The sequence below is a fragment of the Colossoma macropomum genome, unplaced genomic scaffold (assembly GCF_904425465.1).
Source record: "Colossoma macropomum unplaced genomic scaffold, Colossoma_macropomum, whole genome shotgun sequence".
In the NCBI taxonomy this organism is placed as follows: domain Eukaryota; kingdom Metazoa; phylum Chordata; class Actinopteri; order Characiformes; family Serrasalmidae; genus Colossoma; species Colossoma macropomum.
The window spans coordinates 10,314,708-10,386,796 of record NW_023494807.1 but is presented as its reverse complement, the minus strand read 5'-3'; the positions used below and the strand labels follow the sequence as shown (position 1 = coordinate 10,386,796).

The 72,089-nt window shown below is 39.6% G+C and overlaps 2 protein-coding genes across 2 annotated transcripts; both read left to right on the top strand.

The window, feature by feature from the left end:
• The first annotated feature begins 2,631 nt into the window (after nucleotides 1–2,631).
• ppp5c (protein phosphatase 5, catalytic subunit) lies at nucleotides 2,632–25,874 on the top strand. The gene is made up of 13 exons (XM_036556243.1): nucleotides 2,632–2,757; nucleotides 10,556–10,797; nucleotides 11,911–12,058; nucleotides 13,076–13,197; nucleotides 16,283–16,348; nucleotides 16,512–16,610; nucleotides 17,316–17,421; nucleotides 18,125–18,267; nucleotides 19,412–19,499; nucleotides 19,694–19,734; nucleotides 22,256–22,434; nucleotides 23,851–23,932; nucleotides 25,544–25,874. The coding sequence occupies exons 1-13, from the start codon at nucleotides 2,658–2,660 to the stop codon at nucleotides 25,604–25,606; spliced, it is 1,479 nt and encodes a 492-aa protein (XP_036412136.1). The 5' UTR covers nucleotides 2,632–2,657; the 3' UTR covers nucleotides 25,607–25,874.
• Nucleotides 25,875–36,138: 10,264 nt separating this feature from the next.
• Nucleotides 36,139–71,792, top strand: si:ch211-235m3.5 (BICD family-like cargo adapter 1). Its single transcript, XM_036556128.1, has 10 exons — nucleotides 36,139–36,561; nucleotides 43,094–43,309; nucleotides 55,163–55,279; nucleotides 57,098–57,244; nucleotides 60,191–60,370; nucleotides 63,806–63,955; nucleotides 64,613–64,690; nucleotides 65,290–65,399; nucleotides 67,900–68,020; nucleotides 69,524–71,792. Exons 1-10 carry the CDS (start codon nucleotides 36,292–36,294, stop codon nucleotides 69,725–69,727), a joined length of 1,593 nt encoding a protein of 530 aa, XP_036412021.1. The 5' UTR covers nucleotides 36,139–36,291; the 3' UTR covers nucleotides 69,728–71,792.
• The last annotated feature ends 297 nt before the right edge of the window (nucleotides 71,793–72,089 follow it).

Genomic DNA, 72,089 nt, shown 5'->3' with positions numbered 1-72,089 from the left:
GCTGAGAGGAGCTCCACAGGCCACGCAAACGAGATCCAGACCACATAAGACCACATGAAGAGCCGCATAGCACATGTAAACAAATAACACGGCCTCATTTTGAAGGCTTTCAGCCCATGTCATGTGATGAGAAAGCATCTGAAGTGGCCTGCAGTATGTGTTTGTGGTCTGACCAAAGAGACTGCAAGAAATGATCATGCTACAGGCTTCACTAAACATGGCCAAAAGTTTGTAGATGGCAGTGCTTCTTCTGAAATGAAGGGCATTAATAGTGAGTTTGTTCCCCTTTGCTGCAGTAACAGCCTCTACTCTTCTGGGAAGGCTTTACACTAGATGTTGAACATTGCTGTGAAGATTTGATTAAGCATTAGTGTGGTCAGGTACTGATGTTGGATGGTCAGTTCTGGATCACTCCAACTCATCCCAAAGGTATTGGATGGAGCTCCATCACTCCAGAGAACACAGTTCCACTGCTCCACAGCCCAATGCTGGGGGGCTTTATACCCCTCTAGCCCAACCTTGGCATTGAGCATGGTGACCTTAGGCTCATATGCAGCGTCCCATTCTATTGGTCAGTGCTTTTCCAGGTTCCACAACATGTGCTAAGGATGGTCGAGCTGAATTATCCAGGAGCTGAAAGAAGCTCTCTACAGGCCTGTGAAAACTTCCCTTGCATTGAGCAGATACAGCCCTCTACAGGCCAAACTGAAGCATTACAAGCACAGAACACATACATTTGTTTGATAATTTGCACAAAAAAGTTAAAACATTTGTCATAAAACTTTTTGCTCAGTATATCAATAATTGTGTAATTAAACCATATTGTAGAAGCACTGGTTACAAATCTCGGAGGCCTATATTCCTATTGAACAATCCTCAACTGTTTTATCCCTTTTACTGACATATTATGCATTATATATCCACCTCTAAAAGCTCCCTCACAGAAAGTTATTACATGAAATGGTTATGAATTCACTGTGTGATGTCTGAGACAATGCTAGATTTTGGCCTTAACCATATATTTAAAATCCATTCATGGTAGAGGGATACATGCATGGTGTTGTGGGGCAAAATAGCCCCAGAAAAAATGTATTATTTATTTCACACTTTGCACTATTTTACCATTATCAGTGTAGGTTCATTGGTGGTTTTGGATTGTAAAATAGAATGTATTTCAATCCATTCATAGTCAGGGATACATGCAGGGTGTTATGGGGCAAACTATTTTACCATGATAAGCATTCCAGCAGACACGTGTAGAAGGTTTTTGATAATAAATAAAATGCCTATATCTGTGTTGTAGACATGGCGACCCCTGGTTCCTATCACCACTGTAAAGAAATCTGAGACTCTACAATTAACCATTTCACACCAAACCACTCTGAATGATTCTGTTTACCAGTGGTGGACAGTAACTAAGTAAATGTAATTCGTTACTGTACTTAAGTAGTTTCTTTGTGTATCTGTACTTTACTGTAGTATTTCCATTTTGGGCGACTTTTTCCTTTCACTCCACTACATTTCAAAGTCAAATGTCTTACTTTTTACTCCACTACATTTTGCGAAATCTGTCATTCCTTTTGGTTTATGTGTGTATAAAAACATAACATGTCAAAACAAAAGAAATGTGAAGCAAGAACACAAATCAGGGCACAGCGCACACTTTGTTTTGAGCTTGTTTTGGCCTGTTGGTCATACCGACCCAGTGCAGCATACGGTTCAACATCAGTGCAGCAGTGTAAAATCTTGGGGGTGTATATTCCAACATAAATGATGGAGCTAACCTAACTTTGTGTAAATAGACCACAATATAGAAACATGTACACATATGCAGTTGTGACTGACATGTTTCTTTTTTCTGAATTTATACAAACACTATTTCATTTTATAGTAAATTTGTTTTGGCTAGTTTATGTTTATGAACAGAGACCTACAGATGCAGTTTAGTAAAGGAAAACTCATTTGTGAATCTGTGATTAAAACAAGTTTTTATTAAACTTAAACTTGTAACTAAGTTGCAAATAAATCTTAAACTGAAACTTTGCTTGGTCGCAAAAAGTTATTTCAGAGCCACTCGGTTCTACCTAATACTAATTAATGAATCTATTAAAAGATTGGTTTACCAAGAGTGACACTGGAGTATTTTCACCTAAAATTAGTTAATGAAGAGTCTTGTTACAAAAATGATAATAGGAAATTAGAGTCATAATTAATCTTTTAGTACTTTTACTTTCGATACTTAAGCACATTTGAAGGCAAATACTTTTGTACTTTTACTCAGTGGAGGTTTAAATGGAGGAACTTTACCTAGGGTGTCTCTACTTTAACTCAAGTACATGGTTTGTGTACCTCAAACACTGAATTATGGAGGAATTTTGGAAAATCGGTGGAACTCCCCTTTAAGCTCTTACACGCTGTATACTAGGACCGAGAAATGGTATGATCGATAATGCTGGCCAATATAATTTTATATTATAGAGTTTACTTATGTACAAATGGCAGAAACTCACAAGCCGCGTTTATCAGGTTTTATCGTCTCTCCTCAGATTTTTTCCAGCACTTTCTCTCCAGGAAGTGAGCGGCGCGCCCGAAAACGAGACGAGCAGTCGTGAAACCTCTCTGTCTGGAAGAGGCGTTTGCGACGGCAGGCTGGGGTGATGACCGGCGGCGCGGATTGCGGCAGCGTGAAGATGGCTGAGGAGGAGCGGAGTGTTCAGGCGGAGAAACTGAAGGAAAAGGCCAATAATTACTTTAAAGGTAAACCCGAAACGGGCTTCGCCTAAAGCGGGACAGCAGTCTAACCTCTTCGCCGTGCTCGGCGGGTCTGAGAGCGACGGCAGAGTTTATGTTAGCGTTAGTTTTAGCTCAGCCTGCCGGCAGCGCAGTCGGCTTCCCATTCGCCAGTCTTGTTCGAATCTCCCCGTTCCACCTTAAATGGTGCAGCAGATGCATTCTGGCGCCTGAGGCGCTAGGATGTTGCTAACTGTTTCATGTAAGGTGGCACGGAAAAATCGGAACGAGAAGCTGGCGAAGAATCTGACGGCAGCGGAGCTTATAAAGCAAAATAACCCGATTTACTGACTTCACCCGGGTTAAAAACGTCCCGCTCGGGGTCTTTTACACCGGAACGGGGCGCTTAGTGTGCTGCTGAGTCCGTGGTGTTGGTGCTAAATGAAGATGTTTTGTATGGCGGTTCTGTTAGCCAACAGGCTATCTACGTCATGCTGGTCAGCGTGTTAGCTTAGCTTAGCTTAGCTTAGCCGACTAGAAGCTGGGGAGTGTGAACCGATTCTTTGGAGCAAATCCGTTTTAATGAATCGAACGTTCGAGACAACGATTCATTAAAGGAGAATTCCCCCGATTATCCAATTTTATTTGCATGAGTCAGTGGTGGAGATGTAAACAGAGTACTTTAGAGTGGTTTGGTGTGAAATGGTTGTTTGTGGGGACAGTGGTGGTGATAGGAACCAGGGGTCACCATGACTACAACGCCACACTAGCCATTATACAGTGAACCTCCACTTGAGTTATACGTGGAATGTTCATGATAGTAAAATAAAAATATATTTGTTTTCTTTGGGGAGTATTTTGCCACACAACACCCTGCTTAGCCCTCCACCATAAATACTTGTTTTAGGCCAAAACTTTATCATAAAGTAATATCTTTCTCCGAGGGAGCTTTTAGAGGTGGACATCTGGTTCCTGTCATCACCACTGTGAGCAATTCTGACTCTGTAAGTTTGTCTAGAAGTGAGCATTTCAGTTATGATGGGCAATATGGCAAAAATTTCATATCACATTACTTAGACATTTTCATGATACATGATTCGTGTCAGGATACTTTGACACAGACACAATACACTAATAGTGATGCATTAAAAAAATGCCATAAAGCTCTAAACAGACTAATAATACTCTTTTTAATGTAACATGCTTTTGGTCAGTGTTCTTTAAGTACAGACGATATCCACAGTTTGCTCAGAAGAGCGTATTATTTATCACGGTATAATTTGTTGATGATAAAATATTGTCGTATTGCCCTCCTTGTAAGTTGAGGTTATGTTTTAAAATTAAAAATGTTTTAATTTCATTAAAAGCTTCAACCTGTACCATGGATGTAAACATCTAGGTCCAGATCAAGGGTTGTCAAAGTTGGTCCCGGCAACCCCACATTATGCACAGTTTGTATCTCATTAATTAATTAACAAGGTCAAGTCTTTGAGTAGGGAAACCGCTTACATGTGCAGGGCATGCAGCATTGACTGTGGGAACCACTCCAGAGCAGTTTTGTCCCATGAATCGTTTGGTGAGTCGGTTCAACGGGTTCAGAAGATCCGATTCAGAAGAACGACTCGTCCACGAGTTGGAGCCTGCTAACATAGTTGCAGTGTGAGACTGAGATACTAAAAGAGAGAATAACGTTAGCAGAAATGCCCGAGTTGTTGTGGCGTCCAAGGGACGGTTTTGGAAACCTGTAAAACGAGCTTATTTACTGTTTATTAGCATGGTGTAACATAATACATGCACAGTTGAAAACACATTTTCAGCAGTTAAAGTATCATAAACTGCAGCTTCAGCCATTTCTATACGGCGAGGCGTTCTTATTAGCCTTATTGTATTCTAAGAGTCGTTGCGTGAAGAGAGAGCTGTCCTAGTCCACAACATATGATACCATGTATGAGACAAAAATCTGCTAATAAGTGTTTTTCAAGCTTAAATATGTCAATTAAAGATTCATCATTAACACAGTGCATGAACATTGTTAGTTGCAAATGAAAACGGTTTGTTTTTAATGTTTTTTTAAAAAAAAAACAAAAAAACAAGCATATTCTGAAATATTACAAAATAAAAGTTGCAGTAACATCAAACTAGGGCTGAGCAATATGACAGTTATTGTAATCATGATAAATTAAGTCACAGTATGCCTCTGAACATATCGTGGATGTTGTCAGTACTTCTCATCTGAATGTTTGATTACAAAGAGAGCATAATTAGTCCTGTTTAATTTTATTTTAGTGCAGCTCAGTATGTGAAATTTTGAATATAAATGATTCTGTTCATAGTTTTTGATAGTAATGTGTTAAAATATGGAACCATTTTAACTGTTTCAACTTATGAGATGTCAGAAAAATTCATACTGTGATGTCTTGGAGTGATATTACATTTTTGCCATTTTGCCCACTTTTACATCAAACCCAGTGTCTCTTAAAACTACACATGTATTTAATTTTAAAACATACAATTTAACTACAATATTCACATTTTTGTGTGCTTGAGGTTTGCTTCCCTTGTCACTTAACTTGTTCAGCAATAAAAATAATGGTCTGTCACATTGAGTGACATGAAGATCGACACCTTTTAAGCCAAGTCCAAAGCTGATAAGTTTTGTTTTTATGTTGATAGTTATTTGTCCATCTTTCACAGGGTCCAACAGCATATCGTACAAAAATTTCAAATTTCAGATTTCAAAAAGATTCATTCCATTTCAAAATGATTAATTTCACTTGTAAATCATTACAGATCAATGCAGTAAACTGTAAATGGTTTATTTGAGCATAAAGTTTATTATGTAAATGCAAGTGCTCAGTATGAACCACCTCCGGTTGTACGGACAACATCAACGCCGTAGTCAAATTCATCCTATACTCGATTGATCATGTTGAGTGTCGTTGCACTCACGGCTCTTTCAGTGCGATTTCGGAGATCATCCAGTGTTGTGGAACCAACGCTGAATGGTCTGAGATGTTGGAGGTTCACTGCCCACGAAAATCAGGCTGCACAGTTATGAGGATTCACTCTTATTGAAGTGGAGAACTCAACGCTTTCTGCTCAGGGGTCTCATCTCCTCTCAGACTGAAGGGAGCCATCTTCCACTGACAGTCAGAAACTCTATGACCCCCTCTTTCAATTAGATTGTGATTGGTTCCTCGACGCCTCACGGTTGTAAAAATATGGCACTTTGAAATCGGATATAATCTTTTTGAATCACCCTATATCGAACAGGTGGTGCAGTTCTGCACAGGGCTGTACTTCTCAGTCTTAGTTGGTGCAAAAACAAATAGTTTTTGTGTTTGGTAAATCTATTATTTTGGTCAGAGCAGTATGTAATTAAAACTATAGGACAAAAAATGGTTACTTGACATGAAAACATTTTCAAATTAGCATGTCCATTTGGCACTGAGCTTGTGGAGTGACTCATAAGTGCCTTTGGCTCAGTCGTTGCTCAAGCTTTCTCATGTAGTCCAGGACACAGACCTTTTTAGCTTTTTTATATGGTGGAAAAACACTGGAAAATGAAAGGGGCTTTAATTTTGGACCAACCTGAAAAACATTATAGCCTAAAGCTGTTCAATATAAATAGCAAATGCAAACTACCAGTATGTGGTGTGGTGTAACAGTTTTATATGTAAACAAAAAATGGTGTTTGAAAGTTTGAAAGTGTTGCGAGTGAGGGAAAAACTGCCAAAAAGGAGAACTTCAGCAAGTTGAAGTAGACTGTCAGGGTTAGACAGACACTTTAACAGACTCTGAACATACTAAAAATGGCCTCACTGTCACCAGAGAATTTAATTTACACCCTCTTGAAACAGTCCCAAGAGAAACATGAGCACCAAATGTGCATTTTAGAGGAGTAGGAAAAAGTAGCATGGTCAGATAAGTAGTCGTTTTGTTTCTTTTCTTAATCTGGAGATTATATTTGAAAAGATCCAAATGAGGCCTTAAAACCACAAAACATGTTCCCAAACTTTTTTTCTTTTTTTCTGTTTTCTGTCTGGTTTGAAAGAACCACTAGAACATTTTCTGATTGCAGGGGAGCCTGACTGGAGGCCAGAACTGATTGCTGATTTCTCTGCTCTGCCACTGTAACTCAGGCTGCTGCTAATGAGTCCTTAATAATCTACCCACCTGGAGATTATTTTATAAATGCATTGATTAATCTGAACAAATAATTTCGACATTAACTTTTTCCCCAAACCTCCTAATTGGGCAAGCAACCTTAAAGTCCACTGCCCCAAACCAAATTTCTACTTTCCCAAACAAATCTTTGTATTTTAAAGTGTTATTCAAGTATAATCAAGCACACCATTCTTAAATAAATAAGACTACAATGGTAAACATAATGATTGAAACTTTAAAATTTTTAACAAAACCCCCAAATTCACAAATACATTAACATTAAAGTTATCAATAATCTTAAAGTTAGCATTTGCATGCATAAGTTAGCAAATATTACCCTACCTTCTAAGCCATGTCAGTACCGTTCTGGCTACCAAGTTCTAGTCCATTTCTAATTTGAAGGTTGGTGGATAGTAAAAGGTCTTTCAACCATGTGATAGGCTGTTGTGACTAATGTGGTCAAAAAGATCAAAAGCATAATAGGTCCCCTTTAAGAATAATATAATAATTTGTATCCTTGAGTTTTGTTTCTGTCCTGTTATGCCAAGTGTGTAGCCTTAAAGTTTTTTCACACTTACGTGATGAAGTGACATCAAGTAAATGACAGTTTTTGGTAGTCCATATGGACAGAAGTATTGGGGGGACACCTCTTAATCAATGAATTCAAGTGTTTCATTCAGTCTCATTGCCACAGGTGTATAAAATCAAGCCCATAGCCCTGCAGTCTGTCTTTACACACATTAGTGAAACAAGGGGTCGTTCTAAAGAGCTCACTGAATTCGAGCGTGGTGCTTTAATAGGACGCCACTGTTGCAACAGGTCAGTTTTGCGAAATTTCTTCCCTCCTAGATTTTCCACGATCAACTGTGAGTGATATTACTGAAAAGTGGAAGTGTTTAGGAACCACAACAGCTCAGCCACAAACTGTCAGATGATGTAAAGTTACGGAGCAGGTCGCTGAGTGCTGACGAGCATAGAGCATCAAAAATAAAGTCACCAACACACTGCTGATCAATGATTGCAGAGTTCAAACCTCCTCTGGCATCAACATCAGCACAGAAATTGGAGCTTCATGGCGGAGCAGCTGCATACAAACTTTACATCACCAAGCTTCAGATGGAGTGGAGTAAAGTGCCACCACTGGACTTTGGAGCAGTGCTAACGTATTCTGAGGAGTGACGAATCACGGTTTATCTGTCAGTCTGATGGATGAGTCTGGGTTTGGCGAGTGCCAGGTGACTGCCTGACTGCACTGTGTCAGCTGTAAAGTTTGGTGGAGGAGGGATGATGCTATGAGGGTGTTTTTCAGGGGTTTGTCTAGAACACTTCAGCGGACCAACACACTTTAGACAACTGTACACTTCCAACTTTGTGGGAACAGTTTGGGGAAGAACCTTTTCTGTTCCAGCATGACTGAGCCCCAGTGCACAAAGCAGCTCCATAAAGTCATGGCTGGGTGAGTTTAGTGTGGAAGAACTGGCCCTCACAGAGCCCTGACCTCAACCCCGTCCAACACCTTTGGGATGAACTAGAATGGAGATTGTGAGCCAGACCCTCTCGTCCAACATCGGTGTCTGACCTCACAGATGCTCTTCTGGATGAATGGGCAGAAATTCCCACAGACACTCCAAAATCTTGTAGGAAGCTTCCCAGAAGAGTGGAAGCTGTTAGAGCTGCAAAGGGGGACCAACTCCATATTAATGCCTATAGATTTAGAATGGGATTCATAAAAGCACCTGTAGGTGTCCCAATACTTTTGTCCATATATTGTATGTCGTTTACCGTGAATACTTCAAGAAATTTTGCGATACTATGCTTTTGCCATGTTGCCCACCTCCAAATGGACCATGAATATGCATATTTAGTATGTCTGTCATTGATGTAATCAAATTAACTGATGAGTTGAGTCAAGTTTGAGCTGTTTGAGCTGTTCTCTGATCCTTCAGGACCACAGCTGGTCTCCGCCTGCATTAAAGAAAATGTAGGATCTGTTCTGAAGGCAAATTATGGCCTTACAATAGAATTTGCTGATTCAGCACTTACCCTCTGGCTTCTGCTATAAGTGTGGTTTGAATCTGTTTTTCTGCAGGGAAACACATTGAAATTATTGTGCGTGGCAGTGGATTGTATGCTACAGAACCTCAGCAGCAGCATTTCTTTAATGCCTATGTGCAACAAGTGACTAGTCATAAGAGGAATTTGATAAAGCAGCAGTTTGTTTTCGCCTCACCTGTGTGGTCCTGCTGCAGCTGCTGTTTACAACAGATTTGCTGACGAGGAGCATCGAATGTGTGGAGAGAATCAGAAATGTCCCGCTGCTCGTAGTTGTGTGGTCCTTTGTCCGTGCTGAATGTTCATTGCATTAACAGCAGAATCATTTCGCGAGTTGGGCGATGGGTCTATTCAGTCAGACTTTCAAAGTGTCAGGTAAAAATAACAAAGTAGAAAATAAAGAATAGATCGCTCTCAGAATAATAATTTTCGATGCATTATGTACATAGTAATGCATTTGTCAACATCAAGGACATCTGTCACATTCTCCAGGGTATATTTAGTTTTTTCCATCTGAATTTACGTGCCCAAATCGTAAGGCAAATTATTCAGTAACTGCATGAAATAAATGTACATTTTTATTTTATTTTATTTTTTGTAAAGGTTCCCCTTAAATTAACAGAACATGTTTTATGATCATACACATATTGCTATATGTTTACAATTTACTGCTGAAAGCCAAAAATCTTACACTGTTTATATCATTTTATAAGAATCATTTTTACAGAGCAGATCACTGAAGAGACGCCATCTGTTTATAGTTTATAGCTCAGATTTGTGGAAAAATGGGTCGACTTTCAGTAGAAAAAAAAATTGTTCAGCTTCTTTTATTATAAGGGTTTAAAATTACATCACTCAACTATTTGACTGGAAAGACGGTTACAGCTCTCATATGACATCCACCTTTTGAATGTAGCTTATGAAATATTAAAGTTATGAAGAATATGACGAAGTGCGTTTTGGAACCACTGGTGGTCCCAAAGAGTTGAAAAGGTTAACACATTTTCTCCTATTAATAACCAGTGTTAGCATTTTTTCAGTGTTTATTTAAGCCCACTGTTACTATAATTAGTGAGGAGTGCAGTAGCTAGTTATAACTTGGATCAGTAAAGATTCCAGTGGCTTTTACCTGCTGTAAAAACAAACCGTTGAAATAATCACGTTATATGTACCATTTTATGTAATAATTCTCTGTGAGGGAGCTTTTAGAGGTTATTATTATTATTTTTTTTTAAATGTGGCACTACAGGCTCTGTTTTGATTGTTCCAACTTACTAAATCTCAGAAAAACTAAATATTGTGATGAATATCATGTGTCGTGAAAACATCGTGAAGTATCGTGAAATATTTTTGCCAAATCGCCCACCCCTACATCCAAAGCAGATTTGGTCACTTGTCACTTGAAATCTGGACAGTCAGTCCAGAACAGTCAGATATAAGAAACAAATTGATTTGCCCTGCAGTGTGAAAAGAGCCTGAATGACTTTGTTTGACTTACCATTTAGCAGTGCAAAAAAATTGAAAATGGGATGGAATTCCCTTTTAAAGACATGGGTCTGTTGGGATTTTGCGCAGTCTTGTTTACTGTGTTGATGTTTCGTTTCAGAAAAAGACTATGAAAACGCAATCAAGTATTACACGGAGGCGCTGGACCTAAATTCATCCAATGCCATCTACTACAGTAACCGGAGCCTGGCGTACCTGCGCACAGAGTGCTATGGCTACGCCTTGGCAGACGCCACCCGTGCCCTGGAGATCGACAAGAACTACATCAAGGGCTACTACCGGCGGGCCACCTCAAACATGGCCCTGGGCAAGTTCAAAGCTGCCCTCAAAGATTACGAGACGGTAAAGAAGTTGACTGAAGTTAATTTCTTTTCTACCATAAACGTTAAGGTTGCACTTTGCCTAAGTTCACACAGAAGGTAAAAGTGGCCCAAACCTGATTTTCTCACCAAATCCGATTTTTTTGTTTGGCTGTTCACGTTATCTTTTAAATGTGACCTGTATGCAACATCAGTCTGAACAGATCAGCTCCTAAACTGACCCGCATGGGCAAAAGAACAGAGCGTCACGTTGCTTCACGCGGCTCATCCAGAGGTAAACAATCATGACAGCCAGCGAACGCCAGTCTTCGCCAGCATCACATTAGCGATTATAAAGTTCCAATAGTTAACAGCTGGCCTCATCACCCACGTTGTGTTCGAGTTCACTGTAAAAAGAGCATGTTAATCTGCCTCGGCGACTTCTTTGGTTCGTGTCATCGGATTCTTTAAACTGTTCTCTGACGCTGCAGCCTCGGTCTCCTCCGGCCGCGTTCAGTTGTTTTGTTTGAAATCTCTTCGAACACAGAGCGGTTGCGATAAGTCTCTTCTAATTTTTTGGTACAGAAGCATCAGCCTAAATGTTTGAGTCTCAGCAACACGAAATTATGATGAATGTCGAGTTGGACTGACGCAAAAGTCCCCTGAATTCCGATCTGGCTGTTCAGACCGAGTCACATTGCCGCAGATCGGATACGTATTGGATTTCAGTACCACATATGAAAGCGTCTCAGTCGGAATTGAAAATGTCAGATTCAGTGTGTTTATCTGTTCACACTGACACACAGCACATCTGTGTCACATATGGAGAAAAAGATCGGTTTTGGGCCACTTTTACCTGCTGTGTAAATGTAGCCTAAGTTTGTAAAGAATGTTCAGAGGTAGCAGACACAAGCAAAATTACATATAGTTGTCTTTGATTATCTTAAGCTATTTCTGTATTAGTGTTTTGCAGTCATGTATGGTGCATAAAGAGCAAAGCTGATGTGCCATGCATGCATTATTTTTGAAGGTGACCTACACTTATAAGTCAATCAAATTGTAAGACTTGTAATTATAAACTATTGTATTATGCTTTAACATTTAAACTGCTGTTTAGTTTAGCTGATAGAATTGGCTTGATTTTTGCCCTCAACAGGTAGTGAGGGTTCGTCCCAATGACAAGGATGCGAAGATGAAGTATCAGGAGTGCAACAAGATTGTGAAGCAGAAAGCCTTCGAGAGAGCCATCGCCAGTGACGAGCTCAAAAGATCAGTGGTGGACTCCTTAGACATCGAGAACATGAGTGAGTGGACGATCTAATGTTTTTGTCACACAGCTGCAACATGGGGTTTGCAGCTGTGTGACAGAAATGGACGCCTTTTGTAAGGAGAGGTCATCTTCTGTTCCCATTAAATTTTTCCGTAGTGAGGAGTGTTTTTTGGTTAGAAAAGCTGGTTTAAACTAGAGTCCGACTGATACATCAGTTGGCTGATAATATCGGCTGATATTGTCATCCTGTGAATTTTGGCAAAAATATCTCCAATCCAGCCCTACACTTTTAGCATGGCAATAAGCACAAAAACCCTTATATATATGGAGAGAACTGATAAAAGTAAGAAAAACAAGTGATAATTAACAGGAAACAAAACTGCAAAAATAATTGAGTAGCTCCACCCCAGTGCTGCAGTTTTTATGATTTAAAACTGAGTTTGTGCTCTCTTTTATTTTAAAGAGTAACTACACCCCCTACTTTCAGCAAACTCCACCCCTGGCTCAACTTTGAAATATGCTCAAAAATGGAAAGGATATGTAGGGAGGGGCACTGCAGTAATGTTCAGGTTTGGAGGTGGGGCTGTGAGGTGAGGCTGTGAGGGAAACCGGGTGGGCTGGGCTGCTGTGTTTTTATAGTTTGTTAGCTACCAGAAGATATGGAGAGTGACAGAATCAAACGGCATATTTTCAACTTCAAGGTCTTACGAGGTTGATCTTTCTCTACTGCCATCCCTGTCTTCGACAGGGGAAGGTGTTTCTGATCTGAGCTGTCAATGAAAAATAAAGGTCTTACGGTGTAGTTACTCTTTAAGAAGTGTGGCAATTGAGAATCGACAAGCATGTCAGCCACTAAAGCTTTGTTTAACTAAAACTATTGGATTGTAAAATACAGAATAGAAATCTCCGAGCCCTTTAAAATCAGTGTTGACCACAAAATTTTTCATATCGGGTCAGGCCCTGATTTAAACTTTCTTCATGAGAAGAATAAATGAATTAATTAATAATGAGTGAATGATGAATGAATGACACATCTCCCTCCTCCTGGTAGCCATTGAGGATGAGTATGCAGGCCCTAAACTTGAAGATGGTAAAGTAACTTTGAAGTTCGTGAAGGAGCTGATGGACTGGTTCAAGGACCAGAAGAAGCTGCATCGGAAGTGTGCTTACCAGGTGAGATTCAGCTGTTTACCAGTCTCCTTTCAGACTGCTGAAGCTTTCGTTTGACCAAAAATCAATTTTACACAACTTATTTCCTCACATGTCTGGGGAATCTTCCCCTGTGATGATTTGGGGAGGATTCATGCAGCGCGTGCTGCATCCCTGTCACTACGAAACAATATCAACAATGTAAGAAACCATTTCTTACAACTGTCAGTCAGCTTTGCTCACTGGCTATTGTACAGGCAGAAAGCTCTGGCACTTCCACATTTAGTACCTGGAGCCATTTGACAGACACTTCTTATCTTTAGTCCTTTTATTTATTGCAATTTCGTATTACAGAAGCATATCTTAATTTATGAAGTAAATGGGTCATTCTACAGAAACGTCCATTTTTGTGTTCGTAGCGTTTACAGATATATTACACTTAAACATGTTAGGGTTACGATTTATTTATATTTTAAAATAAAACATTGTTATTTTAACAATTATAACCTCTTGAGCCATATTGGTTTTTAAATCAATTATCTAGAACTCCAAGCACCACAGAGGAGCTCGTCCCCACAGTCATGTGTGAAGGGTGAGGCCATATTTTGAGGGGAAAAAACACATTTTTCTGCAGTTTTAACTACAATAATCTATACATGACTTTGAATATATAAATTAAATGACATAAAGAAAACAAAGGCCAAATAAATATTATATATAATAAAAGATCCCCAGGAGTCGTGTCACTGGTGTTACTGCCTAACAAAAATCTCTTATTTTGAAATAAAAGTCACACTAATGACATCACTTGACTTCCTTTTACCTGTTTTCTGAGGATCTACGAAGAAAAGCACATGGTGAGTCCACTGTGTCTTTCAGAGATTTTCTCATTTAGCTCATGATTTCATATGAAGCTTTTAGCTGAAGTCATTGGTGTGACCTACTTTATTCTTAGGTAATTGTGAAAAAATAAAATACAAATGGATTAAATTACATATTTTAGTGGATATTCCACGATTGACATCATGTGGTTTGATGCTCTGTAGCAGCTGTTTTGTAAAATGCACTGTTCATTAAAAATGTCTCTGGTGTTACCTTTATCATGTGTAACACCAATGAGGATCGGTAACACCAGTGGCTCCTATGGACAGAGAGAAAAGTGGACGTTCTGTAGAATGACCCACATCTAAACTTGCTGCATCTTATATCAAGTTAAAAAATCTAACCTACTCAGGGTTAATAATTATGTTGGTTACCAAGCAACCCACAATATGTACATAGCGGAAACATAAACGCACATTCTAAGCAGTGTTAGTTAGTTAGCTAGACAGCGACCATTATTTTAAAAATGTTAAATAAAACTAAATCGAATTGAAACCCAGTTTCAGCTTCCATTTCTCAACACTTTAGCTGGCGTGTGAGCAGCATTAAGTTATTCCTCCTGCCACACGTTTAACTCTCCTTCACCATCATTGTGATACTTTACAAATCTTATCTTGTCGTGTCATAATTTGGAGCACTTGCAGGTAAGGAAAGGGCATAAGGGGAAAGTCCAGTGTCTGGGATTTTTTTTTATCACTCTCACAAGTGAAACCAACAGCATTAATGCCAGCCATAGTACACTTGCGTTTCCTGTCCCAATTGCCTAAATTCAGTTTTCTCCATAGAATAACTAATAGTAGAAATGGAAGGTTAAAACAGACTGTTGGAGTTTTCGCAGTTAGCTGTGCTAAATATTGACACCTAGCCTCTAAGTTTGGTCTTTGGATGACTTACGGTGTCTTCTCCACAAACCGTTTTAAGGCAGAAAAAGAATAATAATAAGAAAAAGAAAAAGAAAAATCCTAGCAAAAGCAATAGGGTTCCATGCACCTAAAGGTGCTTGGACCCCTAAAAACGGTCATGATGTTGACTACTTGACATCTTCAAGTTAAACTCAGCTCAGGGTGCTGGGGTGCAGGGCTCGGTTCATACAACTGTGCAAATACAGTGAGCAAAATGCACCTCTGCCATTGAAAACAGTTGGCGGCACGACAGTCTTCAAACAGTATGTGCAGTGTGAACTAGGGCTGGGCAGTTAATCGAAAAAAAATCGAAACAGACGTTCAGAACTTCGAACTGACGTAATCTTGCCCATTTTGGTTATTTAGTTTTTTTTTTTTTTTACTTCTGTTAATCCTTTTCCCACTCTGTGTGTTCATGTACTGTCCCCTTAAAAACTTACTACCACGCATGTACTCCGCCACGTCCACTCTACGACATGGAAGCTAATGCTAGGCAGGTAAAAGTGGCCCAAATCTGATTTTCTCACCAAATCCGATTTTTTTTGTTTGGCTGTTCACATTATCAAGATCAGCTCCTAAACTGACCCGCATGGGCAAAAGAACAGAGCGTCACACTGCTTCTCGGCTCATCCAGAGATAAACAATCAGGACTGCCACTGAACGCCAGTTGCTCCCGGAGGATCAGCTTCATCTTCACCAGCATCACAGGAGCCATCATGAAGCTTCACTGACTGACAGCTGGGCTCATCACCCAGAATGTGTTAGAGTTTGCCGTAAAAAGGGGGCGGTCACTTCTTTCGTTCGCGTCCTCGGATTCTTTAAACTTTGCTTTCAGACTTGAATTGTTCTTTCATGCTGCAGCCTCGTTCTCCTACGGCCGCGTTCGGAAATTTCTTTCAAAATCTCTTCAAACACGGAGGGTTTTGGATGAGTCTCTTCTAATTATTGTACAGAAATGTCATCCTAAATGTTTGAGTCTCAGGAGTGCAAAATTATGATGAATGTCGAGTTGGATTGACGTAAAAGCAGCGTGAATTCCGATCTGGCTGTTGAGAGGATTTACATTAAGATATGCAGAGAATATTTACAATACAAACCTTGTCAGTGAACTATGAGGGCAAAAAAAAAAAAAAACAAAACGTTCATTAATCGTAATCGGCGTAAAATATTCAGTTAATCGTGATATTGATTTGAGATCATATCACCCAGCACTAGTGTGAACCCTCCTATTGCAGCTTGCAAAGTGCTGATCGTTGGGGTTTAAGCTTCTGATATGTTGGCTACATCAGTATTTATCTAATTTCTTTTTTAAATCTTCTTTTCAGATGCTGGTTCAAGTAAAAGAAGTTTTATCCAAACTGCCAAGTCTTGTTGAAATTACGTTAAAAGAGGTAAAAAAAAAAGAACTAGACTGATGTTTAATAAACAGAGACTTTTTGTGCACGATGATGAAATTTGAATTGTTTTCCTGTTTCTTTTTCCCAGACTTACAATTTCCTCTTGATGTAGAAACCCTCTTCTTTTCTCTCTCCTTCTTTTACACTCTCTTTCTAGACAGAGAAAATAACCATTTGTGGGGACACGCATGGCCAGTACTACGACCTTCTAAACATCTTTGAGTTGAATGGTTTACCATCTCCGACGAATCCTTATGTATCCTTTTCACATGTGGTTTGAGAACTTTAGAGATACTTGCGGCCAATCATGGTAAGGTATTAATTTTACAACAGAGCTGTGGACGAACCCAGGGCAGCAGGGTGTGTTTATTGCAGAATTGTAATGGACACACATTTAAAGCATCACTGTTTGTGGCTGAGAGTCATCTGCTAGTTGAAAAAGCTTCTTACTGGGATTTCAAAGCAGATCTATACCAATCATCCATCCATCCATCATCTAAACCGCCTATCCTTCTGGGTCGCGGTGGGGCGCTGGAGCCCACCCCAGCTGCCACTGGGCGGAAGGCAGGACACACCCTGGACAGGTCGCCAGTCCATCGCAGGGTCAGACATGACATATTGACCACCTCCTTGCTTCTACGCTCATTGTCCATTTTATCAGCTCCACTTACTATATAGGTGCACTTTGTAGTTCTACAGTTACAGACTGTAGTCCATCTGTTTCTCTGCATACTTTGTTGGCCCCCTTTTACCCTGTTCTTCAGTGGTAGGGCATATATATATACACACACACACACACACACACACACACTGATTCAAACAATTGAGATGAAGTTAATGATTTACACTCCCACTGTCAGATCTACCTGATCTATCAGAGCTTTTGTCCCTTCATTCTCGCTCTCTCTGACTGAGCTGTTATCTCCTCGAGTTGTATATCAGCCTTGACCTCAGTTTGCAGCTGTTCAACGGTGACTTTGTGGACCGTGGCTCCTTCTCAGTGGAAGTTATTCTCACACTCTTTGGTTTCAAGCTGCTTTACCCAGATCACTTCCACCTACTGCGGGGTGAGTCCTGCCTTCAGTACCTACCAAACACATGCTCACTAAGAGTGTAGCGATTTCAGTACAGTACTGACAAATCATAAAAATAAATACTGGAAACAGTGGATGGAAATGTAAAACTGTGCTTTGATGAAACCCAGGCACCTGGGCGCAGCCTGTCAGAGTAAAGGAGGCATGGCTTGTGCTATAGTCCCACTCACAATCAAAGGACTGGGCTTTTTTTCCTGAAGTTGCTTATAAATTCTATAATTTGTGTTTGTAGACTTACAAATTTTCTCATACAAACCAATTTCTATAGTATACAGTCAGAGCACTTTAGAATCAAGACTTTTTAAACAGAAAATTTATACTGTCACTATTGATTGTACCAGTAATCTAGCGATTATTTTTGACTATTAATCTTTTTTTTTTTCCTTTATCATCTCTTGTAAATTCCTGAAACTTTTTAGATTTTTTTTTTTAATCATGGTTTTAAACAAACTGCTTTTATCATAAAATAGCATTGATTTTATTTTTATGGTGAGTGCTAGCTTTTTAATATGAAAACAAATCTAAGGGCTAGAAATCAACATAAAGCTGTGAGCCCACAACTGAAGGGAAAGTGTAATAAATATATATAAATGTGTTTATCCGAGTCAAAAATGTGTCATTACAACCCAAGCTAGCAAGTTTAAAGAGCAGATAATGACCTCCCGTTACTCCCTAGGTAACCACGAGACAGACAACATGAATCAAATGTACGGCTTTGAGGGTGAGGTCAAGGCCAAGTACACGGCGCAGATGTTCCAGCTGTTCAGTGAGGTCTTCCAGTGGCTTCCACTCGCTCAGTGCATCAACAGCAAAGTGCTGGTGAGCTGTAGTTTCCTGTCAAGCATTCAGACTGATTGTAGGCATGTTTTGCAATCTGGAGGTGTGATCTTTTCATGACTCCCAAAGTAATCATCTTTCTTGCAATGTGTCTAAAAGGTATAAGTGTTTGGACACCTTTTATATAGATACATGGTACTGTGCAAAGAATTTATCATGGAAACTGTTTAAAACTCTTTATCTCAGCCATAAGTATTTTTGCCTGTATTAACAAAATACAGTGTGATTCAGAAATTTCACCTGTAAATCATCACAGAACAATGCAGTAAATTGTTTAATTGAGCATAAAGTTTATTATGTAATTGTGCAAGTGCTCAATATGAACCTCCTCCAGCTGTACATGTATGTACAACATCAACGCCATAGTCAAATTCTTCCCATACTCCATTGAGCATGTCGGGTGTCACTGCACTCACGGCTCTTTCACTGCGATTTCGGAGATCATCCAGTGTTGTGGGACCAACGACGAACACTCTGAGCTGTTGGAGGTTCTCAATATAACATTAGTTTCATCTGTAAATCACAAGTAATATAAAAGTGAGCATTATGTTCAGTACCTTTCTTATCTCACTTAGCCTGAAAGGGCTAGTTATCTTTTCCCTCAGATAAAAAAAAAAAAAGAATTGTTATATACATACTTTATGTCCCCTAAGTATCCTTCAGGCCCTAATGATTCAGCTCTTTTAAGGTCTCCCATTTTTGTTACAGCTTGTATAATCTCCATAGAAAAGCCCTGATCTCCATGCCACAATGCCAAGCTTGAGCTAGAGGGGTATAAAGCCCCCCCCCCATTGGGCTGTGGATCCGTGGAACTGTGTTCTCTGGAGTGATGGAGCTCCATCCAGTACCTTTGGGATGAGTTGGAGTGATCCAGAACTGACCATCCAACATCAGTACCTGACCTCACTAATGCTCAATCAAATCCTCACAGCAATGTTCCAACATCTAGTGTAAAGCCTTCCCAGAGGAGTAGAGGCTGATACTGCAGCAAATCCCTGATTAGTGGCCTTCATTTCAGAAGAAACACAGATTTTAGTGTAGATTTGCTCTTAATGTCTCTTAGTTAAGTTTGTCTGATAAGGTTGAATTGTGTGTAGTAAGAACCTGTGCTATGTGGACGTTTCAGGTGATGCACGGAGGACTGTTCAGTGAGGACGGCGTGACCTTAGATGACCTTAGAAAGATCGACAGAAACAGACAGCCTCCAGACTCGGGTAGGAAATCATCCTGCTTTAATTAAAGAAAAAAAAGGTCATGAACTCACTGTGGAATAAGAAATCTGTTTTATTCAGGGTTTTCTCCGGTGAGTAAGATACCTGTAACCTGCTGACTTAAGAAATACTGGTGACTAAATGTGAGCTCATTCCACCACATTGTCTTCTCTTCTTATCTTTTCTTAATCATCCAGGTCCTATGTGCGATCTCTTGTGGTCAGATCCTCAACCTCAGGTCAGTCTCACTGCTTACCAGTCATACTATAAACATAATATGAACATATTGTGTGAATTTATGTATGTTGTGCAGGTGCGCTGATCAGTTTTTAGTCACAATAGAAATAACATTATTTGCTGTTTTATGGGCCACATGGGCTTTCTAAATCCCGAAATGAATCATCAGTTGCAAATTTAGAGAATATAAATCATGAAAAGTAAGACATGACTTTTAGCACAATGACTCATGCATAAATTATGCTATTAAATTTGCATAATATCCAATAGTATAGAGAGTATTTGACTGATGTCTCATTTCTCACCACTGTCATGTTGTTGACAGTCCACCGGTCATTGTAGTTCTGACGGCAGCTGCCGCTTGTACATCGTTGGTTCAGCCATAAAGTTAATAAAGACAGATAAAACATAGCCCCAGTCTGCTGTGTGGTTCATGGCTGTAGTTACAAAACAAAATGCTGCAAGTTTTTATAGCATCCCGAACCAGCCAAGGAGAAGTCATCAGAATAAGGAGAATAAACAGGAAAAACTTACAGCATTTCCCTGTAATGCTACCAAATTCCTCTCTCGTCAGTCTGTCACACAGCTAGACATTCAGGAGGAGTTTTGTAGTTTTGATCAATTTTAAGTGTTGAGAAATGTTCACATGTAGCAACTGACATTGGCTGATTGACTTATGCAGTCTATTTGTGTCTAGATCTCTTCTGCTTTAGCTAGACCAAGAATGACATTGACACTAGAAATTATACACATAAACTAATATAAAACTAACTTAAAAACTGATTAACCCCATCAAACACAGGCACACAGCTGTTACTCATTTTTATGATAACAATGGTGTTTGAGGGTATAGCTCAGGGGTTGGCAACATGCGGCTCTTTTACTGCCCTGTTGTGGCTCCGCAGTAGAATTAGATTTGTAGGTAAAAGTAAAATAATCCTCCTTTACAGTAAAATAAAGCTCTGCTGATCGTTCAACACAGTTTAACAATAAATGGCCTTAAGCACTAGAGTTAATGTAGAACTGCTAATTCACCCTTTGACCCTAAAGGTAGCAATGCAGACAACTATCTCACCTAGCTAGTAACTAACGAAAGGCAAAGAGAGAGATATAAGATGGACTTATTTGTGTTTATAATCACTCCAGCTGGTTTCCTGATATGTTTAATCTGCCACGAGAAACTGTCAAACACTAAAAAGTCGTGAAGCTGAAGTCAGTTTCTCATTCACCAGCTTCTTGTTCAAATTGTCCCGTTCCATCTTAAAGGGTGCAGCAGTTACATTCTGATGCCTCAGGCACCATTTAAGGTGGAACAGGACAATTCAAACAAGAAGCTGGCGAATGAAAAGCGACTTCAGCCTCAGGAAGAGTCGAACGTTGAGAGATATTTTACACGAAACTGTTCTACTTTCACTGAAAACTTTCCTGCCGGAGATATGAGAAAAGCAGCTATAGCTGAGCTAAAGCTTAAAGCAGAGCAAAGTAAGTCTGCGTTGCGCTTATATTTTTTAGTCTACACTAGGACATCAGCACATACAGATGGTAAAATGTTTCTTCAGTAAAATTGACTCAAAATGTTGTGGCTCCCAAAGTGGTTTAATTTTTGTTGAAAGGACAAAATGGCTTTTCTCAACATTTGGGTTGCGACCCCTGGTGAAGACAGAATATCGCTGAATATTGACCCTTACATTGACCAAAAAATTATTATTGTAGTAATTGGTCTGCTTTTATCTCCTGTGATGTGGATGCTGATGCAGTATTTAGAGATTATAGATGTCTGGATATGTTGCCACAGGAAATAATGCATAAGCGGGTAACTTATTGAATTGGTATGGACCAACAACTCCGATCAAACGGTCTTTTTATTAATATCTTCATTTGGAAGGTGTAGCCAGTGTATTTTGTATTTTGTGAATACTATCTGTAAGTGTAACAGAAACATTCAGCTACAGTGAGAGCACTTAACTGCCTCACCTTATTCACCACGTTAAACTGCAACCATACTGGCCATAATCACAATAACCAATTGGCCAATTGCTGAATGTGTTTGGAGCAAAAATTTGCTGATTCTGATCCTGGATATCCCTGATAAACTGCTTAAACTAGAGTACTGTGCAAAAGACAGTCTTTAAAATAATAAAAATAAAAACAAAAAAGCTTGTTTTACTTTATTTACATTTATTTTTAATTGTGTTGTCATATTTTTACTGGCAAAAACACACTTGCTCCCTAGATAAACAATTTTATTGTCTGCCAGAGACATTTGCACGGTATTGTATGTTTCTTGGTCCTCACTTTAATTTGGACTTTAAATGAGAGGTCTCTTTTGCTATGCACAAACCGCTGTGAGACTTCTCATTGTAAATTATGTTCATGCAAATGGGACTTTAGCCTCCTTTTCCCACACTTCGTTGTCGTTCTTGTCATCTGATTCACAGACTGAACAGTAATTCTGTCCCAGTTTAGATTTGTGAAATGCAGGTCTTAGAATAGCCTCTAATTTGACTGTTGTTTTCTCTCAGAACGGGCGATCCATCAGTAAGCGTGGCGTGAGCTGTCAGTTTGGGCCCGATGTCACCCAGCGCTTCCTGGAACAGAACAAGCTGCAGTACATTGTGCGCAGTCATGAGGTGAAGGCCGAGGGCTACGAGGTCACTCACTCAGGGAAGTGCATCACGGTGTTCTCAGCGCCAAATTACTGGTATGTTAGCCCCACCCCATCGACTGCTGACCTCAAGAATCATGCTGCGTCCTCATTAGAGCTCCATAATTGGATTAGTGTGCAAAGCTTTGCAGTGTACCTTGTGATTCACTTTGTGCTAAAAGCAGTTTGTCTCTGTCGTTAAACCTCATAGGTTTGAAAAGTTCTTACAGATCTTACCTTTTAGTGTATGTTAATGTAATAGGGTTTTATTCCAAGCCATTTTGGACCATTTCTGTTGGTTTGTTTGTCATGCATCATGAAATATTTACATAATGTAAAAACGGGTGCTGCTATTTACAAATAGAAAAAAACAGAGCAGTTTTATTTAAAGGGTCCGTATCATGTCAAAGCAAAAATTTCCTCACTCTTAGTTTTTTAGAGTTTCAAAACCAGTCCATACAGTCCATATGTGGAAACTAAGCCACAAAAAGAGCCCCTTTTGTTTTTGCGATGTCATGAAAACCATCACATTTACAATTTAAATATACAGTGTGATTCAAAAAGATTCATCCGATTTCAAAATGATTAATTTCACTTGTAAATCATTACAGAACAATGAAATAAACTGTAAATGGTTTAATTGAGCATAAAGTTTATTATGTAATTTTACAAGTGCTCAGTATGAACCTCCTCCAGCTGTACGGACAACATCAACGCCATAGTCAAATTCATCCTATACTCCATTGAGCATGTCGGGTGTCGCTGCACTCACGGCTCTTGTTGTGGAACCAACGACGAACGCTCTGAGCTGTTGGAGCTTCACTGCCCATGAAAATCACGCTGCACAGTTATGACTGATTCACTCTTATTGAAGTGGAGAACGCAGAACGCTTTCTGCTCAGGGGTCTCATCTCCTTGCAGACTGAAGGGAACCATCTTCCAGTGACTGTCAGAAACTCTATGATCCCCTCTTTCAGTTGGATTATGATTTGAAATCAGATGAATCTTTTTGAATCACCTTGTATATCTAGCTGATCAGCTTAAGCGGTTTAGCTCTGCCCATTCATGCTAAAGTTATAAGGAGTGTTTCAGACCAGATTGCTTTTTGAATGAAGGCAGCCAATCAGAACAGATCTCATTTACATATTCTGAGGGATAATGAGAAGTTGGAAAATGGTCTGTGTAAAAAATTAATTATGAATGGGACATAAAATCACACAAATGTTATAAGTGAACTTCAGGAAAGAATAAAAACTAAAATACGATTTGAAAGGTTTCGATTTGATGGCAACAAAATGCACATTGTTTACAATTTCTGGATGTGTTTTTATGAAATAATGAAAAATCAGGTCTTACTTTTTCCTCTGAAACTGTGAAGTAGCTGATCTCCGATTGTGTACAAGTCACTTGTCATTTATTGTGTTCATTGTACTTTGATTTAATCTGACTGTCCACTCTGTCTCCTGCCTATAGTGACCAGATGGGTAACAAAGGAGCCTACATTCACCTCAGGGGATCTGACCTCAAGCCTGAATTCCACCAGTTCACTGCTGTGGTCAGTATGGTCACACTTAAATAGCTTTTTTGACAGTGGCTGTAACAAATAGCAATTAATGACCATTTCTTTGGGGTAATGCAAACCCGAAAGTAAAAAAAAAAAAGTCTCTATTATTTTACTGATTGTCTCAAATGCTAGTTTATTCAGTACAACCACAAAATGATTACTTTGGTCATTTCATCAGGTACACCTACCATGCAGGTGCACTTTTTAGGTAATGTGGTAATGTGTCAGTAGGAAGCAGTGTTGGGTTTTAATTTATCTCATGTACTTAATTACTTACTTTAGTTACTCTCTAAAACCCAAACACCTCTGTGCCAACTGGAAACCTAACAGTACTGTCAGTACTTTAATTAGTATTAGCAAACATTCAGTCACCGTAAATATCATTTAAATGGCCTGCCACTATCCCTGAAGACAGTCAGTTATGCTTGATTTAAATGACAAATTTGGCTAATTCTGTTTGATGTTTAGGTCAGATGCCTCCAAATAAAACATTTATGAATAAAATTGAGTAAATTGTGAATGAATACTTATAATTAATTGTGCAGTAACAGAAGGGCTACAGATAAAGTGACAAGTGATTATAGGCATAAAGGGGTGCATAATAAATACAGAAATATATATTTAAAATGTATCTGATAACTGACAGTGTGTTAGTTCCTGATGGCAATGAATATCATTAATGAGCATTAAATTATATGAAATCATGAAAACATTATTTCTGAATAAAATCTATAGAAATCTCATATTTACTTGACTCCAGTTCAGTTCAATGAAATTACTCACTAAAGAGATTTCAAAGTTATTTTATTTTAGTTATTAAAGCTCTAAATGCTCTGGCACCTGTGTCTGTGTTTTTATCTTCCAACACGTGATTTTAGATACCGGCCTTCTGTAAATCCTCTTCATAAATTACAGGGAAAAGTGGAGAGACTGTTCGTGCTGTTGCGCTTGTAAAATGTGGAGCTTATTTGAGGCACTCGACAGCAGTAAAAGGCAGTTTTGAGCAGCTTTAAAAAAACGTTCACTGACTAATTCGCCAAAAAAGATGGTTTAAAAAGATGCTGTTCCTGCTCTCCACCACCAATCACTGCTGTTCAGAGCCAGATCAGGGTTGTCAGATTGGCTAGATCAGCGTTTTGGTGCAAATTGCTATGAAATAATTTGTCGCTGTCCAAAGAAAAACAAGTATCTCCAAAATAGTAACTTTACAGGAGAGGGCAAAAACATTCTTTACTTTCAATGTAAGTTAATGTAAAGAGATTTTATTCAAAGCAATTTTGGAGCATTTCTGTTGGTCCAATCATCTTGAAATCTTCACACAATGTAATGGACAGCTGCTGAGCTCAAATGATTCAGAAAAGTAAAACTCGCAAAAAATGGAGATACATGTTTTTCATTGGACAGCAACAAATTATTTAAAAGTGATGTTAACACAGCCTTATATTTGAATATTCAAGATAATATTCAGTAGAATAGAATATTTAAAAATGAATATATTCGATAGCCTGCTTGTGTTCTTCATTGTAAAGCACTTTGAGCTGATAGGCATTTTTATTATTGTGATTAAATGTATAATCGAATGTTCTTTCTGTCTCCCTGCAGCCTCATCCGAATGTTAAGCCCATGGCGTACGCCAACTCTCTGTTGCAGTTGGGAATGATGTAGAGGCACTCGAGCTGTCCATCCATCTCTCAGCAGCTGTTCCTCTCTCAAGTCAAAACCAATCCCTCCAGAAACGTCACACGCTCTCCTCATTCCTGTTTTGCACGAGCGGTTTGTCTCTCACACACACAAGCGCTCGTGGTACTGAGAGTAGCAGGGGGAGACCTGGAATCAAAAGCCGTGTTTGTGCTCCGACGGTAAAACAAAAAAAAAGAAAAGCAAAGTGGGAATTTCCTGTTCGTTATCCACTTTGAAATGGGTTTAAAAAAAAGATAAAAAGTCTCTTCCTCTCTGTTTTTTCACCTCTGTAGAGCTGCTAGGTTTTTAATTAAATTCGAGTGGTTGATCGTTCAGCTGTAGGACTCGAGGAGCTGGATTGTACCAAAGACCTGGGGCCCTGCGTGTCAAGTGACTCAGAGAAAGGAGTCGGATGGGCGATCACAATGGCTCTGAGTTGGTTGACACATTTTATGGGTCCTGAAGAACCGATTTAGAAATGTCATCCCCCTGAATTTGCATTTGTCATATCGCTCCCACACCCCACACCCCCACCCCCCCCCCGACCCCACGACCCCACCCCCCCCCACCCCCCAAACGAGCCCCTTCCCCGCATTTGAAGCTTCGCTGGGAGAGACGACAGTGTTTTTCTGTGATACTGTAGCAGTGAAAATCGTTCTGTGCTGCTTGGTTTCATAACCAGACACCTCCATGCGTGCGTCACCTCTCTGTATAGTAGAGCCAGGTTTGGAGGGGTTCCAGAAGCTGTCTCAGGAGACTTCACTATAAATGTCTTGTAATCAGACTGTTGTCCGTCATATAAGTGTGATAAAAACACGAGACAGATTACATGCCTCTTCTATTCCCAGCACTTACTACTACTTCAGCTCTCTTTTAGTATTTTTTTGTATGGGGACAGTACAGTATTGTTAAGCTCACTGTCAGTTGTTCTCCGTTCCGTTGGTTTACAGCTCCCACATGTGTTTCTCTCCCAGCTCGCTCGACTGAAATGCACTGGAGATTGCTGTGTTCCCCCACTGTACGTCTGTTTGTTCGTTTAGCCGAACCCAACCCCCCCCCCCAACCCCGTGTGGATTTGTGACAGATCATGTCAGATGTTCAGAAACCCATCTTCCTCTCTTAAATACGCACAGCAGCCATACTCCCCATGCCCTTGACTTTTTAGATAATATTATATACACAAATGTGTATGTATATACAGTATATAATGTAACATTAAAACTCCCTGTGTACATGTTTGGAAAAGAAAGTTATTGAATAAAAAAACCTGCAGTCCATTTATGCGTCATGTCGTGTTTTGAAGTTTAAAAATCATTACTTGTCAGAAATTCATGTTTTATTGCACAATAAAGACAATAATAAGGTTAACAATAAAGGGAGGAGTTTGAGTAAGTCAATAAAAGGCATCTCTTAGTGGGCACTTTTAAACCTCTTTTTCAGCATTCAGTATCACTTTTTTTTTTTTTTTGTTATGAGAATTTACAGAAATATGCTTGTTACCTAGAAGCAACACTGCGACAGTGGAATGGATTTCACCAGCCACAAGCCAGGTCTCACCACCTCCGGGAACAGGGCTCTATATCATTTCCTCTCGAGCAACATACACAACACACAATCAGGTCCATTTTATGCAAGAAAAGTGAATCGAATATTTATTTATTTACTTTTAATTGCTCTCATATTGCAGTAGAGGGTTAGTTTGATTGAACCCAAAACTTTATGATTAATGAAGAAAGATTAGCTGAGTGTACTACAATGACCATTTTGCCTTTAGCATGGGACTTTTGTTTTGAAAAATAGTTTGACGGTCCTCTATCCAGCGAGTAGCAGCAGATGAAGTGCAGAACTACGCCATCTGCTGGTTGTTCCAAAACACTGAATCGCCAAACCTTTCGCCTTAGGGATTAAAAATCACCTTAAGCTGTGAATTTAGGAAAACAGTCATGGTGCGACGGTAGAAGCACATTAGATACAAATACAGTGTCATCCTAAAATAGTTGAGCCGCCTGTGAAGATAATTTTACAGTAGAACTACAAGACCCATGCGTCAGCGCCCGCGCCGCATGGTAGGCTCTGTGAAGGTGACGTCACCCGAGCTACAGAGTTTGTAGTCTCTTAGGGAAACGCTCCTAAAAATAAGCCTGTTATTTCTGTTTTTGACACAGTTAATCGTTTAGAATATTGAAATGGTGTCTAATACGAATGCGGGGCGACACGGCACAGTCTGTAATGCGCACCACCTGCAGTTCAGCGTTCACCTAAGTCTGAATGCAAACAGCAGGGGGCGCGCTGATCATTTTCAGTAGAGGCCCTACCGACAAGGGACTTTGTTTATAAGTCGTTTTAATTATTATAAACATGCTGGCCAAAAACAGCAAAGTCAGGGAAACACATGCAAATGGGGAACAAAAGAGTTTTCATAGATTCATAAAGTCCTTTGTGTGTGTGTGTGTGTGTGTGTGTGTGTGTGTGTGTGTATAGAGTAATAGATAGACCTGTGAATGAATGAGGAGCTAAATAGAAGAGTGAATGTACATATGTAGGTCTGAGTAAACATACAGTAATAACTATTATAAAAAATATTATGATATTACAGAAATCAAACTTCTGTTCAGCTGTGCAAGTAAGCATTATGTTACAGAAGGAGCTGTAATACAGTAAGGAAGATAAGTGTAATGTGTGAGTGTCCACTGTGGTTAATGAGCTACAGCTCTGGGGAAAAAGCTGTTATCATGCCTGGCTGTGCTGGTTTTGATGGCCCTGAATCTTTTATCAGAGGAAAGTGGCTGGAAGAGGTGATGATGTCCAGGATGGGAGGGGTCAGCTGTAATTTTGCCAGTACACTTCATTACCCTGCAGTTGTAGACAAAGTGTTGGCAGACAACATTCAATGATCCTCATGCATGCATGTGTGTGTGTGTGTATATATATGTGTGTAAACATTTCTGTAACACACTTCAATATGGTGCACATTTTTTCTATGTATTTACTGTTTAAAGTATTTTGATTGGTATGGGCTTAATTGTAGTTTATACACAACACTGCACTGCCTGAACCAAGCCACTAGAGGGCAGGCCACATCTATTAAGCCTTATGAAAGCTGACTGGTCTGAACCAACAGATAGGGAGTAACGGAAATACTGATGAGCGGCACTGCTGTGTCTGATCCACTAAGACCAGCGCAACACACACTAACACACCACCACCACATCAGTGTTACTGCAGTGCTGAGAATGATCCACCACCCAAATAGTACCTGCTCTGTGAGGGTCCATGGGGGTCCTGACCACTGAAGAACAGGGTAAAAGGGTGCTAACAAAGTATGCAGAGAAACAGATGGACTACAGTCTGTAATTGTAGAACTACAAAGTGCACCTATATAGTAAGTGGAGCTGATAAAATAGACAATGAGTGTAGAAACAAGGAGGTGGTCATAATGTTATGGCTGATCGGTGTAAAATGCACTGAAACAAACTAAATCTTAAAGACACTGTAAGAAAAACAGCCTGAGTAGTTCTAAGGGAAAAAGAGGGTGGAAAATCGTACATAGAAACTTATCATGACCACTTTTGGTACATAAAGCCGCACAGATGTTATAAGTGGAACAAAATATACAAGAAAACTATACAAGAAAAATGTAGAATACAGGCCCTTTAGAAGCGTTCTATGTAGTACCAAAAAAGGTTCTTCTGTTACAAGCTTAACATCGTATCTAGAAACCATGAGCACTCAAAGAACCCTTTGCATGATTAAATGCTTCTTTGCAATGTGAAATGGTTCTTCAGATTGATGGAGAATGTGTTGTGGCTGGTTCTTTTTAGCACCTTTTTGAAAGGGGTTCTATATAATGCCAAGAAGAGTTCTTCTGTTACAATCTTGGCATCATATATAGAACAATGAGCTCTCAAAGAACCCTTTGCATGATTAAATGGTTCTGGTTCTTTGCAATGTGAAATTGTTCTTCAAATTGATGGAGAATGTGTTGTAGATGGTTCTTTATAGCATCTTTTTTGAAAGGGGTTCTATGTAGTACCAAAAAGCGTTATTATGTTACAAGCTTGACATTGTATCTGGAACTATGAGCACTCATAGAACCCTTTGCATGATTAAATGGTTCTTGGCATGGTGAAATGGCTCTTTAAATTGATGGAGAATGTGTTGTAGATGGTTCTATGTATCACCTTTTTTGAAAAGTGTTCTATGTAGTACCAAAAAGCGTTCTTCTGTTACAAGCTTGACATTGTAACAACAGCAGAGTCCTTTTTGGTGCTGTGCAGAATCATATACAACACATTCTCCATCAATCTGAAGAACCACTGCACCATGCAAAGAACCATTTAAGAATGCAAATGGTTCTATATAGAAGTCATGGCTGTAAATAGAATTGCATTTACTAAAGAACCCTTGAAACCCTGAAAGAAACCCTTTTAAGTGTGTACAATCTAGTACTTTTGCCCTTGTAGCTGTGTCTCAGCTGACTGACTACATTTGGGCTAAGAGGGGAGAAACTGTTCCTTTAAATGTGTTCAGGCCGGTTCTGTTCAGCCCAGTCAAGCACCTCTATGAAGGCCCGTTTACTTAATTAAAGCTGTTTAATGGCCTGCTCCCTCACGCAGGCTTCGTCCTTTCATCACAAGGCTGTAAACTGTCCAACAACAATAGGCCAGTCGCTGCTGGGTGGACGTCTCTTGATTTACACGCTTTCACTCTGGGCTTTGCTGCCATATGCACAGACGCGTGGGTCATCCGGACACAATGAGGGTGCCATGCGTCGGGGTGCCGCTCCTTTATTCACCCCCGATGGCTCTTCTCCTAAACAGCTTTTTATGCGCTGACCCCTGACCTGTTGAAAGCACCCACAAGCACGTTTCCACACGCCCCCCTCGGTGACCCAAACCACTCGCAGGCAGGGACAGTGCCGCCACAACCAGATGCAGGTTTAATTAAAGAGGGGGAGAGACTAATTGACCCTTAAACTAAAGACTTAAGCCTCTTTTCTTGATCTGATTATTAGGTTTGTTACATCCTCTTATTCTCTTTTATCCCGAGACAATTAAATGACCATCAGAGGCGGGTAGATAACTCATTAAAGAGCCCGTCTCCTGCGTTTTTCTGGCATTTTATTTCTTCTCCCTGATGTTTGTGTGGTATTACATTTCAAAAGCATCAGGATTCATTTCTACCGTTTTCCAACCATTCCACTGGGTTGGACTGTTGGATTTAGCTACTGAGAAATTAGTAGTTAGCTACTTTGTAGCTATTTTCCCAAAATTTGTAGCTAGCAAAAAGGGTTCTTCTATTGATACAAGTTTGACATCACAACCATAATACACTCTTTAAAAAGATGGTTCTTCAAGGGTTCCTTAGTAAAGAAAATGGTTCTATATAGAACCCTGAACTTTTCCAGAAAATGTAGTGGCTACTTTTTAGCTACTTTCAAAGCGCGATTGCCTGAAGGTTTGTGAATCTCCACCTGACACACCAAACAAGCCCAACTCACAGTGTGAACAAGACACAGCTCTTAGGCTACGTTCACATTACCAGGCTGAAGTGGCACAAATCAGATTTTTTGCCCTGATGTGACTCAGATCTGATGTTTTAGAGCTGTGTGGACACACAAATCTGATCTTTTGAAATCCAACCTGAGCCACTTTAGCTATGTTCATATTACAAGCCTCATTGCTCAAATCCGATTTTCTGCTCAAATCTGATCTCTCTGTCACGATGGTTCACACTCGTTTAGGTAAGTGATTCAAACCGGCGTCCTGAAATGACCCACATGAGCACATCCTACTCAGTAATGTGAAGTGAATGAATCATGAGCATCATCAGCACAAACTAACGAGCAGAACGAGCTTCGCTGAGAAGATAATTAACTCTGATCAGCTCTCAGCTTCATTATTAGAGCGAGACGAAGGAGAAAAAGGTGAGATGAGCTGCTTTTCCACCGTTTACAGGTTTTAACTTCTGTTCAGCGCTGCTGCCAAGGTAACACTGAATGATGGCGCAGTGCAGTGGAAAAAAGCACATGCATTCCGATCTGAGCGTCACATTAAGGTCGCAAGGCCACGAATCGGATACGTATCTGATATAATCCTTTTTGAAAAGGGTTTTATATAGCACCAAAAAGCGTTCTTCTATTGATACAAGTTTGACATCACAACCATAATACACTCTTTAAAAAGATGGTTCTTCAAGGGTTCCTTAGTAAAGAAAATGGTTCTATATAGAACCCTGAACACTCAAAGAACCCTTTGCATGATTAAAAGGTTCTTTGCATGATGAAATGGTTCCTTTAATTGATGGAAAATGTGCTGCAGGTGGTTCTATATAGCACCTTTTTGAAAATGGTTCTATATAGCACTAAAAGTGTTCTTCCATTGTTAGAAGCAGGATCTCGCAAGCATAGTATACTCTTTAAACAGATGGTTCCTTAAGGGTTCTTTGGTAAAGAAAATGGTTCCATATTTAACCATGAACACTTAAAGAACCATTTTTTTCAGAAAGGTTCTATACAGAACCACTAGCAGCACACTCCATCAATCTGAAAAAACCTTTCATGATGCAAAGAACCCTTTAATCAAGCAAAGAGTTCTTTGAGTGTTTATGGTTCCATATAGAACCATTTTCTTTACTAAAGAACCCTTAAAGAACCACATTTTTATGAACGTAAGGCACATAGTAACTTGCACTTACAGCCAATAATAATATACACCTGACAGGTAACTGTGGAGTTTATGAAAGATGGACACACAATGGAAAGCACAATGAGAAAGCAGTCCAGATTACACAAAGAGGGCAGAGCAAAGCAAGTAAAGCATTATGCAAATAGGTGATGCAGGAGCCAATGGGAAAGATGTTGAGTTTTATTTAATAAGCTTACACTGACCAAACAACCCTTATCAAGTGAATCTTACAACTCACTTCCATTACAACAACACAACTGACTCAGTTTCACTGACTTACATGCTTTTGTTCAGTAAAATCAATGACAGAAAATGAATTTAAAACAAAAATAGAGTAATTTTAGTGTTTTGAGTGCTGATGTATATGTAAATTAGCTTTGTTCTGATTGGCTGCCTTGTATTGTGCCTTATTCAAAAAGCAGTCTGGGATTAAACACTCCTTATAACTTCAGCGTGAGTGTGTGGGGCTACACTGTAGGCAGAATAGGCAGATACATGTAAATGTGTTGGTTTTTGTGACATCACAAAAATAGTAAATTCAAAACAGTCTGTTTTTGCAGCTTATGGGTGGTTTGGAGTGGTGAGTGGACATTTTAAAACCTTTATTTACCTACCACATAAACTCTTGTTTATAAGTTTGGTTTTCTGTGATATTGGCTCTTTAAACAAGGTCAGTGCTGTTGCTCTACAATGCACTACTGAAAATGTTCTACTCATCCATTCATGGCCTTCTGGTGTTGTAGAGAAACAGAAGGAAGATGATAAAGTGACCGGAGTATCAGGGCAGCAGGCTGGAAATCTGGAGCTCTTTATCTGGAGTCTGCAGTTCGTCTCTAAAGGTGCAGGTTTAGGATTACCCAGTGTAACAGCATTCCTTTGTCTGTCATGCAGTCACACCACTTAAATTGCACAGGAATTTTTGTGCGTGTTTTCTGTATTGTATGTGTCGTGTGTATGTGTGTTTAGGTAGAGCTGAAGCCGAACTTGTGACTGAAGCTCTGTGCCCAAATAATGCAGCCTCTTTCTAAGTCAATTAGATCATTTGCTCTCGCCATGTTGATCCACAATCCAAAATCAAGGTCAGCTGGACCTGCTCAGCTCAGCTGTTTCATACCTGCTGCAGAAGAAGGAAGGCCATTGCTTAACTGTATCATGCAGAAACATCTGGACTCATTATGTTTCTTAACTCATTCATATATATTCAGTTTAACACATAAGCGCATTATCTAAGCCGGTTGCAGGGGGGGGTGCTGAAGCCTATCTTAGAGGTCATAGGGCAGAAGACAGGAAAAACCCTATATATATATATATATATATATATATATCGCTGTTGTCATAAGAAAACCTCTTATCTTTCAGTTTTTGACATAATTTGTATATAATATATTCAGTTTAACACACAAGCGCATTATCTAAGCCAGTTGCAGGGGGCGGTGCTGAAGCCTATCTTAGAGGTCATAGGGCAGAAGACAGGAAAAACCCTATATATATATATATATATATATATATATATATATATATATATATATGTATATATATATATATATATATATATATATATCGCTGTTGTCATAAGAAAACCTCTTATCTTTCAGTTTTTGACATAATTTGAAAATACCTGTTGCTCTTTACATTGTATGTAAATTCCTGATGAATAGACTAAAATAAATGACCCTAAATGACTAGGAAGAAAGTTTGGTTCCATTGACTTACATTAAAAGTATAGTAGGTTTTTCTCTTCTCCTGTAAAGTTACCATTTTGGAGATATAAGGTTTTCTTCTGCACAACAGCCATATATATATTCATTCAGTCTCATTGCCACAGATGTATAAAATCAAGCACCTAGCCACTGTGACAACAAGTCATTTTGCAAAATTTCTTCCCTCCTAGATCAACTGTGAGCGGTATTGTTGAGAAATGGGAGTGTTTGGGAACCACAGCAACTCAGTTAGTTACAGAGTGGGCTGCCGAGTCCTGAGACACATAGTGCATAAAAGTCTCCAGCGCTCTGCTGATCAATAACTGAAGAGTTCAAACCTCCTCTGACATCAACATCAGCACAGAAACTGCACCGGGAGCTTCATGGCAGGGTTTCCATGGCCGAGCAGCTGCATGCAAGCCTTCCATCACCAAGCACAATGCCAAGCATCGGATGGAGTGGTGTAAAGCACCACCACTGGACTCTGGAGCAGTGGAAACATATTCTGTGGAGTGACTATTTAACGTGCTACTATGCGGAAAATGCAGCAGGGAAATCTCAGCCGTTCACATTTCAGCTTTCATTTGTCGTCACTACAGCAACAAATCAAACGAAACCAAATCACTATTAATACACTTTGTTATCTCACTACAAACAGCCACTGCACTGCTGAACGAACTTGAAGTCGCCTGCACTCTTAAAAAAGATGGCGCTTCAACGTTTCTTTAGTAAAGAAAATGGTTCTATATAGAAACATGAACACTCAAAGAACCCTTTGCATGATTAAAGGGTTCTTTGCATCATGAAATGTTTCTTCAGATTGATGGTGAACGTGTTGTATATGGTTCTATATAGCACCCAAAAGGGTTCTTGTATTATTACAGTGTTAAGCTTGTGACAATAGAAGAACCACTTTGTATGTTATATAGAACACTTTTTATAAAAAAGGTTCTACCTAGAACCATCTACAGCACATTTTCCATCAATCTGAAGAACCATTTCATGATGCAAAGAACTCTTTAATCATGCAAAGGGTTCTTTGAGTCTATGTAGAACCAGTTCCTTGACTAAAGAACCCTTGAGGAACCACCTTTTTGAGGGGTACCAAAATGGTGGCAGCAAGGCAGTGACGTCATTGGAAAACTATCAATAGGCACAACAAAATCTTTTTAAAAGAACCCTTTTGGGTGCTAATATAGAACCCTTTTTAGAATGGTTCTACATAGAACCATCTACAGCACATTTTCCATCAATCTGAAGAACGCTATCATTTAGCAAAGAATCCCTATAATCATAAAATGGTTCTTTGCATTGATGAAGAATGTGTTTCATATTGTTCTACATAGAACATTATTGAAAAGGGTTCTATATAGCACCAAAAAGGGATTTTCTATTGTTACAATGTCAATCCTGTACCAATAGAAGAACACTTTTTTGTGATATATAGAACCCATTTCTAAAAGGTTCTATGTAGAATCATCTACAGCACACTCTCCATCAATATGAAGACCGATTTCACGATGCAAAGAACCCTGTAATCATGCAAAGTGCTCTTCGAGTCTATGTAGAACCAGTTCCTTGACTAAAGAACCCTTGAGGAACCATCTTTTTTAAAGTTGTACCAAAATTGGGGAACTATCAATAGGCGCAACAAAGTCTTTTTAGAAGAACCCATTTGGGTGCTAATATAGAACCCTTTTCAAAACGGTTCTATGTAGAACAATCTACAGCACATTTTCCATCAGTCTGAGGAACCTTTTCATGATGCAAAGAACATCATTTCATTATGTTATCACTGTGTAATTTGAGCTTTAATCATGCTAAGGGTTCTTAGAGTGTCCATGGCTCGATACAGAACCTTTTTTTCTTGACTGAAGAACCCTTGAAGAAGAGAGTGTACCAAAATGGTGGCAGCGAGGCTGTGACGTAATTTGAAAACTATCAATAGGTACAACAAATCATTTTTTTTCCTGTGTTTTTCTTCTTGTTTGTATGTTTATTTCTATTAGAGTCGCTGTTTAAACCGCCCACTCTTACAGCGGAGCCTGGAGTTTGTGGTCTGTGTCTCCACCTCCGCTGGCGGAGCGGCTGCAGGTGACAGGCCCGGCCCACTCCCTCTCTCTCCGTGACTGATGGAGCGAGCGCTCCTCCGGCGCTCAGGTTCATTCAGCACTGAGAGTCACCGCAGCAGCATGAGGCCTCGCCTCCTCCCTCACAACTCACACAACTAATACAGCGAACTGGAAACTCAGAAAAAGGGGTCTTTCTACGCTAAAAAACTACAATGAGCCGAGTGGAAGAACTTTGTTTCGAAGCCCACAGGATGGAGCTGCCGGAGGAGGAGGAGGAGGAGGAAGACTTCTACCCGTACGAGTTCGACGCCGAGGAGGAGCTGCCTGCTTACCGGGACGGAGAGGAGCTTTTAGCCGCTCTGCGACGGAAAGAAGAAGAGGTTCTGCTCGCTGCTCAGCTGGGAAAGGCTCTGCTGCTGGAGAACCGTCAGCTGAAGGAGGAGAGAGTGAAGCTCCATGAGCGGTACACGGACCAGGTGGAGGTGAGTGACGAAGCTTCTTATTTTCCGTTCCACCTTGAAGGGAAACTCCACTGATTTTTTAAGAAATTCTGCATAATGAAGTGGTTAAGATGTAAACAGTCATTCAGAGTGGTTTGGTGTGAAATGCTGTGTTGTAGAGAAACTTACTGAGTCAGAATGATTCAGAGTGGTGGTGATAGGAACCAGACGTCCACCTCTAAAAGCTCCCTCACAGAAAGTTATTACATGAAATGGTTAGGAATTCACTGTCTGATGACTGAGAGTATTTTGTGAGGCAAAATCGTCTCCTCATTTTAACTGTTTTAAATATTTTCTATTATAGATATATATTTATAATAAATAATATTTATCTGTTTTAAATAGTTTAACTATTTTGACATCATCAACATTCAGAAGACACGTGTAGGTTCGCTGGTGGTTTTGATAGTAAATAAAATGTCCATATTTGTGTTGTAGTCATGGTGACCCCTGGTTCCTATCACCACCACTGTAAAGAAAACTGAACTATTTCACACCAAACCACTCTGAATCACTCTGATTACATCTCACACACTGAATTATTAAGAAATTTTGAAAAATTGGTGGAGTTCCCCTTTCAACAGGGCAGGGTTATGAACTGCTTATGCCATTAATTGCAATGTGACATGATGTTTTAAGGATTAAATGGCATTATATTGACATGAGGTGACACGAAAGACATTTGCTCCATTTATAACACTGTAATGAAGCTCTATTTGCAATTTTCATACATATTTGTATTTATATATGTATGAATATTTATAGCTACAAAAGTCCTGTACTCAAAAGTACATATACCCTTGGTTAAATAAAAGTAAGGAAAAACCATGAAAGTAGAAGTTCGCTGTCTGTACAAAGTACAAAGTTATTAGCTTTTAGATATACTTAAGCATAAAACGTAAAAGTTGTCTTTGTGCCTTATAAGGTTCGTTATGCCTCCTATCAGTGTATTAAATGAAACAGGTGTGTCACTTTACTTTAAGGCCTCTTATGTAATAATAATTAAGCAATAATAAATGATAAAAGTAGAAAAAATGAGGTAGTAAAAATGAAAGTTCCCTGTCTGTATTTTCTCTTAGTATAAAATCACAAAATTTCTAGCTTTTATATCCTCTGAAAAAAGACCATTAGAATCATTAGGATTAAACCCTGATCATTTTGCTTTCTAATGGGAATTGGCTTAATGGTGACCGTTAGAGACCACTGGTTTCCTGTAGGACACTGTTAGATCGGATTAGAAACACTGTTTTTATTGGACATCATCAGAAACCAGCAGAAACTTTTAACTGGTTTCTGATTTTTTTTCAGCACCAAAGGTAAAAGTACTTTTAAGTGCCTTATAAATTTCATTACTTGGGAGTGATACTTCATAACAGTGCTATAAATGGACTTTGCTTTAAGACCTCTTACGTCAATGCAGTGTCTTTTACTTTATAAAACATATTATGTAATCTTGTGGTTAAAAGAACTCAGTGCAGAAGTATTGGTCTGTAAATATATCATTCAGTGTGTGTGTGTGTATGTGACGTGAAAGTCGCCTTCAGATAAAATGTTACCGAGATTTCTGTAGTGCTGTGTAATATTTCTGCAATAATTTCTGGTCATATTTCGCACCGTTCATCATATCATATCATTTAAAAGACTAAATTCTTGTTGAATGTCCACCAATGTCCCCGTCCCACCCCCACCTACCATGGAAAGGAAATGCTAAGCTCGCTCAGAGACCCTTACTGATACCACGTTTCACTAACTAATGCATCATGATGTGAAAGGAGAATGAGTTATGGTTTCACATTCACACATATCATTAGTATGTATATATACATATACATATACATATATATATATATATATATATATATATATATACACACGATACACCTAATATATTCTATTTGTATAGTGCCTTTCACAAAACCTTTACAAGCTTTACATTGGTGAGAAAAAATAAATTGAATTAAACGTGAATTTTATGGTGGAAAGAAATGAATGTGTAGGATTGGAGCCACAGCCACACACTCTTCAATGGTTCTTCAAGGGTTTTTTTGGTAAAAGCAATGACCATAAGTACTCAAAGAACCATCTGAATGCTAAAAAGGACCTTTGCATGGTCAAACAATTCTTGTTGTATACGGTTCTTTAAAGAACCCTTTCAAAACTGGTTCTATAGCATTAAAAAGGGATTTTGCTTTTTGCTAAGAGTGCACACAGGCATTATGCAGCTGTATATTTATATCAGTTTTTTGAATGTAATTGAACCTCATTTAACTGAGACTTGTTTCCAGAAACACCCATTATTTCATGAGGAGCTCAGTACATCACAAAGTTGATGAACATGTACAAACATGCTTTGATTAGAGAGTAAAGCCTGAGACACATAAAGGTCTTTTTTGGGGTATTGGATCAAACTTCTCTAGTCAATGTACGTGTCACTTCCTCTCCTCACTACCACTGTACATGGCGTCAGAACATGGATAAATGTTGTTTTCTCTCAGTTTCATCATGGTAGTGTGACTTTAGCACATTCCTGGTGCCTGATGAGACCTTGGGCCTCATTCACCAACCTTTCTTATGAAGAAATTTCTTCTTGAAACCCAGTTATACAGTGTTTATGAAGATTTAGACATTCACCAGTGTTCTTATTTGGGATTTGTTCTTAGGTAAGAACAGAATCTACACACACTTAAGAGCACAAAGGTGAGAACAGTTCTGCGCTTTAAGAACACGTAATGAATCTGACGTAGACTTTTTCTTAGGACCTTTCACAAGAACACACTTAAGAAAAACCTTGGAAGAAATTGGAGAATGAGGCCCGGTTTTCTTTTGTTTCATGGCAAGAGCAGAGATGGGTAGAGTAGAGTGAAACCATTCTCAGGTAAAAGTACTGTTATTTCAATCAAATAATGACTCGCACAGAGGCCTAGATCAGAAGTCCAATGTTAAGTGCTCTATAGAACCCCAGAACCGCCTCACCTCGCCTTCATCAGGAGAGGAAGTGAAGATTGTACAGCTCTGTTCTTCTCTTACTGAATCCTTTTGGTCTAAAATAAAATGCTAAAGCTCCAAGTTGAGAGCAGAACCCAGCAAAAACTAACTGCTAACAGGTAAAATGTAGCTGGAAGCAAAAATATTCAAATGGAAGTTAAAGTATTAGCATTTCAAAAAAAATAGGCAAGAATCAGCTGTGTCACTGTGCACAAGAAAACCGGTCAGTGCAAGATTCAGTTTCACCTCTCACATCTTTCCCCATAGTGTCAGACTCCGTAAACATCTCACCTGTCTCACTCTTCACATCTCACTGTGAATATTTTGTTACTTTACTCTGTCCATTCACGCTGCAGTCATAAGTAGGGTTTCAGTCAAAACAGAGCTCACTAACATAACAGTTTAATTATAATCAGTGTTGGAAAATAGTTTAATTATAACCATTTTTGGATTTAGAAACTCACACAAACATTATAAAGTGGGCCTTGAGAAAAAAAATGCAAGAAAAAAGTAGGATATGGGCCCTTTAAGGGTTCAGCTTTTAGAAGAGCTAAAAAAAAAAGATCTTTGAGCTGAGGCTGTATTTATTTACAGGCTGTATATTTTTACAGCGTATCAGTCTTATCAATATCCACCACAGCCTGTTGGTCTATAATCAAATCATACCACCATACTGTGTCATTATATTTGTTTGAAAGGGGCCCTTTTGTTCTCTGTCATTTATATTTTCGTCTGATGTGATTAGACTGATGACGTCACTGTTATGTAATTATGGCCATTAAGGCTGCAGAAGCAAAGCTGATCTCAGTGAAACTACAGGGCTGTAATATGTGCTGTAATTCTGTGCTGTGAATATTCTGGCCAACCTGACCTGTTTAGAGACTTTGGATGAATCAGGACATTTGTGTGATCAAACAGAAGTACACAATTTTGGTTAAAATAATAAATCAGTATAATTGTAGGATGGTACTTTGTGCATACCACACAGCCCTAGTGAGTTCTAGCAGGATACGGTTGTTATATCTCAATATCTTAATTCTTCTGTTAAAGGGGAATGGCACCCATTTTGCTAAATTCCTGCATAATTAAGTGGTTAAGATGTAAACAAAGTTATTTTGATTGGCTGTTCCTTGTAGAGAAACTTACCGAGTCAGAATTGTTCACAGTGGTGGTGAACCAGACGTCCACCTCTAAAAGCTCCCTCACAGAAAGTTACTACATGACTTGGCTCATGACAATTTTTGGCCTGAATAGTAAATAAAATGTCTATATTAGTGTTGTAGTCATGGTGACCCTTGGTTCCTATCACCACCACTGTAAAGACATCTGAACCACTTCACACCAAACCACTCTGAATCACTCTGTTTACACTTCACACACTGAATTATGCAGAAATTTTGAAAAATCACTGGAATTTCTCTCCTTTCTTTGCTATACAATACAACACTTTTTTTCTCCAGTACTATTCTGCCGTACTCAGCACTGTTAATGTTTTCTTTCTGGGTGAACAGCGAAAGTTATTGCACTGCATAACTTGCTAGAGCCTTTTGACCTCTCTCTTTTTGTTTGGAAGACTACTTGTTGCTAGGCAACAGCCCAAGAGCTAGGGCTGGGCAATATTTCAATTTATATTGTTATCTTGATAAATTATGTCACAATATGCTTTTCTGAGGATATCTTTTATGTCGTCAGTACTTGTAGACACTGACCAACTGCATGTTTCATTATAAAGAGAGAACATTAGTCCAGTTTTTGATTGTATTTTTTAAAATGTAGCACTACTGGTTCTTTCTTCTCAGTTCCAACTGATCAGATGTCTGAAAAAAATAATAATTGTGATCGAGTATTGTGAAAAATTCTTGAAGTATCACGATATTATATTTTTATATCGTCCACCCCTACCAAGAGTTCTAGATCAGTAAGGTGCATCATTTTACATGTATAAATATCAGTTTTTGACTCTGAGGTCAAGACTCGATTTATTTTAAGGTTAAATCGTGCTTATAATGTCTGATTTTGTCAAGGTCCTATTATATAGTACACACTATTTTGGCTTAGCAAAAATGCAGATTTCATTTCAAAATGCAAATGAGCTCTAAACAATACGGAAATAGATAGGCTGCACCCAGATGCCCAGTTTAGCCCACCAACAGTGGTTTTAATAAAAGATGGTAAATGAGAGACACTCACGAAAGTGAGAGGGGCACATCAGCTGCACATAGTAGATGTTTTGAACAATTTTTTTTTCAGTTGTTTAACATTGTATTTAAATATATCACTGCTGTCGGAAGAAAACTTCGTATTTCCATTTTTGTCGTTTTTCAGGTTTGACATAATTTGAAAATACCTGATGCCCTTTCCATTGTATGCAAATTTCATATATAATGAACCAAAAGAAACGGCACAAAATGACTTGGAAAAAAATCTGGTTCCATTGACTTACATTAAAATTAAAGTAGGTTTTTTCCTTCTCCTGTAAAGTTACCATTTTGGAGATGCGAGGTTTTCTTCCGACAGCAGCGAAATACAGCTTGGTTACTTCATTTGGTGTTCAGAGCATTAATGTCGTGCTTATAAAGGTGTGAAACAGCTTGTTCGTGTAAATCAGTTTACTGAGGCTGGACGACTGGGAAACCCTTTAGAGAATAAAAGTCTCGGGCCTGTTATATTTGCACACAGTGCCCACTTTATTGCCCCCATATTCAGCGCAGGATCTGCTTACACAGCTCTGGTTTGTCAGGAAGAGATGGATGCTGAAATGCTGCTGAAGTGCTCGGCGGTGCTGGGTGTTAGCAAGACCAGCCATTAAAATTTTAGTCGTTTAGCAACCTGAAAGAATGTCATTGTTGTCAGTGGAGGTATATCTTGCTCTCCTGCTCTCACGTTGCCCGTCCTTCCCTCTGTACACCCGGCAAAAGCAGTGATTTGAGTGGAGCCAGACTGAAATAGCCGAGCTGTGGATTTGTGGCATCACTGGGATGCAAACTATACTAAAATCTCAAAAATCCCCCCTGTTTAAATCCACAATATGACACAATTATGTGGACACCCCCTCTAATTATTCTGTTCAGGTGTTTCAGCCACTTATTGCTAACAGGTGCATAAAATCAAGCACATAGCCATGCAGTCTCCATAAACACTGGCAGTAGAATGAGTCATACTGAAGAGCTCAGTGACTTTAAACATGACACTGTCCTAGGATGCCACCGACCAATCAGACCAGAGCTCATTTACATATATCGGTCTTAGAAGCACAGCCTGTTTATTTCTAAGGGATGAAAAGAGGGTGAAAAATGATCATTTAATCCCACACAAATGTCACAAGTGGAAAATAAAACACAAGAAAGAATGTAGGACATGGGTTCTTTAGAAAACAGAAGGACCGTGCAGGCAGTGGATAGGTGATGTAGTCAGCCACTGTTTTGTCAGTAATTTCTGATGAATTATCCACTGAAGCTGGTAAGAATTCAACCCAGCTCCGCTGAAATAAGACAGGGAGGCTTGTTATAACCCGGGTGCTGTTCTGCAGGAGCTGGAGCAGGCCAGGCACGAGCTGCGGCTGAAGCTGCAGGGCTCCCAGGCTCAGTGGGAGAGCCAGGTGGTGGAGCTGGAGCGGGACGTGCAGGAGCTGAGGGCTCAGGTGGAGGAGCTGACGCAGGCGCTGAGCGAGGCAGAGAGAGAGAAAAGCCGAAACCAGCAGCAGCACGCAGAGATCAGCCAACAGCTCAGAGAACAGCTGCACATAGTGAGTCTCTCTCTCTCTCTGTCGCTCTCTCTCTCTCAAAATGCAAAACCAAGATTAATATAAGACAATGTAACAATTAAGAAGATAAAGTGTTAATTATCAATTAATAATATAAAAGTATATGCGATAATAAAACAAAACCTATTGAATATGTGTGTGTAGTTTATAACAGGAAAGAGAAGAAAAAAAAGTTCATTATGAAATATATTTATGTGAGTAAAAAGGGAAAAAAGAGAAGGAAATTCTGTCTGTCTCTTTCTCTCTCTCTCTCTCTCTCTCTCTCTCGCTCTCTCTCTTTCTCTCTTTGTGTGTTCTTCATGTGTTTCAGTTAGTGCTCTATAGTATAGTGATCATTCATTGTTGATGATTGTTAAACATACTGACTCAGTCAGCTCACTCCTTGTTCAGGTCAGCGTATTTGTGAAGGCAGGAAAGTTGAAATTCTCCTGAATCTTTCCTTTATTTAATCTCTGAGAAGTCCAGCAGTCCTGATCTGACCCACAACACCAGACCCGTCACTCCCAGCTGCCTTTTCTGTGCCAAAAAAAGCAGATAGTAGATAAGCAGTGACCTTACACAACACTCAGACTGACTGTCTCATTTTAAACTGCATCTGAGTAACCAATGACGACTGTATAAAGGACTGAGGCACATATTCCACATCAGCCATGCTTAACAAGCTGAAGCTGCACTTTTCTTTAGACTGAATAAGGATGACATCACTATTCAAGTAAATCAACACTCTTAACCCTTGTGTGGTGTTGATGTGTTTGTTACTCAGTGGTCTGGTGGATCCACTACATTATTGGATTTTTAAGTCAATACAGCCACAATAATTTATGTAAAAACACCAGATGTTTAAAATATCACAAGTGTCCAGCGTACGGTTCTCCTTTAGCAGCTGTAGCCAGTCAGCAGCCTGTCCATGTGGTCCACCCTCACACACACACACATATACAAACACACAGACACACACACACACTAACAGCAGGCCATGTAGGAGGAGAACAGAGTGAAGGACACAGCACCTCCACACTTTTACTCCTCGCAGGTTCAGCCCAACACCACATGTGTAATATAAATGTATGGGGGGTGAACAGAGTGAAGACACTGAAAATGGGTTATTTTATATGTTCTTCACAGAAAATAAGCAAAGGCCAAGAATCTGGGGTTGAAATGATAATAAATCACATCATTTTTTCTTTTGGTAAACATTGAAAAAGGGACCCACAGACCTGAACACCACACAAGGGTAAAAAAAAAAGATGTTTCTCCAAGGGTTCTTTAGTATAGACAATAGTTCATGCTTAAATGGTTCTTTACATGGTGAAATGGTTCATAAAAATGATGGAAAATATGTCATATCTGATTCTTTATAGCACCAAAAAGAGTTTTGCTGCTACTGTTACGATGTCAAGCTTGTAATAATAGAAGAACCCTTTGTGGTGCTATATAGAACCATAAACAACACATTTTCCATTAATACAAAGAACCATTTCACCATGCAAAGAAGCGTTTAAGCATGAACTCAAGTTTCCATTTTCTTTACTTAAAAAAACCCTTGAAAAACCACCTTTTTAACTGTGAATAGTGAAAGTATTGTGTTGAAAAAACAACAACAACAAAAAGCTCTGCCTGGGTCACTTTGCTGTCAGTAGCACGGCTCCTCTTCTTCCTTCTTCCTTCCTGAGTCAGAGAATGATAGCTAAACCAGCAAAGCATGTGACCAGGACAGGAAAACAACAACTAAATACTGAATAGGTGGAGCTCGCTTTGATAAAAGCAAAGCTGCAGGCCAGCAACAGCAACAACAATCTGAGAATCAGCACAGTTAATGTCACTGTTCACTGTAAAAAATGATACCTTGGCAAGTGAAACAATCTTAAATCTAACCAACATGTCTAATATTACTCACTATGAGATTGCTGTAAGAGTATTATATGATTATTGAGCCTATTTCTAGACATTGTAGGTGTTTCAAGTAAGGTTGTCTTGTAAAATTGTCATTCCTTCACCAGATCATTTTGATTGTTTTAAACAGTTGTGCTTAAAAGTAAAATTATCAATTTCACTGTGATATGATTACTTTAAACAAGTAATCTGTGTAGAAATAACCTCTAAAGTAATCTACCTAATCTTAGAAGATTCTCACAATCTTTAAATGAAAATGAGGCACCAGTAATATTTTTTATTAATAATAATAATAAGTTCAGTTTATCAAACAGAAGAACGCTTTAGAAAAAGATCAGAAAATAACAAAATACATAATCAACAATAAATAAACCAACACAGCACACACAAACACACAACTCTACATTTCCAACAGCTGGCCAGGGGGGATTACAATGACCACAGTATAGAGTCACTTAACTAGCCTGGAAAGAGTCCTTAGCTGCAATTCTCACACCGCAACTGTGGTGCGTCACACAGGCAGCCAGCCTAGGAAGGCTTGAAGGCTGAAAATGTCCTTAGCCACCAAGGAGGACGATTTTTCTGGAGCCGAACACCACCAGTCCCAGCGGCGTCACCCAAGCAGCTGGCCCAGGAAGCCACGTAGCTGTGATGTAGCGTTGCTTAGGCAGCCGGTCTGAGAGGCCTGCTAGCCGTGGCTTAAGGATGCTCATGCAGCTGAACACTACTGGTCCAGGCAGCCCCACAGCTGCAGTGCAGCGTCATCCAAGCAGCTGGTCCAGGCAGCCACATATCTGCAATGTAGTGTTGATTAGGTCCCCGGTCCAGGCATCCTTGTAGCTGTGATGTAGCGTTACCAAAAAGGCCAGCCTAAGAACCCTCTGAGCCACAGGTGGAAAATCTCTCTCAGCTGCTATAATGGTGGAATGATGGCAAACCCCTCAGCCAGCAGGGAAACATCAAAACATGCAAACAAACAATACAACATTTTTTTTTTATTTTACTTACAGCGGAACGAACACACGTGCGCGCGCACACACACACACACACACACCATGATGATGTTAATGAGCACTTTAAACATTTTGAAAAAGGTTAAAGGGGAAATTTTGTAAACAGAGTCGTTCAGAGTGGTTTATTGTGAAACGCTCTGTTCTAGAGAAACTTTCCAAGTCAGAACTGTTCACAGTGGTGGTGATAGGAACCTTTTCATTGTTGATAAACCTCATAAATACTAAATACCGTGATGCATATCATGTATTGTGAAAATATCTTGATATATTGTGATATATTTTTGCCACATTGCCCACTTCTAGGTGTGTTAGAGCTGAGAACATACAGGTCAGGATTGTGAGTCACTGATCTAATAGAAACCTAACCTTCTCAACTCAGACACACAGTTGCGTTCCTCTCACTTTCAGGCTCTAATCTAATCTCCCGAGCGCCTTCTGAAGGTCAGACGTTGCACAACTCTTCAGAACACAGTGTTAGCATTCAGAACGAGCAGAAACTCCTTGCTCAAGCCGGTGAGGACTTCTTATCTCTTTTATTATGCGTGTGCAAAATAGGTACGTGATGATATACATGACAAACGCCAAGGCCTTGCTTTCCGCTTTGGCAGCAGCCTTGCATTGTTGCGCTCTTGTCCTGGTATAATATCTAACTCAGCACACACCCTCTAACTCCCCCCCTGTCCGGCCCAGCAGACAGCAGCGGCTGACCAGCACTTTCCAGAAATCAAAGTTCAGGGAGGAAAAAGAAAGAAAAACACGTGTTTACAAGAACTATCGGCACATCTCCACTCTCAAAGAGGAGGAAGTGGCTCATTCTGCTGCTGCTTTTCCACCATGGATGACTCGCTGCTTCTGAGCGGGGTTAAGGAAGGGTTGGATACCACCGTAGAGATAACTGACTTGTGCTGGGCCGCCAATGTGCCTTTGCCAGATGTGGTGAACGGCGGTTCCTCTGTTTCTAAGCGAGCTGTGCCAGCAACGGTGAGTTAGGAAGCTCCTTTGTATTTATGAGAGTGTTGGTGTGCATGTGCATGGGCTCACTGAGGCTTGGCAGCGGTCAGCAAACTGCTTATCTGGGGCAGCAGCGTGAGGGAGGGTGAGGGTATGAAGCGAGAGAGCGTGGGAGAAGCCCCCGCAAATGAACCGCGGCCGTGCCAGGAAAGCCGTGCCGGCCTGTACCAGCAAGCACGAGCCTCTGGAGGATCTGAGCGTGCTTACATTGGCCTCTTGTCCCGAACGAGGCTGTTTGCACCGTTATGTTCAGGCTGTTTGGATTCCATGGGAAGGGAAATGAATGATGTTGTTGTCAGCCTGTGTTATGTGAGGCCAGTAGCAGGTCAAGGTTAACTGAACAGGACCTATTTACAGGTCCGTTAATGAAAACTATTACTATAACAAAAACTACTCTGTCAGTAAAAATGGTACAGCACAGGTATATTTTGTTCATCAAGATACAAACAAAGTAAAAGTACCATTAAATATATTCACAGTCCAAAGAAAACCATGTATCTCCATTTTTGTCGATTTTTATTTTTGTAAGGGGCAACAGGTGTTTGAAAAACTGAAAAACGACAAAAATGGAGATAAGAGGTTTTCTTCTGACAACAGCGAGATATATATATATATATATATATATATATATATATATATATATATACACACGTTATATATATATATATGTTGTCAGAAGAAAACCTTGTATCTTAGTTTTTGTTGTTTTTCAGTTGTTGACCTAATTTGAAAACACCTTTTGTTCTTTACATTGTGTGTAAATTTCATGATGAATGGAGCAAAAGAAATGACTCAAAATTACTTGGAAAAAAATTCTGGTTCCATTGACTTACATTAAAAGTAAAGTATGTTTTTCCCTTCTCCCATTTTGGAGATTTTCTTCCGACAACAGCAAGAAACCATGTATCTCCATTTTTGGCAATTTTCTGTATCATTTCTTTCAACCTCTTTAAATTAACTTACATTGAAAGGGTAAGAGTGTTTTTGCCCTCTTCTGTAAAGTTACTATTTTGGAGATACTTGTTTTTCTTTGAACAGCGATGATATACAACAATGTTAATATGATCCAATTTTGTAGCTTAAATGAGGTTTAAAGGTACACTACATTCACTTTCTCAGGGGAAATGTGCTTATAACCGGCAGTTTCAAATGCCTGGAGACGAGACAGGCTGTGTGGGAGTCAAGAAAACTTAAAGAATGAAATACAGTACAGTAATGTTCCCTTATTAAAGATACTAAAGATGTACCCTTGAGGGTATCACCCTAGTGATCAGTTTAGTGTCAGAGAGTCTAGAAGTGAAAAATGTACAAGTTAACTTAATAAAAAATAAAATCAACATAAAACGTAAAAATTATGTTGATTGCAACAAGAGCAACACATAAATACTATTACAGAAAATATATATATTTTGTGTTTTCAGTGTATGAAGCATGGTCTAGAAATGGATTCCTTTTGTGTCACACCTGTAAAACCCTAGAGATAGTGCTGTCTTTGAACAACCTAGCTGAGTGTATTCTACTGTTATGGTAATTTAGCATTGCAAGACTAATAAAACTAGTAATCACCATAATACTAAATCAAAACTAAACAAAACAAAAATGAAGCAAATTTTAGCTTAAATTAGACCAGAGTAGTTTTCAATACCATCTTTGTGATTTAATGCACCACACTGACAGTAAAACCTTGAACAGTTTTTGACGAACACATGACTCCCACCCCCCCGGACCGTCCTTTTTTTACCGTCTTTTTCACCGCTGCGCGTGGTGGTGCTCCTCCCATCATTCTGCCACATTCATAGTCATTGTAAACATGTATTGAATCCTTCTGTTTAATTATGTTTTAATGCCAAAGTAATTCCAATTATGTTTTAGTTTCAAAACAATCCCAAAGCTTTTTGTCACATAGGTCACGACTAGTGTTGTAGTACTCAAGTCTCGAGACCAGTGGTCTCAGTCTTGACCTCATTCGGACTCTATGTTGTCTCAGTCTCGAGGTGAGGTCGACTCGGAATGTTGTCGAGACCAGCCGAGTGCGATGCCTCCGTCTGAGGTAACTGGAAGCTGAATTATTATCGAATATCAACAAAACCAGAATAAACAGAATAAAACAGACTTTTCTCTGCATGAATGACCAAAAAGTGACTTAAGCAATCAGATCGTCTTTTTCTGACTCAACCTTGATTTGGTCTTGACTTGGGCTCGATGTGTCCCGGTCTTGGTCTTGACTTGGACTTGAATCTAGAGGTCTTGACTACAATTCTACTTGTGACTGAAGAAGCTAAATCAAACATTTGCTCATACAGGAGGCCTGTATGTAAATGGGTTTTTACCGAATTTGATAGCCTGGAATAACTGTAATGTTTAGCCCACTGTTTTGCCAACTGCTAAATGTTCTCAAAGGCTCACCCAGCTAGCTAACCATGTAGATTAATATTGCTTATCAGCTCTATCAACTCAGCAGGGCTAAATTGGTTAGTGATGTTCAGCAGGAATGCAGTAGTTTGTGAGACATGTTTCCTAGTCTGGCTGGCGTTACAGACATACAGTTAGGAAGGACAGGATGGGTTCTTCATGTCAGATGGGTGGCATTAGTTCATTTTGCTAGTTTAATGTGTGACTTTTCACATTTTTATGGTATGAGTGCTGAGAACTATTCCCACGTTGGTGACGGCCATGGAAAAAATAGAGCTCCTCAATTCAGAAGTTCCAATTGAACCCCTGATTAAAATATTAATGCACTCCTGAAACTGAAACTAACCTGAAACAGTAAACAAACAAAGAGAGCTGTAGGGTTTTGCCTGATATGCATTACTAGAAACGTTTGTTCTCTCTAGGTCTAAATTGACTCACATCCAAGCTAAACACACATCCATGCTAAACTCCACCAATCTCAGGTTATTGAAGAACAAAAACATGCAGGTTTTTAATAATGTAGTAAGAAGGTGGTGCTTTTACAATGACAAACTCTTAATAGCTCTCATTTCCTCACCACACTTGAAATAACCTTAAAGGAAGTTTACTGACCAGGAATAAAGGGCAGTAATAGTTTTTCAAGGGAGTTTAAGCCTGGAAGTGAAGACTGAAGTAATTGCACAAATCACTTGCCTTAAATCAAACTGAGGACAGAAACTTGGCGAAACTGTTAGTCACAGTGAATTATTCACTACTGTGCTGTTACTGAGTCAGTAAGTGGACAAATGTTGCATGAAGAGGCCACTGCATGTGGTCAGACTATCTCTGTGTTAAATTTTGTCCAGTGGGCCATAAAGTGCAGTGAAAAAGTGCTTAGCCTGAGTCACTGTGTGAACCTTCAGTTTCCTTTTATAATAATATAGCACGAAAGCTTAAAATGACTGCTTGGTGACAGACTTTTGTGTACTTGTGGATTTTAAGCAAGTACCTAAGCTGCTTCTGCGTTGGTGGAGATTAAAGCACACCAGGAGGTCTCCAGACATTCATTCTGCTGCACTGCTGGTCATTTGTACTGTTTCCATTTAATGGAGGATCAGGAACATTGCTTGATGCTTTTAGCAAAATAGCAACAGAGATATCTGTGTGAAACTCATCCAGTGTGCCTGTAATAAAACTGTAGCCATTGATGAATTTGTTTAAATGAAATATTTCTCTAAATAATATCTAGGGCCTGGACTGATATGAACATTTTATGGTCAATACTAGGTAGGGATGGGGGGGGCGGTGGATGCTTAGATGCATCGCGATGCAGACGTGGACGATTCTGAATCGATTCTCAAATGTCAAAAATCGATTTTCTAAATATTTAATTTATAATGTAATGTTGACGGAATACAGAAGGCAGAACTTGGAAGTGCGGGAGGTGCAGCACCCGGACAGTCTGTGGCGGCACATAACAAAAACACAACTGGATGAGCGAGAAATCCGACCAGCACCCTCTGCATTAAAAGCCAGGTTAGGTCAGGAGTTACAACCCAAATATTAAGAAGAGACATTTTGTCCTTTCAGCAAAGATCAAACCACCTTGGGAGCCATAAGATTTTATGTCCAGTATGTGATAATGTCCTAGTATAGGCTAAAAAATATAAACGAAAACGCAGACTTGGCTACTTTGCTCTGCTTTAAGTATTAGCTATAGCTGCTTTCCTCCCATCTCCAGCAACTTTTCCTCAAAAGTAGAAGAGTTGCTTGTAGAATGTCTCTCAACGTTCAACTGTTTTACGAGGCTGAAGTCGCTTCTCATTTTCCAGCTTCTTGTTTGTATTTTCCCGTTCCACCTTAAATTCTGACTGACGAGCCAGAATCTAAATGCAGCACCATTTAAGGTGGAACGGGAGAATTCGAAAGAGAAGCTGACTTCAGCTTCGCTACTTTTTAGTGTGTCAGTCTCTCATTGTAGGTTTAACGTTCCAGGAAACCGACTGCGCTGCTTATAAATGCGAATAAGTCCATTCGTCTTCAAATGTTCATCTTAAATCTCTCTTTGCCTTTGCGTATCTAGGCCAGGCGAGACTGCGTTGCTGTGTGACCTGCAGTCTGTACGCCAGTTCTCAGAACCAGGGCTTTTGCACTATGTTGCACACTTTGGAGCTGAGATTCAGCGTCCAGTCTCAAAGATATTTTACTGACACAGCGACCCACAACCCCCCCAACAACGAGACCAAAACCGAAGTTACAAAATCAAAAAAATATAAAAGAAGACAGGTTTGACGGCTGTAACGTGCTGCGTGGATATCCACAGCCACAGGATCTTATTTTACCGTAACTGAGCATTTTATCACAGATGAGTGGCAGCAGCATCTCATGTTCTCCAAACAAGGTCAGTGAATGAGAGCGAGAGCCTTCCAGTTCATTTGCCACATCACTTCCATTTGTTTTATTAGTAAAAGATATTGGAAGTAAATTTATTGATCATTTCAGTAACACTTTGCTTTGAAAATAAGTCGTCACACAGTGAGAAAATAGAAATCCTGTATAGAAAAAAAGATTGATAATCGTCTTATAATCGCATCGCAGCCACTGAATCATAATCGAATCGAATCGTGAGGTGCCTAGAGATTCCCACCACTATTACTAGGGATGTGCACAGATAATCAATAATCGGTTAACCAAGCGCTTCATCACAGTAAGACAGGGGAAGCATACAGGCTAGCAATTGAGCAATAACAGGATGATAAAATGTCACAGTTTTGCTCATATTTGTGAGTTTATATCTTACACTTTGTTGCAGCAAAACACAAGTGCTTTAACCTAGGCTTGATGTTAAGGCAGTGATAGCGTGTCCCGCGGCAACTTTGTGGCTAACTAGGCTAATGTTAGCTCGGCCCAGAAACACTGAAAATATATGCATCTGGCAAAGGAGCATGATACCACATCATCCACTGAAGAGAGAAGGTCTTGTGTAGAAAATGACGAGTCCTTATCAGCATCCAGTGTTATACAAATTAGCTGTAGCTGTAGTGTTAGCGTTAGCTCATTAGCTCATCTGAAGCAGCAGCCTCCTTTACTCATCCAACATGAAACCCCCTCGATTACCTTCAGCTATTTCAATAATATAACGTGATTTCACATTTTAGCCACCTAACACTGCTGTCATCTACAAACTAAGCTTACAGCCCTACGCTAAGTTCTTATTTTGTTTTTTGTTTTATTCGTTTTTTGAGGTTTTCTCTTTTTTTGCTTACCTGCAGTTTAACTGGATATTCGTTCAACTCTTACAGATATTCAGATATCAAAATGAGTGATATCGGCAGGTATAATCATTTATTTTTTTAGGTTTATGCTCCAGTAGCATTAGCTTTAGTTATAGACAGCTTTATATGATTGTCACTTTCCAGTACCTTGTTTCTATTTATATATTTATATTTTTTCAACAGTTATATTAACAAAAAATGACCAAAAAATAATTAGTATTGATACTGATAAAAAAATAGCTCATCAACATCAGCCAGTATTATCAGCCAGCTCTAATAATATCGCTTACACCTTTGAGGGCTTAAATAAGGAGCGGAGCTCTGGCACCTTATATGAGCTCTCGTACTGTAATATGATGGAAATGTAAATAGATTCTAATACATACGTTTTTCGTGCTGTAGCAGCTCTGTTTCATGTGAATGGATTTTTATTAAATTTGATGGCCAAATTGTTATGCCAGCTGGCTGTTGGTAAATTTAGACCAAAATCTTTTCAAAACTATCGTAAAACAGTTTCTCAGGCATAAGGCTTTCTGTGAGGGGGCTTTTAGAGGTGGATGTCTAGGTCCTGTCACCACCATTGTAAACACTTCTGACTAAGTGTCTTTTGAACGGAGCATTTCACACAAAACTACTCTGAATTCCTTTTTTTTTTTACATCTTAGCCATTTAATTAAGTGGAAATTGTGAAAATTTGATGGGATTTCCCTTTAAAACACACCCTTATCCTATTATAATTGTGACACAGCTAAATCAGATAGAGGCACAGATTTAATTCTTACAGTATGGAACCCATCCCCCCACCCCACGCCACACGCTTGGTCATCTTTTCTCCTCTTACCTCCCTGGGGGGCCGTCATGGCTGGGGGTCTCAGCCCCACACTGTGCTTACTCTAACACCATATTGAATGGGCTCAGGAGAGCAACTAACCTCGTTCAACAGTGCTTGGGCGACTGTCCATCACAAAACTGACCCACCACCCTCTGCCCCAACCACACAACCCCCCCCAAAATGCTGTGCATAATCAGCGCTGTGTCACTGCCAAGACCAAGATGCCACGCTCCATCTGTTGGGCCTGCCTTTGATCCTCCACCGAGCGTGTGTGATGGGACCTGACGTGAGGTCCCACAATCTGCTGAATCAGGCCGGCCGCCGCAGACCTTTCGCCCGGCCGCCGGACTCCCAATCAGCCGCTTTTGTTTTGGTGTTGACAAGCGCGCATAACTCCCTTTCACTGCTCAGTCACATTCCTTACAGTGGAAAATGCTTCTCCAAAACAAAAATCTGTTTTTCCTAAGAAACGAGGGGCTTCACAGTCCGTCAGGCTCTGTGTGCTTTCACAGATGCATCAGTCTGAAGGTGATGATCCACCACATGCAGTGATTTTAGAACCTTTTAATAAATTATAATCAATTTTAATAATGTTTTTAAGGTATACCCTCATTTTTGTCATTCTCTGTCATTTTTAATGTAAAAAAAAAGTTGTACAATGTATTTAGTGACGTATTCCACTATAGTTCCTCCAGTCATACTACTGTATTTAATCACACACACACATTTTCTAAGCCGCTTATCCTTCTGGGTTCGGGGGGTGGGGGGGTGCTGGAGCCTATCCCAGTGGTCTTTGGGCGGAAGGCAGGAAACATCCTGGACAGGCTGCCAGTCCATGACAGGGCTGTATTTAATCTATCATAATCTATCATAAAATAATCCACTTACTTATGGTGAAATTTGAGATTTCATGATGCACTGAATTGTTTCCCAAAGAATTGTAATCATATCAAATGGTTGTGAGGCCAGAAATACACACCTTTAGCACCAACTGTTAGCACTGATCTTGATTCCAGTTTCCGGTCCAGGATTTTGTAATCACTGGTTGGGATAACACTAGGCAGCCAATCAGTTAATAACCAGTGATTATAAAAAAAAAAACAGGATCAAGATCCAGATGTGAAGACCTCCAGTAAACTGCTACAATAAAAGAAGCTTTAATAAAAGTTTTACAGTTTAGGGCACCGGGGAGGAGGATTTGGGACCATTTTGCAGGCTATCCCTGCTATAGCAGTGCTAAAAGCAACATTAAATGTGGATTACGGGCCAATCTTACTGACTTAGACCTTATTTCTAGATCTCAGGTCATATTTTATTAGCACTAATTTCCAAAAAATAAGTGTGGTGTTCACCCGGAGACTTCCATCATGAATTCTGGACCTGATCTAACTACTGTCTTCTGTCTTCTTGTCCTGTGTAGGCTATGGAGGTGGAGCGGACGGTCACGGCTGAGCTCCAGAGCCTGAAACAGGAGCTGAGAGAACGAGGCCATCCCAGACCGCAAGACGAGGAGCTGCTCAGTGCTCTCAGAGAACAGGTGAGGAACTTTATATCTTTATACCTGTAAGCACTAAAGTTGCTTTCAAGTGCAAATCGAGTAGTTGTTTTCTCAGAGGAGGAACTCGTCCACTTGACCTGTTCACTTTCACGCAGTTCACGTCGAATGTAAACAAAAATCATGACGTTGCTGAACACTGGTTGTTTATCAGTTGGCATCTCTAGATTGGCTTATTTTATGGGTATTTTTGTAAACACTTTTAGCAGAAATTAAATTTAAGTAAAAATTTATATATATAGAAAACAACGTAAGTGTAGCACAAAATGTGTTACCCCAGGCACATGAAGGACGCTGGAGGCAGGGTTGAGGGTTGCAGCACTCATTATACCCTTAATTCCACTCCAAACACAAATAAAATCAACTCAAAACCAACAATGAGCACTTTTCAGTGGTTTCCTAGCTGGACTTTTCAGTATTTTTCTTCCAAAATAAGCTGTTTTCGGGGCCCAGGGGACGGGCGCAGGTTACAATAAGTAAAAATTACTCTACCATTACAATTAAACTCTACCAGTACATAAACTTATGTACAGTATTATTTGATTATTTACCATTGTTGGACTGGTCATATCTTTCCTCTACCATGATGAAAAAAGAGTTAGTATTGCAAATTGAAAAATTTAATGTACCCGACTTCATTATACAGTAAGGGTGGGCAATGTTGTAAAAATATCACTCCATAATACTTGTAATTTGTCATAATATTTTTTTCAGAGGTTTGTGAACAGAGTTGTTTGAAACTATTACATAAAAACCATCATTTTTAAATGGTAAAAAGTAAATGAATAAATCAAGATGATGTCAAAATGGGCTGCCATCCAATCGGCTACTTGCTATGTAGTTTATGAAGTTGTTCACGCTAGTTGACTCTCTGTAATTGTTCTAGATTGTTTAAGATCCAAGCAGTCCGGTGTTCTGCACACTTAAAAACATGCTTAAATAGTTCTTTGCATGGTGAAAAGTGCTGTATATGAAAATGGTTCTATTTAGCACCAAAAAGGGTTCTTCTGTTGACACAAGCTTGAAATGGGTGAAAGCACCCTTTTTGGTGCTATATGGAAGCATATCCAATACCATTTAAGCATGCAAAAGGGTTCTTGGACTGTTTATGGTTCTGTATAGAACCATTTTCATTACTAAAGAACACTTGAAGAACAATCTTTTTTAAGAAAGTAGAAGACCACACCAGTCATATGTTCATAAAAGAGCATCATAAAGTAATTTATCATGATAACTATAACCACCAGGCAGCAGACAGTACAGAGCGCAGCTATAGCATCACAACAGAGCTCAGATAAACAACTAACTCGAGCTCATTTTACACCCTAGTGTTACAGATTTAATGGAATAAAACTTTGTGTTATTTACTGAATTCATCATGTTTGGTATCAGCTAACGAGCTCTTCACAAACTTTCTGTTTCCCAGCTCAGATTGAGGTGAAATGCAGTTCAACTAGGCTAGTAACATTAGCTAATGTGGAAACAGATGATTAACATTCTCTGTTTCCCTTTAAGACTGTAGATTAGCTGCCCTTCTTGGCGACTATAGATTTGTGGTCTAGGTTTAATATAGTACAGTAATAGAGGGATGCTGAGGGGCTTCATATGTTTTCTGAGTAATGGCTTACAAATATGAGTATCTTCCGGAAATGCCCATCCCTACTGGTAACGCGAGAGAGGGTGGGTTTAGTTAATGACTTCTTAGGCCAGAACACCACATGCTCCAAAGGGAGATAATGTTTTATGCGTCAAAACAGTAGTTTGGTGGCAGTTGCTACAGTGACTGTGATATGTATGCAGGTTGCACGGCTAACGCAGCGGGAGCAGGCTCTGTCTCAGCGCCTGGAGACGGTGTGTGAGGAGAACACGGAGCTGAAAGACAGTGTGTCCTCACTGCACACACGCCTCACCCTGCAGGAGCAGCAGAGTCAAACACAGACCCAGCAGGTACCATCCTCGGAACAAACAGCGTTTCTGAACATTAAAGTCATCCCACTTACGGACCCCAACCATCCCTATCCCTGTCTCCTTGAATGAAGGAATGAAAAGGAATGCACATTCCATTAATCAGTAAATTTAACACAACAGAACAATCATTAACTATATACACTGATCAGGCATAACATCATGACCACCTCCTTGTTTCTATGCTCATTGTCCATTTCATCAGCTCCACTTACTATATAGGTGCACTTTGTAGTTCTACTATTACAGACTGTAGTCCATCTGTTTCTCTGCATACTTTGTTAGCCCCCTTTCAGTAGTCAGGACCACCATGGACCCTCACAGAGCAGGTACTATTTGGCTGGTGGATCATTCTCAGCACTGCAGTAACACTGACGTGGTGGTGTGTTAGTGTGTGTTGTGCTGGTCTGAGTGGATCAGACACAGCAGTGTTGCTGGAGTTTTTAAACACTGTGTCCACTCACTGTCCACTCTATTAGACACTCCTACCTTGTCGGTCCACCTTGTAGATGTAAGGTCAGAGACGATAGCTCATCTGCTGCTGCACAGTTTGTGTTGGTCATCCTCTAGTCCTTCATCAGTGGTCACAGGACGCTGCCCACAGGATACTGTTGGCTGGATATTTTTGGTTGGTGGACTATTCTCAGTCCAGCAGTGACACTGAGGTGTTTAAAAACTCCAGCAGCAGTTCTGTGTCTGATCCACTCAGACCAGTGCAACACACACTAACACACCACCACCACATCAGTGATCCACCACCTAAATAGTACCTGCTCTGTGAGGGTCCACTGGGGTCCTGACCACTGAAGAACAGGGTAAAAGGGGGGCTAACAAAGTATGCAGAGAAACAGATGGACTACAGTCTGTAATTGTAGAACTACAAAGTGCACCTATATAGTAAGTGAGCTGAAAAAAGGACAATGAGCGTAGAAACAAGGAGGTGGTCATAATGTTGTGCCTGATCGGTGTACAACAAGAATAAACATACTATATAAAAGTGACCAAATATTACAGATATGTATTTTTTTATTTCACAGAAGTCATTAGGTCTTTAGAGTAAATAGCACAAAAATACATATCTGCAAGTCTTTGTAGTTCTGTTTGTTTTTTTTTTTAAATTGGCTCACGGGCTTGGAGTTTCGAGTTTCTTATTGCATTGAATGAATGACATGAATAGAGTTTTCCGCTCTGCTCTGCACTCTGAGACCTGAAGTGCAGGATTCCATGTGGTGCTGAGTTTCTGTGTGTTGTGTTGTGTTTGGAATCTGGTGCTTCAAGATTTCTGCTCTTTAGAGACTCACAGTGATGTTCAACATGACCACTGTGCTTTCAGTTTAAGAATACAGTTAAAGAGACAGTTCGGCAAAATTAAAATCTAATTTTTGCGTGTCCGAAGTTTGCTTCTTAAGGTTTAGAACTGCAGCTACAAGGCTAATGTAGCTAACAAAGAATGAAAGCTAATGTAAGAGTAGTTAACATGGTGCTAACTCCAGGTCCTAATCATCATATGGTGGCCTCATACTGTGTGAAGTTGTTCAGTAATTTCTAATAGTCTTGATTATGTGGTCTCTGACACTGTATGACTCACTGTTGCCTATAAACATGGACTAAATAATGGGCAAAATGTACATTATGGTATTCAGGTTAGTCAGGTGTGATATCTGCCACTGTTTTTAGCTCTGCAGTGTAGTTTCATGTTCATAGATGACAGTATGTCAAGTCTTGTAACTTCTGTCCAAAATGAAAGAAGAAGATTATAGATAAAAATGTGTCTTAGTTTATTGACTACATTTAGTTTGAGGGGAAAGTTGTGTACGTTTTAAATGAACTGTTCCTGTAAAGGGTCCGTATCATAGAAAACTGAGTTTTCCCCACTTTTTTAAATAAAAAAAGTTTGATGCAGTGTGTAAACAAAACATTCATTCACCAGTCCTTGCAGTCCATATATGGACATTAAGCTTCATAAACATTGTTTTAAATTCACTGTTTTTGTGATGTCACAAAAACCAAGCATTTATATACACCGATCAGGCATAACATTATGACCACCTCCTTGTTTCTACGCTCATTGTCCATTTTATCAGCTCCACTTACTATATAGGTGCACTTGTACAGCAAGAGATGAGCTATTGTCTCTGGCTTTACATCTACAAGGTGGACCAACAACGCAGGTGCATCTAATAGAGTGGACAGTGAGTGGACACAGTGTTTAAAAACTCCAGCAACACTGCTGTGTGTGATCCACTCGCACCAGCGCAACACACCACCACCACATCAGTGTTACTGCAGTGCTGAGAATGATCCACCACCCAAATAGTACCTGCTCTGTGAGGGTCCATAGGGGGTCCTGACCACTGAAGAACAGGGTAAAAGGGGGCTAACAAAGTATGCAGAAAAACAGATGGACTACAGTCTGTAATTGTAGAACTACAAAGTGCACCTACATAGTAAGTGGAGCTGATAAAATGGACAATAAGTGTAGAAACAAGGAGGTGGTCATAATGTTGTGCCTGATCGGTGTATATCCATCTGTTCATCCTACAGCAGTTTAGCTCCACCCATTGACGCTGAAGTTGTAAGGAGGGTTTCACCTTTGACTGCTTTTTGAATGAGGTACGATATAAGGCCGTCGATCAGAACAGAGTTCATTTAAATATTTCAGTCTTAAAAATAAAAAAGTTGTAAAAATAAACATAATAAGTGGATCTCAAGGATCAAAAATAAAATACATGAAAAATGCAGAGTACTGGCCCTTTAAACAGTTTTCTGCCACGTTCATTTAAACTCATGTTTAGATGTTTAAAAGTAGAAATAACAACTAAAAGTAGTTGTCCAAAGTAAATAGTTACTAAACACACAACACACTGCTTCTCTCTTAATTTTAAATAATATGTTAAATAACGTGTTTTCTCTTACACGTTTGTGTAGCTGACGGAGGCATGGCGGGAGGTGGAGGCCGCACAGGGCAGAGTGCAGGAGCTCCAGGCTCAGCTGGAGGAGATGCAGGAGGAGGCGTCCCTACAGCGTAGCGGCCACGGGGACGCATCCCTCCTGTCCGAAATGGAGCACAGTCTAGACGCCATGGGCTGGAGCCAAGACAAGGAGCAGGTGACTGACCCAAATTACACCACCTCTCTCCTTCAGTAACCTGAGAATGCCAGGCTGGGAGAACCTGATTTGAGATGAAGCCCAGATATCTTACTTACAGTCTGTTTATTGGGTCTATTTCTGGCTGTGTTGATTAACTTTGCCTTGAGGATAATAGACTGCGAAAAGATTGCGTATATTCTACAGTGTGGTGTTTATAAATTTTGGATAAATCAGCTCTGTACTAACCCTTAGGGTATATTTATCATTAACACTCAGCTTCAAGTTCTTCAAAGTGTCTTTTCTGCAGGTGACAAACCACGACTGTTAGAGCTTAGGTTAGGTTCATAAATGCCTTTACGATAATGCTCATTTCTGCTAGCCCTTCCATGGGATTTCTAATGGTGTTAGCACCAAAGTCAGTGGATATTAACAGAACATTTCTCACTCGGACACTTTTATTATGTAGTCTTACTGAAATATGAAATAAGTTTCATCCAGTTCACTTGGGATCATACATTGGAATTCCACCGATTTTTCTAAATATCTGCCAAATTAAATGGTTAAGATTGAGTCAGAATTTAGGATTATTTACAGTGGTGGTGATAGGAACCAGACGGTCAAAACATTTACAAATCCTTATACACATAAAGGTTATGAATATGCTATCTGATGCCAGTGTTTACGATAATTTTTGAGAATGTTTTGGCATAAAACTGGTTTTTAAAAGTTCTATTCATGGTGGAGGGATATGTGCAGGGTGTAATAAGGCAAAATAGGCAGTTCTTCAAAGTGTCTTCCATGCAGGTTTTGCCTTAATAACAGTGGCGAGCCATGACTGTTAGAGCTAGGGTTTCAGTTAGTTTCATAAACTAAAACTAATTTCTGCTAGCCACCTATGGGATTTCTCATGGTATGTTAGCACTAAAGTCAATATCAATTCGCATGAATATTTTTTACCATTCTACATTAAGCACAAGCATTTGAAACCTATAAAATTACATTTCATATGTTTTTGTATTTTTTAATGTATTTTTTATGTATTTGAATCTTGTAACAGACATTTTCATATATCTGAGCTTGTATGTATATTTTACAGTGACTCTTTCAGTAAAGAGTCCTGCATAGAGCTGCCGTCACTGTTTTACATTCCTAACAACTAACCCAAACCTGATTAGACTACTGCTCATATTCACAGTCAGTGACGTGTCTAAAACTTCCAGAAGGCCTTTTTCCCGCATGAAATTTGTCCCAAAGCATGATTGGTTGATTCTGTTTCCAACCGAACCTTAACAATAAAATAAGAGTTTTACTACAATACTTATAGAGTTTAAATACAACAAACACTTAAAAGCACATATTAAAACTCTTTCGACCCAAAGGTGAAAAAAGGTTGAGTGCTCACCTTTATTCCCAAAATAGGGCTTTTAGCAGCCGTTCTTGCAGTTTTGCAGAGACAAATAGTACGATCTAAACAGCACTATGTTAAGTTATTGCAAAACAAGAAAGAAAGCATGCTCGTTTGTATTTAAAACAGCAAAAAGCAAAACTTCTGACAGGCAGTGTAGCTGTAGACTCCTAATCTGACCCTGCAGATGAACATTTCATCAACTGCTGGAACATCTGTAGGACCTAGACTTCAAGGGCAGTGATTTGAACTCCTTCGCTGGAGAGTATTTCATATCTGCGGTCATTTTTGGACAAATAGTTTGAGGGTGCGAGGTGATGTCATGCTTAGTCTGGAGAACAGTTCTGTTTACAGAGGCAACAAGGAAACGTTGCTCTCAGTTTATGGGAATAAATAGAAACTTCCATAATCAGCAGCTCAGTCATCTCACCTTATTATTTGTTTAGTGGCCTTTTCTTTACATGAGCACTTCCTTTTCCTAGGAGCCTTCCTGTGACACGTGAGTGTGTTATTGTTGAGATTATTTAGATAGAGCTTTCACCTGATGGGTTTTGATTAATGCTTAACTGCAGCAGGGAGCACTTAAGCTTTAGACTGGAAAAATAAGGTCCTTCCTGAACATTTGAGTCACGAGGGACTTTTGTAATGATCTGTTTAGCAACTCGTGCCGACCTCAGACTGTATGCAGCTGTGAGTCATCAGCAACTATGTATAGTGTTGTGGCTTTTACCACAGAAAATGTCTTCTGAACTTGACAGGCAACAACGTGAGAACATTGTCAGTAAGCAGGTTGTTTGAGAAAAGGAATTAAATTTAATAACAGTGAATTAGAGCAGCTGTTAATTATCTAAAATAATAATAAACCACATACTTCCACTCACTGGCCACTTTATGAGCTCCACCTACCTTATAGGTCCACTATAGATACTACAGATACAGTTACAGAATGTAGCTCGTGTGTTGCTATACAGTTTATCAGCTCATTCATCTTTGGTCAGTTTGCTGTCCAGATATTATTTGGTTAGTGGACCATTCTCAGCTGGTTAATAAAAGTCACTTGGACACTTTCATTATGGAATAAGTTTCATCCAGTTCACTTGGGCTTATAGCATACACTTTAAGGGGAATTCCACCGATTTTTCAAAATTTTTAAGATGTGCTCAGTCAGAATCATCAGAATTCAGAATTGTTCACAGTGGTGGTGATAGGAACTAGACGGTCAAAACCGTTTACAAACACTGTTACACATAATGGTTATGAATATGCTGCCTGACGCAAGACAATGTTTATGATCATTTTGAGAATGTTTTGGCATAAAACAGGTTTTATTCAGGGTGGAGGGATGCATGCAGGGTGAAATAATCCCCAAAGAAAGCTTATTTTTTCAGATTTACCACTGTTTTATCACCATCAGTATTACTCATAAAAAAACTCAAAAGATCCCTTCCTATTAATTAAAATTGTAAACAAGGGTCATTCAGAGTGGTTTGGTGTGAAACGCTCCCCTCTAGAGAAACTTAGTCAGAATTGTTCACAGTGGTGGTGATAGGAACCAGACGTCCACCTCTAAAAGCTCCCTCACAGAAAGTTACCACATGAAGTGGTTATGAATAATAATGAGACGTTGTTTTATGATAATTTTGAGAAGATTTCAGCCTAAAACACATCACATCATTTTAACAGTTCATTCATGGTGGAGATATACATGCAGGGTGTTGGGAGGCAAATTAGTCCCGAAGGTAGATTTTTTTTAGATATACCACTGTTTTCACATCATCAGCATTTCATATAAAACTCAGAAGACTCGTGTAGGTTCACTGGTGGTTTTGGATAGTAAATAAAATGTCTATATTTGTGTTGTAGTCATGGCGACCCCTGGTTCCTATCACCACCACTGTGAAGACATCTGAACCATTTCACACCAAACCACTCTGATTGACTGTTAGAATCTCTGAACAATGCAGAAATGTAGAAAAATGGGTGGAATTTCCCTTTAAATTAGAAGGACATTACAAATATTTAATGCACATGTCTGTTCTTGTCTGTAGGTCACACAGGAGGTGACCTCTATCCTGGACATGCTGCTTCCCGTGGCCCACGGCTCAGAGGCTCTCCGCGATGAAGACGGCGAGCTGCAAAGCATGCTGGGACAACTGAAAAGTGTGGCGGAAAGGATAGCACATGGTCAGACACTACAGGTAAGCCTTGTGGCCAAACATGCAGCGTTACCCGAACAATGCCTGACCCCGTTTCCCTGCTGCCCTTTTCACTGTCTGAAACCTGATTCCCCGGCTGCAGTGCTTTCACTGGGCCATCCTTTCACATGGCGGCTGGACTCTTAACAGGGATTTGCAAGATCGGCCACAGTTATGTCCATAAGTTAATTCATTGCTGTTGTAATTGCACTAAAAACAAGAAAGACATCAGTACAGTGCTGTGAACTCACAGACCACCCTTCGTTTTGTTTAGTTTGCAGTCAAAACAACCATTAAGTTCTGACCCAGCCGGTTACCATGCTCATCTCCCAGGTCATATTAAAGTGGGACGTCTGTAAAACCTGTTATTTGTCTGTAAATTTTAACGTGGGTAAAAAGTAGGACATGCGTCAGTGCACTTTGTTCCTGAAAACATGGCCTGGGAGCAGCGGGTTGGAAAACTAGCTCGAGAGAGAGAGAGAGAGAGAGAGAGAGAGAGGGAGCCAGAGGGAGCAAATAGAAAGCCATTTATATCTCAGTTACTTGATCCCAAGCCTGAGCACATAAGACCCCTCCCTGTGGCCCCCTAACAAAGGGGCCACCTCACATCGCCCTCAGCCCAGTGATACCGAGTGTGTATTTGTCTCGCTGTGTCTGCAGGAGCTGAAGCAGCCCATTGTGGAAGGAGGGAGTGTCCAGTGTGAGAAAACGGCCTTGTTACAGGAGCTGCGTGATCAGGTGACAATGGCTCGTGTGTTAGAGCTTTCGGGGACGATGGCTGACGGCTTCTGACCGAGGCTTTGTGTTATAAACACCCAGGGATGAGCTGGGAACAGCCGATTCAAGACAAAGATTACGGCTGAAAATGGATAGCGGCACAATCGTTACACACGTCCTCTATTGCTGTACAAAATCATGATATTTTGTTTTTTTTTCATTTTGGATAAGATGGGGGAAAATTTCTGGGTTTTAATCTAATAACCCAACAATTTGGAACACTAAAGAACATGAGAAGAACACTAAAGAACATGATGTACAGCTCACTTTAAACAGAATCATAATTTTGTGATTTACATGTGTTATAGTGCTAGTTGTGTAATGAAAAATGAGTTTTGTTACTTTAGTAACACAATGAGAGCTTAAAAGTAGCAGGGGTTTGGGGTGTGTGGGGGGTGGTGGATCTTCCTGAACCACAACACAAGACTGTGGTTGTTTATATCATGGTTTCGGTCTCGGTTTCAGAAACGTTACACCCCTAATTATTAATATTATTATTATTATTATTATTATTACTAACAATACCAGTTGTTCCTCCTCTCCATCTCTCTCGCTCTCAGAACGCCCGGCTTCTAGAAGAGAATGCTGAACTCAGACTCAAAGCAGACAGCAGGCTGGATGAAGAGATCGTCCAGCGGGCTATAAAGGACAGAGACGACGCTATTGCTAAGTACGTAAGGGAGCCCATGCGACCATGATTAAATGTGTATTAAGGGACACTTAACACTTTTTCCAGGATCTTCACAGTGAAATTAAATTTTGTAAAACAGACTGTGATTTTTGATGAAGTGAGATATGATTGTCAGAATATTGTCATAGTAACTCATATCAGTGCTACAAGTAGGACTGCAACAGTTCTTTCTATAATCATGTGACTAATTGATCTAATTGACTGATAGAGCCATTATCTTTGGAAGTTCCATCTGTGAGACCACAGTCTTTACAGGAAAATCTGTCCACTCTCTAACAACATCCCTGGGCAGTTATTTCCAGGCCTACAAAATCAGGCTCCTCTTCTTGAGTGAAGAGAGGCCTTTAAACTCAAAAACGAAAGCCACACATTTCAAGAGCATATTTGAAATTATTGATAAAAATCTGACAATGAATGCCTACATTGATCAGGCATAACATTATGACCACCTCCTTGTTTCTACGCTCATTGTCCATTTTATCAGCTCCACTTACTATATAGGTGCACTTTGTTCTGCTCTGTGTGGTTCCATGGGGGGTCCTGACCACTGAAGAACAGGGTAAAAGGGGGCTAACAAAGTAAGCAGAGAAACAGATGGACTACAGTCTGTAATTGTAGAACTACAAAGTGCACCTATATAGTAAGTATAGTGGAGCTGATGAAATGGACAATGAGCGTAGAAACAAGGAGGTGGTCATAATGTTGTGCCTGATCGGTGTGTGTTTATACAGAGTCATATCATTTGATTAATGCAGAAACATAAACAACCAATATTTACCATAATATCAATACAAAACAAGTCCCTCTGCAATGAGCTTTAATAAACTAAAACCGTCTCACCAGTTCTCAGAATGACCATTCCATGCTCTAATGCCTTTTCATGCCTGTATGAGATGACGCAGTTCATCAGTAATCCAGACTCTCAGCAGATACCAGATCACTGTCGCAAAGTTCCTCAAAGCCACATGAAGTTGGTCCTTGGCTCAGAGAACCAAAATGTCCAGTTTAAATACCAAGAGAGATAATCGGGATTTGGAATAAGTCTGGAGATACACCCAGACCAAATCCCGCACAACCAAAACCCTTCTGGAAAAGAAAATAAAAACCTGTATAAAACATATAAATGAGATATTACCATCCATCCCTTTCTCTACATCAGGATGAAGCTATCATTACATAAAAAGCTTCACAAAACACAAACACATTACTCATATTAAGACAAAGAACATACAATTCCCTAACAAGGGTTTAAAAGAACGTGTTTCTGGAGCCCTTACTTGCCAAACATACTTAAGTTTGTACTCATACTTAAGTCTTCTTCTTGTCCCCTTAAACAGAAAACTAGGGGTTGACACTCTAGCAGCTGGGAAAGGAATTTCCCCAGTGACAGTCACTGTATACTGTCACAAACTCATATAACATACAAAAAAATGTATTTTCCACATTGTTCTGGGTGCGTACGTATATCTCCACAACAACAGGGCTTAATCACACTTAGCCCTTTAGCAGAAATACCGTAACACAGCTTGTTAAGCTTTGTGAGCTAATTTTTCCACCCGTTCCAAAACCAATTTTAAGTTCTTATCAACTTGGCCTCATTGTTTTCCCATGGGGGGTGGGGGGGAATCCCCAGCGCCATCTTAAGGCCCGTTCCGTTACTGTATCAGCACAAGCTTATTTTCTGATCCCTTAGAGGACCAAGGCACCATGTAAACAAAAGTGTTAACATCAGCAGCAGAATTTGCCCAGAAATCATTGCGACTTGATGCATTTTCCTATCCAAATTTGGAAAAATGGCACAGCTGTTATAATTATAGCTATAATATTTGATGTACTGTGTGCAGAATAGGCTTTAGGTGGCAAACTATTCCATCTGTTCTACATGACTGCTGATACACCTTCATCACTTTACTCTGCTAAAATGCTAGTTAGCAAGCTAAAGGCAACACAGCTAGCAACTACAAAAATATCGCCCCCTACACTTCCTGTAGTGTATTACAGTCTGTCAGAATGGCTGTGTGGATCATATGAACATTATAGGGCACTTTTTAAATGAAACAGTAGAAGCCATATCGCCCCCTTCACTTCCTGTAGTGTATTACAGTCTGTCAGAGTGACTGTGTGGATCATATGAACATTATAGGACGCTTTTTAAATGAAACAATAGAAGCCATATCGCCCCCTACACTTCCTGTAATGTATTACAGTCTGTCAGAATGACTGTGTGGATCATATGAACATTATAGGGCGCTTTTTAAATGAAACAATAGAAGCCATATCGCCCCCAGCACTTCCTGTAGTGTATTACAGTTTGTCAGAATGACTGTATTGATGATATAAACATCAGAGCTTTTGTTTTTAAATGTATGATGCGCTGACCTCTTTCCATAACTGACATTGTCAATCACTTTTCCTGCAGCATATGATGAAAGATGGGGAACTTTGTGAATGATAGTGGTTTTAATTCTCTTCACTGAAGGAAAACAGCAGTGGAGGCAGAACTCCTGCGCAGTAAGAACGACATAATATGCCTGAACAACCAGCTGCTGGAGGCCATCCAGCGCAAACTGGAGCTGTCTCAGGAACTGGAAGCCTGGCAGGTAGGTAAAGCGGGGTGTGGGGGGGGCACTCTCGGGGGACCCTGATCAGTCACTTTCACATTTGCTCACTAACTGATGATCAAAACTTCAGGTCAGGGTCGATTTCCACGCTGCTACTTCATGCTTCCTGTAGGATGATGAACTAACCACAAGTCTCTCCAACATTAACCCCTTTAGACCTACATTGATGGGGAATTCCACCCATTTTTTCAAATTTGTTCACAGTTGAGTGGCTGAGATGTAAACAAACTCAACTTGTAGTTAATTTTAGAGACTCAGATTTCCTTACAGTGGTTATAGGAACCAGGGGTCGCCATGACTACAACACAGATATAGCCATTTTATTTACTATCCAAAACCACCAGTGAACCTACACGAGGCTTCTGAGTTTATATGGAATGTGGATGATGGTAAAATAGTGGAAAATCTGACATAATAAGTTTTCTTTGGGGACTATTGTGCCTCACAACACCCTGCATGTATCCCTCCACCATGAATGGATTTTAAAAATATGTTTTAAGCCAAAACTTTAGCGCAAAACTATCATGAAACAGTATCTCAGACATCAGGAAGCTTTTCACGTAATAACGTTCATTGTGGCTGAATAGCAGTACTCTGTTCTCTGCTGTCGCCCCCTGCTGGCCACATTACAAAGATTGATAAACACACTACAGCAGGCTTGGGTTATATGGCAAAAAGTCTTATCATGATATATTTTAACATATCATACAATACTGGTCATTCTTGATAATAATTCTATACTTTAAATACATTATTAGTTTAAGTCTGAATAGGATTAGTCTATATCTGGTATAGTCTTATGTGTTATCTCTGTGGAGAAAACAAATGGCTTATTCTGGTTGCACTTTTGCAGATTTTTGCCCTAAACTGTCCTGCTGGATTGTGACTTCTTCACCCTGCCCATTGTTGTGAAGGTGCCTAGCATACCAAAATACCATTTGTTCAGAATTCAAGCCTTTGCAGCTGATACCAGAATGAAGAGAACAACATGATCATTTTATTGGAAAATATTTAATTTAGATGATTTGACAGGTCAACAGTGCATGAAAGCAGTTGACTTAAAGAAAAACAATACTGTTAACATTTGTATCCATTTGGGATGCACTGATATGGGAATTGTGTGCCGATATCCATCATAAATTGGACTAAATCTCCTTGGATTAGCATAACAGAAGAATATAACATTTATTTCTGAAGGGTTATAAGTGCAGTAAAATGAATAAAATGCAGATATTTTACTGCAGTAACCCAGCGTCACCTAAACATTGTGCTCTTCCAGCGTACAGTAAACACATAATCAAACATCGTTTCGAAATATCTGTCAAATTTGGTAATATGATATCATTCCGATGCCATCAGGTGTCCCTAGTATCCACTAGATAGTCCTGCACTTGTACTGTGTACAAACATAGAAGTACACAATGGTAAAACCACAGTAAATGTCTTCACATTTTTATGAATGTGGTGTTGCTTTTCCTGCAGGACGACATCCAGATAATCATCAACCAGCAGCTGAAGAGCCAGCACCAGACGGAGCAGCAGTCAGACCGGAAGCGGTCCGGAGCAGGCCGCCTCTCTTTCCTACGCAAACCCAGGAGGCCCTCGGCCTCGCCGTCCTGCACGCCAGAGATCAGCCCAGCGCCCAACCAGTCTCCCTGGAAAGACTGGCTCAAACTGAGCAAATAAACCCACCGGTGTTATCACCGGGAATGGACACGCGTCTGCCGTCCAGCCGACTGTAATGGACGGAGAGGTATCCGGCATCCACTGCTGACCACGTCTCTGATGCCCAAAGGTTTGGGCGCTCAAGCAGAGATAAAGGAAAGTCGTAGAGAAGGCCGCTGTGTTTCTAAGGCCCGGAAACACTAGTGCCATATAAAGCCTTCATGGACACATTCAGATAAAGTGCACAGTTATCTAGAACCGCCAAACCTGAGACGGACTACCACGTCCTGATTCCAACCAAGAGCACTTAGATCAAATATCCTTAATGCTATTTATTCCAGTGTTCACTGCTGACTTGTTGAAACACAAGGGAAAAAAACCTGTGGTAGAGCTTCTAGATATTAGTAGCTAGAACAGTTGCCTTCCTGCAGAGGGAGGAATCAGGAAAGCAGCACATGAGGACATGAGAACGTAAGAGGTTTGGCTACATCAATTGACTGTTTGCAGAATTCTGAGAAAGTCCTGCCTTCCCTTAGTTACCGTCGCTACGTCAGACTTTCAGTAGCGTCCACTTGTGCTTACAAACTAAGAAGTTCTGCAGTAAAACATGAGAAGCTCACAGAGAACATTTGGAAATTTTTCATGCAGAAATAAACTGGCTTTAAAAGATCTTCAGTACAGACAAATGTGTCAGAAAAAATATGAATGTAGGCCAGTTAAACAAACAAAATTGTGGAAAGCACATTTACATTAATCAAAGCAGGGATGTTGTTTAGTCACTGAATGTTCTCCTGTCTAATAAGGAGGAGGTTTTAGTGACGGAAGGTGCCCCTTCAGATGAGCTAATGCTAAAGCTAACACTGGAACCTCGCCGTCTTTTACATGTTTCAGCAAACTTTGATGAAACAATTCAAAGAATGAGTGCATTAAAATTTTTACAGAGAATGGTGTTTTAGGGCCACTGTTAAAAAATTTTAAATGGAAGACTTTGAGAATATTTTGAGACAAGAAAAGTCGTACGGTAGGATATTTCGAGAACAAAGTCGTAATATTTTGAGAACAAAGTCGTAACACTTCAAGAAAAAAGTCATAGAATTACGTCATTAAAGGTGGATATTACCAGGAAAATTCACAATATTGTGGCCAAAGGGTTTGCAAAAGGAAGGTAGCAACTTCCTCATCTTAAAATAAGGGACATTGAGGAGTTTGAAGAGTTATACTTTCATATCGATTTCACCCATAAAATACTCAGTCTCCTCAGTTATTAGTATAAGAAACGGCTGAAACAGCTGTGCAAGAAACTGTGTTCATTTAGAGTAAAGAACCAGATGGACTCGGAGGAAACTGTCGGTTTTGTTGAAGGAGAACTCAGGCAGTGGCCATATATACGGCTGCTGGTAGTTAGCTTTGTAGATGGCCGTGCCATTCGAAGAGGGCATGTAGTTTCACAGGAGACAATGAGAATGATAATCAAAATGATCGATCCTGAAGGGGAGGAACTCCAGAGCACTCGCATCTTCGTCGTCGCCACTATAGCACCCGGGGCCCCAAAGTGTTATGGCAGCCGCCCCTACAATTAGCATACTTTATCCGCAAAACATTGAGTTTATTCTTGTAACTTTACGACTTTACGAAATATTACGACTTTATTCTCAAAATGTCATACCGCGTGACTTTTTATCTCGAAATATTACGACTTTATTCTCGAAATATTATGATTTTATTCTCAAAATGTCATACCCTGTGACTTTTTATCTTGAAATATTACTTTATTCTCAAAATGTCATACCGTGTGACTTTTTATCTCGAAATATTACAACTTTATTCTCAAAATGTCATATCGTGTGACTTTTATCTTGAAATATTACGACTCATTCTCAAAATATCATACCATGACTTTTTATCTCGAAATATTACGACTTTATTCTCAAAATGTCATATCGTGTGACTTTTATTTCGAAATATTACGACTTTATTCTCAAAATGTCATATCATGACTTTTTATCTCGAAATATTACGACTTTATTCTCTAAATGTCATATCGTGACTTTTATTTCGAAATATTACGACTTTATTCTCAAAATGTCATATTGTGACTTTTATCTTGAAATATTATGACTTTATTCTCAAAATGTCATACCGTGTGACTTTTTATCTCTAAATATTACGACTTTATTCTCTAAATGTCATACCGTGTGACTTTTTATCTCTAAATATTACGACATTATTCTCTAAATATCATATCGTGTGACTTTTATCTCTAAATATTACGACATTATTCTCTAAATGTCATATCGTGTGACTTTTTATCTCTAAATATTACGATGTGTTTCTCTAAACGTCATATCGTGTGACTTTTTATCTCTAAATATTACGACTTTAT

Coding starts and splice junctions, on each gene's coding strand:
- ppp5c (XM_036556243.1), top strand. CDS start 2,658: ATGACCGGCGGCGCGGATTGCGGCAGCGTGAAGATGGCTGAGGAGGAG. Junction 16,611..17,315: donor CATCTCCGACGAATCCTTAT/GTATCCTTTTCA, acceptor CTCAGTTTGCAG/CTGTTCAACGGTGACTTTGT. Junction 17,422..18,124: donor TCACTTCCACCTACTGCGGG/GTGAGTCCTGCC, acceptor GTTACTCCCTAG/GTAACCACGAGACAGACAAC.
- si:ch211-235m3.5 (XM_036556128.1), top strand. CDS start 36,292: ATGAGCCGAGTGGAAGAACTTTGTTTCGAAGCCCACAGGATGGAGCTG. Junction 55,280..57,097: donor TCAGTGCTCTCAGAGAACAG/GTGAGGAACTTT, acceptor ATATGTATGCAG/GTTGCACGGCTAACGCAGCG. Junction 64,691..65,289: donor TACAGGAGCTGCGTGATCAG/GTGACAATGGCT, acceptor TCTCGCTCTCAG/AACGCCCGGCTTCTAGAAGA.